This window comes from Vigna unguiculata, chromosome 3 (assembly GCF_004118075.2).
Source record: "Vigna unguiculata cultivar IT97K-499-35 chromosome 3, ASM411807v1, whole genome shotgun sequence".
NCBI classification, from domain to species: Eukaryota; Viridiplantae; Streptophyta; class Magnoliopsida; order Fabales; family Fabaceae; genus Vigna; species Vigna unguiculata.
This window is the reverse complement of record NC_040281.1, coordinates 37,122,457-37,194,218: the sequence shown is the minus strand read 5'-3', so window position 1 is coordinate 37,194,218 and position 71,762 is coordinate 37,122,457. Positions and strand designations below refer to the sequence as shown.

Here is a 71,762-nt window from a genome sequence, read left to right as displayed (position 1 = left end):
CACTCATTTGTGTCAGAGTCTTGTGTGCGGGAGTTGAGTCTGCCGGTGTGTGAACTACAGTTTGATCTCGTGGTATCTACTCCGGCATCTGGGTTGGTTAGGACTTCTTCAGTGTGTTCTAGATGTCCAGTTGAGATAGAGGGACGCGTATACAAAGTCAATCTTATGTGCCTCCCTCTGCAAGGGTTAGATGTGATCTTGGGAATGGATTGGCTCTCTGCCAATCACGTTCTCATCGACTGCCGAGAGAAGAAGTTGTTGTTCCACAGCTCGGAGGAGCCTGAGTTGTTGTCTTCTCATGGGGTTATGAAGGAAATCCAGGACGGTGCGCAGTGTTTTATGGTCTTTGCCAGGATAGAGGTTGAGAAGGAAGAGAGGATCACCGTGATACCAGTGGTAAGGGATTTTGAGGATGTATTTCCCGAAGAGGTACCAGGTTTACCCCCTAGGAGAGAAGTTGAGTTCTCCATAGACTTGGTACCAGGAGCCGGACCTGTATCGATAGCTCCTTACCGCATGGCCCCAGCGGAGTTGGTGGAGTTAAAGAAACAGATAGGGGAATTGCTTGAGAAACAGTTTATACGGCCGAGTGCTTCGTCGTGGGGAGCGCCTGTTTTGCTTGTGAAGAAGAAGGACGATGGCTCAAGGTTGTGTGTGGACTATAGACAGCTGAATAAGCTGACTATAAAAAACAAGTATCCTTTGCCAAGAATAGATGATTTGATGGATCAGCTACATGGGGCGTCGGTGTTCTCCAAGATTGATCTTCGGTCGGGTTATCATCAGATTCTGGTGAAGGCAGAAGATGTTGAGAAGACTGCTTTCAGATCCAGATACGGGCATTACGAGTATGTTGTCATGCCATTCGGTGTGACTAATGCCCCGGCTTTGTTCATGGACTACATGAACCGGATCTTCCGTCCGTTTCTAGATAAGTTTGTCGTGGTCTTCATAGACGACATTCTCATCTACTCCAGGACGCAGGAGGAACATGCCGAGCATCTGAGGATAGTGCTTAGCATCTTGAGAGAGAAGCAACTATTTGCCAAGTTATCCAAGTGCGACTTCTGGATGAGAGAGGTGCAGTTCTTGGGGCACGTTATATCAGCGCAGGGTATAGCTGTAGATCCAGCTAAGGTAGAGGCCGTGATACAGTGGGAATGTCCCAAGTCAGTGACTGAGATTCAGAGCTTCGTGGGCTTAGCTGGCTACTACAGGAGGTTTATAGAGGGGTTCTCTAAAATAGTAGCACCTTTGACACGGCTAACCAGGAAAGATCAACCGTTTGTATGGACTGATAGGTGTGAGGAGAGCTTCAGGGAGCTTAAGCAGAGGCTGACGAGTGCTCCAGTGTTGGTAATTCCGGATGTGAGTAAACCCTTTGAGGTTTATTGTGATGCCTCTCATCAGGGCCTTGGGTGTGTCTTGATGCAAGAGAGGAAGGTGGTGGCTTATGCTTCAAGGCAGTTGAAAGTTCATGAGAAGAACTACCCCACTCATGACCTAGAGTTAGCAGCGGTGGTTTTTGCTTTGAAGATATGGAGGCACTACTTGTATGGTGCGCAGTTCCGTGTGTTTAGTGACCACAAGAGCTTGAAGTACCTCTTCGACCAGAAAGAGTTGAATATGAGGCAGAGGCGGTGGATAGAGTTTTTAAAGGACTACGACTTTGAGCTTCTCTACCACCCAGGGAAGGCGAATGTGGTGGCAGACGCATTGAGTAGGAAGACAGTGCATGTGGCACACTTGATGATAAAAGAGATGGAGTTGCTAGAGAGCTTCAAAGACATGAAGTTACAGTATGAGTTGGAGCCGAAATTCATTAGGTGTAGCACCTTGGTTATATCTAGTGACTTTTTGGGCTTAATCAGGGAGAGACAAGCAACGGATGTTAGTCTGCAGAAGGTAAAAGAGTTACTGGGATCGGATCAGGCCAAGGAGTTTGCCTTGGGCAGCGATGGTGTGTTGAGGTTCAGAGGCAGGGTTTGTGTACCAGAGGATGTTGAGTTGAGGAAGTTGATCCTTGAGGAGGGACACAAGAGTCGTCTTAGTCTGCACCCTGGCATGACTAAGATGTACCAAGACCTCAAGGAGAACTTTTGGTGGCAAGGCATGAAAAAGGATGTTGCACAGTTTGTATCGGCCTGTTTGACTTGTCAAAAGGCAAAGGTGGAGCATCAGAAACCCGGTGGAACGCTTCAACCCTTAGATATTCCGGTGTGGAAGTGGGATAGCATAGCCATGGATTTTGTTACCCACTTGCCTCGCACCATGAGAGGACATGATGCTATATGGGTAGTGGTGGATCGTTTGACGAAGAGTGCTCACTTTTTGGCGGTGAATCTCAGAATGTCTATGACCAAGTTGGCCCAGCTCTACATCAGAGAGATAGTGAGACTTCATGGAGTGCCTAGTAGCATAGTGTCTGACAGAGACCCCCGGTTCACTTCCAGGTTCTGGCAGGCATTGCAGGAGGCTATGGGTAGTAGGTTGAGGATGAGTTCTGCTTATCATTCTCAGACGGATGGCCAGTCGGAGAGGGTGATTCAGTCCTTGGAGGACTTGCTGAGGACTTGTATCTTGGATCACCTTGGCAGTTGGGACGAGGTGTTACCGCTAGTAGAGTTTACCTACAACAACAGTTACCAAGCGAGTATAGGGATGGCACCCTATGAGGCTTTGTATGGGAGGAGGTGTAGGACTCCTTTATGTTGGTACCAGGACGGTGAGTCAGTTATGGTTGGACCAGAGTTGTTGCAACAGACCACAGAGAAGGTGCAGTTAGTGAGAGACAGGTTGCAAGCATCCCAGAGTCGGCAGAAGGCATATGCTGACAGAAGGAGAAGACCCCTAGAGTTTGAGGCTGGGGAACATGTGTTCTTGAGGGTGACCCGAACCACTGGTGTGGGGAGGGCTATCCGCTCAAGGAAGTTGTCTCCTAAGTTTTTGGGTCCATATCAGATCTTGAGGAGGATAGGGCCCGTGGCTTATGAGATTGCATTGCCACCCCAGTTGGCTAATCTACACCCAGTCTTTCATGTTTCACAGTTGCGGAAGTACGTGTTCGACCCATCGCATGTCTTGGAGGCTGAAGATGTGGAAGTCAGGGAGAATCTCCAGGTAGTGGTACAGCCCGTGGCTATAGAGGATCGTCAAGTTAAGGAGCGGAAAGGAAGAGCCACGAGTCTTGTGAAGGTCATCTGGGACCGGAGGACAGGTGACGCAACTTGGGAGCTTGAGGAGAACATGAGAAGTTCATACCCACATCTGTTCTGGTAAGTCTAATTTTTCGAGGACGAAAAATTTTGTTGTTGGGGAGATATTGTAAGCCCCTTTTCTGTGCTTTAAAGTTTATGGGCCTGGCCTTTTCGGAGGCCCAAGGCCCTGCCCTACAGAAGGACCCTATACCCTTCATTGTTCCCTCATTTTGGCTCTTGTCACCTTTTCAGAAGCAACTTTCCTCTCCATCCCACACCTCTGCCCTCTGCTAGGGCACACCATCCACACGTCTCCCAGCTACCAAAACTCCTTTTGTTTTCCAGGTAAGTGAATTTCGGAGCTTCTGGTCCGTTTACTTCCTTTTTTCCCCCTGTTTGGAGGCGTTGGTCAAGTTGGGGTTGAGATTCCTAACGTCGTTTTTTTGGATCTTCACGTTTTCAGCTCTACCCAAGTTCCTGGAGCTGTGCTATCCCTTGGTTCAGGACTTTTGCTTTCTGTATCCAAAACAGAGGTAAGGGGAGCTATGTGTTTAAGTTTAAAGTTATCGCGGCATGCTTGTGTTCTGTTCCATGTTGTGAGTGCTTGAATGGTGTTGAATCGTGAAAATAAATGGTTGGCTATGTTCTGGATGTTGCTCTGTGTCGTTTTCCTACCTTGCATGTGTGTTTGGGAGTGGATCTGGGCGGTTTCCGCCACTGCATGTGGGTTGACAGTGGTGAGCTCTGCTATTCTCGCCCAAGCGAGCTCGCCTCGCCTAGGCGAGAGTATCAGAATGCTCACCCTGGTTCTGCCTCGAGCACTCGCCCAGGCGAGGGGCTGCATTTTTGGGCGACAGGTCAGCTCGCTCAGGCGAGACAGCGTCGCCTGAGCGAGAAATCGTGAAACCTTCCAGGACCCAACGTGGTAGACTCGCCTAAGCGAGAGCCAGTCGCTTGAGCGAGACAACTTCTCTCGCCTGGGCGACTACTCCTAGCTTGAGCGAGGCTGCTACAGCGGGTGGTTCCAATTCTGTTTTCTCTCTGTGTTTGATGGGTGAATTTTGTGATTTATTTATTTACCCCTTTCTTTCAAAACCTAAAGAATGTGAATATGTTTATGTGGTTGTTTGAATCTTGTGAACTAAAAATTTGTATGTTGGCATGAATAACACATGGATTTTGTTTGGTTGGTTGGTTGAGAACTTGGATGAGAATTGGATGTTTCGAGAAAAAGGTGGTGGATATGGTATGAAACATAAATTTGGGGTGATAGGCGTAATTCCATGAGTCCCGTGGGGAGACTTTATGGTGGCGTGTAGTGTATATATTAAGATAAGGATTCAAGTAAGGATCGCATCCCGAAACTCTAAAGGGTCAGTGAGTCTCAAGTAGAGCAAACTGACCCAAGTGGTGAGAGTAGCGGGAGGCCCTAGTCTTTGGCAGGATAATGGCCTTAGACGCTTAAAGGCTAACCTCGTGAGTGGTAGGGTGAAACCCATTGGCAATGGCTCTGCAGAGCAGTAGAGGCCACCACGAGTGCAAGCATCCAGTGAATCCGATCTTAATATATGTATCCGGATAATTGAGTCATAGTGTCTTGCTTGTTTGTCATGCCATGAATTATGTGCCTCTGTGCTGGATTGTCTGGGAATGTTTATGCATTTATTCCTTTATACCATGATAAGTATTATATTACACTAGCTTACCCTTGCATTTTGTTTGTGTTCCTGTTATGTTTTCTCTTTTGCGATGATCACCTTTTGGTGGGAGCAGATGAGGGGGAGGCCCGAGATGGATCCGGGAGACGCAGCAGTGCAGCTTAGAGCTTCGTGTCTGGATGTCTTAGGGGTAGTTTCATGGCCATGAGGCCTTTTGTATTAGTTGTCTTAGTGGCAAACCTTTTGCAAAATTGTTGCACTCTTTTTAAATTCCTTTTGCTTAGGACCACGCGGTATGCCTAAGCTTCCTTTAAGTATTTCCAGATGACTGTAATGGTTACCCTTCTTACTTTTCATGTTTATTCGATTGGCTCTCGTTATCAAAATTTTATGACGCTTCATTTAGTAGTTTAATCTATTAAAAATGGGATGTCACAAGAGTGGTAATCTAGTTTGTCATTTTCTCATAATTTGAAAGTCTCCCAATGTCAGCTATATTTATAATAATTCTATGCAGCAGCCACAACTGCATCTCAATGTCCTCATTATGAAATTTACCACCTTTTCACCTAAAATTCATTCAATTTTCTCTCACGTCAGAAAGCTGTTGCAAAGTTCTTAGGTATCTACATGTATAGAGGTAATTGATATTTTTAACTTGAAATTTTTTTTACTAAAATGTAATTAAACCAAATTATTTAAAGACGTCTTATATTTTTCAACAGTTTCCAATATGTGATATTTTCTGGCCAAGCACTGGCCCCGGAATCCACATCATTCTTTTTAAGTGTGACGAAAATAAAATTACAAACAAACCTTGTAACATATACAAGGTGAATGAATACCCAAATCAGTGCAGATAAAAGAGTTCACTGGTTTTTTGTCTGTCAATCAAAATGTTCTTGTTGTTGAAGGCTGACTAATTTGTAGTATGCTCCATCTGTGATTTCTACAAGTCTTGCATGAATCCCTCGCTGAATTATCTTTCCATCCTCTAAAACTGCTATTTGGTCTGCATTTTTTATTGTGGACAGCCTATGTGCCACTATAACTGTTGTTCTGTTCTGCATCAATTTGTCTAGAGCTTGTTGCACCACACGCTCTGACTCCAAATCCAGTGCACTGGTAGCTTCATCTAGCAGCAAAATTTCAGGGTTTTTCAAAACAGCCCTTGCAATAGCTACCCTCTGTTTCTGGCCACCAGAGAGTTGAACTCCTCTCTCACCTACTTTGGTGGAGTAGCCCTCAGGAAGAGCACTGATAAAGCTATGAGCATTGGCAAGTTTAGCTGCTTCAATCACTTCAGCTTCTGAACCTCCTTCCTTTCCATAAAGAATGTTTCCATATATTGATGTTGCAAAAAGAGCAGGTTCTTGCTGCACCAAACCTATATGTTTCCTAAGGGATTTCAAGTTGAGTTTCTTGATGTCTTTTCCTGTAAGAATTGGATGAATCACTGTTAGAAGAATCTTATTACATAATGGAATAAGATTGAGTGGTTAAAGCAAAGTTGTTCAAAAATCTTACCATCAATCATCACCTTCCCAGATGTTGGATCATAAAATCTGAGTATGAGTGAGATGACTGAACTTTTACCACATCCACTGTGCCCCACCAGGGCAATATTCTTTCCTGCAGGCACTGTTAGATTGAAATCATTGAAAATAACCACGTCTGGCCTTGAAGTATAGTTGAAACGGATTCTTTTTAGCTCAATTGTTCCTTCCACTGTCTTCAACTCTTCTCCAACATCACCCAATATTCCTGTCTTTCTATCCATCACTTCAAAAATGGATGCAACCATTTGATTTCCTTTCAAAAGGTCAGGTGCCAGTGCTAAAGTCTCCCCCATAGCTAGTGCTGTTACAATCAAAACCATGAACGACTTCATAATTGATTTGAAGCTGGAAAGCTCTTTTCCCATCAACACAGATCCATACCTGCAAAATGTATACAATTCTCACTATCAGCACAACACATGTATGCTTATTAAGAAAAAGTTGTTTCACACCATTTAACAAACATTTGACACTCATGGGTAAAGTACTATTAAACCAAAACAGAAGCAGGAGAACGTACCACAAGGCAAGGCCATAAGATGAGAAAATAAAGAACTGGGAAATGCCATAGAATATGCCAGCAATTTGACCTCTATTGAATGAACGCTTTGAAGGCTCCACAAGCTCATTAGCATAAAGGTCAAGGACCTTTTGTTCAGCACAAAATGCAGCCACAGTGCGGATATTACTCACAGCCTCCCCAGCCAACATGTTGGCTTTTAGATATGCTTTGCTCAAGTTGCCACCAAAGCCTTGCATGAATAGTTTCTGAAATTTTGGCACTCAGTTGTTAAAACACAAATAATGTACTAGCTTGGTAGTGTAGAAATATGGAGCTAGAGGAAACCTCGCTAATGTGACCACTAATGATCAGAGGGTATGTGGCTAGTACAACAAGCGTGATCCTCCAGTTCAACATGAAGGCAATAATAAATGAAGCAACAACCAGACCAACATTTTGCAGAAGAATTGTCGAACGATCAACAATTATAGTTCTTAAAAATGTTGCATCGGTCTCTAAACGTGATGAAAGCATAGAACTTGTGTTGTTTATGTCATCAAACCAACTAATTTCACTCTTTAAAATAGCTGCACCACAGAGACTAGTTAAGTTAGTAAAAGAAAGATCATCAAATCACAACCTATGATAACTATATTTTTGTTTAGCAGTGCATATTTTAGAATCAATAGAACAAGTGAGAACACTTAAAAAAGTAAATAAGGCATCTTAATAACAAAACTTAATCTCGGTACATTCGGTGTAAAGATTTTACTCTGTCAACTAATAAAAATGCCCAACACTTAACTTTTAACTATCATTATTATTTCAAATAGGAAGATTAAAAGGAAACATTTCTTAGGAAGACATGAACAAAACTGGAAGGGCATAAACCAATCAGAATATCACAATTACCGGAAAACATTTTTTCTCTTGCACGAAGGGTAAGTCGTTCCCCCATGATTCCAAAGGAAAGATGTTCAATGGCATGGGCAGTGATGGTCAAAACTGCTGCCCCACAGAAGAGAAATGCAATTTTTTTCACTTCATGGCGTGTTGTGTCCCAATCCATGTAATAAGATACAAGAGCATGAGAGATTCCAAGAGCAAAGAGTGGCATTTGTGCTCCAGCAATAAATGCACCCAAGGTTCCAAAAACACCATAAAGCCAATCAGGACCAATCATGGAATATAGTCTTTTTACTGAGACATGCATTGAACTTCCAACACTTTCTCCTCCATCACCAAAAGCTCGGCTAATAGATTCTTTGTCTGAGCGAAAACTACCACGAAAGCTTGTTGTGCGGGATGACGACTCTCCTAGGCGCCTTAAGTTACAATCAGAATAAACATAAACATAAGGAACATACTTTATTCTAGTAGAACATAAGTATAAAGATGACAGAAACAAGTTTAAAGTAACAGTTTAATAGAATCATTTGCAGCAACTTTCTCCAATAGATGAGTGCCAATGCTAATGCCATAAATTGATAAGATTAAGTTATCTGTAATAAGTACCTTGATGAGCCTCCCAAGTAAGGATCCACAGAAAAGTGGCCTTGAGAAAAGGCTGTTTCTTGGATTTGAACAAGAGATGCATATACATTATTTGGGTTGGAAATGAGTTCTTCGTGATTTCCAATTTCCACCACCTTCCCTCCCTCAATAACAACAATCATATCTGCATTCCTAATGGTAGAAAGTCTGTGTGCAACTATCACGGTTGTTCTACCAACCATGACACGATCAAGTGCCTCTTGTACACTTTTCTCAGACTCTGCATCCAGAGCACTGGTTGCTTCATCTAATAAAAGGATTGATGGATTCTTAACTATGGCACGAGATATTGCAATCCTTTGTTTCTGTCCCCCGGATAGTTGTATCCCTCTCTCACCAACCTGCCAAAGAAATTGAATATCTTGTGAATTTCCTTAGTTCCACGTTCCTTCTAAACAATATTCTTAAACAATGAATAAAGGTGCATTCTTACCTGAGTATCTAATCCATCAGGAAGATTGTTAATGAAAGACTGAGCATCAGAGAGCATCACAGCTTGATTTATTTCTTCAAGAGTCGCATCATCTTTTCCGTACAGTATGTTCTCCCTGATGCTTGTAGCAAAAAGTGCAGGCTCTTGATTAACCAACCCAATCTGTTGTCTAAGCCATTTGAGATCAAGTTCCCTGATGGTGTTCCCATCTAAAAGTATTTCACCACAAAGTGGTTCATAGAAGCGCTCAATCAATGATATAACTGTGCTTTTTCCGGAACCACTTCCTCCCACCAGAGCTAAAATTTTCCCCGGAGGAATCTCAAGACTAAAGTTGTTGAAGATCACCACATCAGGACGTGATGGATAACTAAAACAGACATCCTTAAATTGGATATGACCTTCCAATTTGCTTAACTTTTGACCATTTTCTGAGCTGACTTTGCTCATGGTGTCCCTCTCTATCATCTCAAAAATGGGATAAGCTGATGCCTTTGCCCTGATAAATGCAGAAATATCTGGTGCTGCCTGACCAAGTGACCTGGGATTCCAAACATCATACACTTTTGAAAAATAATCTTAACCAGTAAAATAAAGTACCTAGAAGTTGTTAATTAGTAGGATGTTCCTAAGAGAAGGTTACTTACAGGCCAGAAATGACTACATTGAGCATTGTAGTGAAAGCATCGCCACCATTGGCGATATTCTTGTGAACAACTATGCTATTGAACCAAACAAGGAGAGCCCATGAAAGGAAAAGAACACAATGCATGGAGCCTAATCCCAGACCCTTAGCTAAACCTGCTTTTCGACCATTTCTATATGTGTTCATCAGAGCTGCTTTGTATGATCTCACTGCTCTTTCTTCCCCTGCAAATGCTTGTACCGTTCTCACATTGCCTATCACCTTAAATCCACAAAGACTATATCATCGTCATCGTACGTATAATGGTTTTTTTACATGCATTTGGAGGGCAATTTTAAAACAAAGTTAGCCAAATGCTACATCTCTACAAATATACGCATTGACGGAGCACAAAAAGAATGTGGGATCTTCAACATTCTGTATTTATAAAAGCATGAATAAACCTTTCTAATATTTTCAAAATAGTCCGAAATTCCTAATTCAATCAATTTTATATTATAAGTAAGTCGTAAACTTTACCTTACAAATCAATTTATAGTACATAAGTAAGTTACAAACTTCATCTTATAAGTCATTTTTTGAACTCAGTTTTGTGAAACTTACATAAATTTAAAACTTATGCCTAACGTAGTATCAGAATCATTGTTTAAAAAATCTAACCTAATAAGATTTATGGAATATTCTGATCCACCTTTAATATTTTGCTTTAGTTTTGGCAAACTTCGCCTCAGTTTCATCAACCAATTACGTTCACTTATGTATAAATTATATGTTTAGATGATTTTTTATAAAATTTTTAATGATAAAAAAAAATCTTACCTCTTCAGCAATTTCACCTGCTCTCACATATGCTTTTCGAACTTTTCCGATGAGGCCAATGGTGACGTAAGCGTAAAGGCCACCAGCAATAGCAATTAAGGGCACAATGGCAAGTGTCACTAAACTTATTTGCCACACTCTCACAAAACCAATGGTAAAGCCTGCGATAAAACGGCTTATGTAGTGCATGAAGTTCCCAACCTGAAAGTACACCAATTATAACTTTTACACAAACATTTGAAAATTTGAACTTTTTAATTATTTGTGACAAAAAAGAAAAAAAACCTAAAAACTAAAATGTATATAAGAAAATGAAACTGTATAGTAACAATAACTTATCATACTTTAGTAAGATATGTAAAAAGAACGCAAGTTATAAAATTGTGTATGTTTTCTATTATTTGATCTAACCCAATATCAAACTATCTTTCTAACAGATTATTTTGAATGAGACACATTGTGGTTTAGTAAAAATGATTCTTTAATAAGAGTTCAAAATTGTATTTTAGGTTGAAATATAATTAAAGTTTTAACTATTTAATTATTTGTTTTTACAAATTTGATCATCTCTAAGTTTTTTGTTATTAATTTTATTTTACTTTTCTTTAAGATTTTTGGAACTGATAAATTTATATTGATTTGAAAATTCGGTATGAAGTTGTATTTTGGATTGAAAGATAATGTTTAAATATTATTGTGATTGGAGAAAGTTGAGTAGATCTTGGAGAAGCTCATGCAAAAAAAACTTTTCTTTTCTTTAAGTTTCTTCTCTCACATCTCTCTTAATTTCTCACCTCAATTCCCATATTTTTCCCTTCACATCCTATCTCATAATAGCTAGTGAGTTAATAATCATTCATAACAAATGTATAACAAAATGAAGTAAGTAAAGTTCTTTTTACTCTAAAAATCTTTCAAATTCTTTTTCTGCTAATGTTCGAGTTCATCATTGATTTGATTGGAAAAAAATATGTTATCAACTAGTTAGAGTCTTAATCGATGTTTGGTTATTTTTTGTTGTGTTGTTCTAGATATATAGGATCTTTTCTTTGTGTTTTCTTGAAATACAACTTGCTTTCTAAACAAGGAAACTTACCTTTGGTAAAAGTAAGTGTATTTGAAATAACATGTAAAGTTGGAGAAAAATATGAAAATATATATAGCTAATTTTAGAAAACATATATTTGTGAATAATGATAAATTGTGAATGCCTGAATGTGATTGATATATGTTGTGCATGTAGATTTTAATTATATTGATATGATTTTTATATGTCAATAATGAGCAAAGAAGTACCATTGAGATATGATGTAAGTTATCCAAATTCTAGTGACACAATGAATCAATCAAATAGGCAAATTTAAAAGATAATTTACATTGATAAAATTGATTTTAATTTTTAGATTAAATAAAGTTTAGCATAAATATTTGAATGAAATAGTCTTTCTTCTAATATTTAAATATGCTTATTATTTAAAGAAAAAGTAATGTATTGTATATTTCTTTTAACGTTATCAAACTCATTGTACTTGTCTTTGTACTTATATACTAAAACTTACTTTGGGAAATGAGTTACACTTACACATATCGTGATCAGCGAAGCTGTTTATGCTTTTCTCATAATTACAGACACATGATATCAAGGAAAAAGTCCAATAGTATGTGACTATAGGTCCTGAGAATATTAATGCTAACTAATTTATTAAATAGATGTTGTTGAATCGTCGCAAAAAGATATACTAATACGCGGTATCATATCCAAATAACTTATTTTTCCTGTATTTGGGTGGTTGGAGAAAATAATCAACCTAGAATTAAGACTTAATTATGTTTTAGATGTTTATAAATTTAAGAATTTTTAGTTGAATTTCTAATAAATTTGTATGATCTATCGAATTTTTAAAATTTTAAAATTTTTTAACTGAGTTCCTACCGTTAAATATTTTGATAACTTATATAACATGACAGTTGACAGAGTATCATTCTACTTAAATATCACATAATGCATCCTTAGAAACTACTGTAACGATAAGAATCTCTTAAAGAATTGTTATTATATCTATCTAAAATTTTTCTTAAAACTAATAAAAATAATAAATTTATAAAATATAAAGTTAAAAAAATATAAATTATAAATTTATAAAATTAGAAAATTAGGAAATATAAAATAAAAATATATAATTTTATAATTTTATAGTTTATAATTTTATAATTTTATAATTTTATGATTTTATAGTTTATAATTTTATAATTTTTCAATTTTACGATTTATAAACTTTTAAATTTATATCATTTATAATTTTATAATTTATAATTTATATTTTATAAGATTATAAAATTATAAAATCATTAGATTATAAATTTATAAAATTATAAAATTATAAATTTTTAAAATTACACAATTATATATTTTTATTTTATATTTCATAAATTTATAACTTTTTTATTTTATAATATTATATATTTTTTGTTTTTTTATTTTGTATTTTATAATTTTTACTAATTTTAAATATAATTTTAGGTAAATACAACATCAAATCCTTAATATCATCATTAGGATAGTTTGCAAAATTGTATTATGTGGTGACATTTTAGTGAAAACTGTCACACCCTATAGATATCAGAAAAATTTAACTACAGAGACTTCATTAGAAAGTTTTGAAAGTCTTAGGACTAAGACAAAAATTTAATAAAAACTTAAACTTTCAAAATTTATCATAAATCCAAAATATAATTAAATTTATAACTATTTAAAAAAAAACAAAAATCAAGATGGAAGATAAACAAAGCTATGTACTATTTGAATTAAAATAAATAAAATAAAAAATAACAAGAAAGAGCTGAGTTCCTTCTCTATTCATTCTCGTGTTTGTTAGAATTAAATAAAAAAAGTGTGATTATCTTAAATTAAAGCTTTATAAAAATAATAACATAAAATTATAGTACTCATATATATATATATATATATATATATATATATATATATATATATATATATATATATATATATATATTTATTTATTTATTTATTTATGAGTGCGTATATAAATGTAACGCTTACCATAAGGTCAAATAAATTAATTTTTCTTAAAATCATAATAGTTAAGTAGCCTAATTTTTTCTTTGTTACACTATTCGAAGAAATAAAATACATATAATCAATAAACAATCATCTTTAAAAGGCCATTTCAAGGATTCATTTAATTTGGAAAATACTTTTTATTTGAAAGTTTAATTACAAAGATATCACACTATTTTTATTATTTATTATACAAATTTTTGGAAGTGAAGATGATGTTTTTATAACTAAAGTTGGTACTTTTATGATTAAAATAAATAAAATATTCTTTTTAAAGTAAATGCTACTTTAAATTGTTAAACGAAAATCATTTTAAAGTATGATGATCATACATTAATAATATAAAATTATTTTATATCCTCAACCAATGAATTTATATGATGTTAACTTCTTTTTTTGATATAAAGATCAATGAATTTATCCTGCTTGTTAATATATTTACAAGGTCAGTTCTTGACAATTTCTATTTACGTTAAATGTTTCAAAATACTCAAGTAACATGAAATTTAAAAATTGCATCGTGTAATTAAAAATTCTAGGAATTAAAAGTTTACACGAAGAGTTTAATTTCAATCAACTAACAGTTTTTGCATTATAAACCAATTAAAAATCATCTTAAACGATTTTACAAATAATTATTATAGAATTTAATGCATTTATTGTATATGTTAATTTAAAACAAGATTCTATATTATGCATGGTTAATGCGTAAAAATTACATTATCAGCTAGATTATTAATAAATTTTAAGATATTTTTATAAAAATAATAAATAGATAATATATAACTTTTTTTTTTCAATAACGTTGTATAAAGAAATTTACCCATATTTTATTTTAATTAAATTCGAAGAGAAAATATATGTTTGAGAATAGTTGTATTTAGGAAAATTAAAAACAGCACGCCATAGTTAACAAGAAATAAATTAAACATTTCTACAGAGAAACATCTATATGATTTCACAATGGAACTTCTTTTAAAAGGAAACTAAGGGTATGATTACTTGAAAAAAAAATTACTTAAAAATTAGTTTTAAAGTTAAAGCTAAAAATAAGAGTTAAAAAAATAGCTTTATAATTTTATTGTTTTGGCTTAGAAAACCTTCTGAAATAAAATTTGAGTTGCATTATTTTTTAAGAACTTTAATTTTGTTTAAAATTATATCTTGTCAATTAAAGTGGTATATTTATGAAGAAAAGTATTACTTGTTGATCATAAAGCTCCTCAAATTTTGTATACATTGGTTTTGATGATATAAGTCAAATGAGTGTTATTCCTTCTATACTCGATTGTTTGTGATACATTTACACATTTAAACTACATGAGCTTGATAGGTTCACTTCCACAAACACTTTCAAAATAATTTTCAGAAAGTAATCAGCTTATTAATTAAGGAACAGTACAGTGAATTATCTTTAGATGTTTAAACTTAAAAAATCCACGAGTTCAAGATAATCAATTACTTAAATTCATAAGTAGATAATTAACTATTGGAAGGTTTTTGACAAATACCATCTACATAAATAATCGATTATTATATAAAATAATTAATTATTTAAGATGCCTAACAATGTTTTTTTTATTGAAAAAAGTAACAAATTTAAGAAGAGAATAACTAAATACAAAATTATAATTTTAAAAAATATATATGATTTTGAAATAAAAAATTTAAGATCTATTTTAAAAAATGTGTTAGGAGGCTCTTTACTCTGAATATTTTAAGATATAATAATATGATTTTTTTTTTGTTTTATTTGCATTTAATTTTATTTAAATTAAAATATTAATTTCATCTCTATAATTTATAACATTGATCTTTTAAGTAATCTTACTAAACTCATTTTGAAGAAGTCATCTAAATTAGTTTAATATAAAGATAAAAGATTTTATATATGAGAGATTTTCTTGCTACCATCTGTGAAAACAAAAGGATGGCAATTACCTTCTCAGAAAGTGCATCTTGAACAACGATGATGTCATTGGTAATAGAAGAAATAACCTCTCCAGTTGAAGCTTCAGTATCAAAAAGACTTATATCTTGATTCAACATTGACCTTAAGTACGCCATTCTCATCTTTGCAGCTTGACGTTCCCCAGTATGCATCCAACATGCCACCTCTATATATGTTAATTAATGCTATCAATCAACATTCACAATTAACACTTTTTCTTTTACTACAATGTAATATAACTAACTCATACCTGTCCAAGATGAAAACAATATTACTATGCTTAGATACACAAAATCCAACGCATACTGCAAAATCATGACCAACCACTGTTAAAATTTAATTTATTTAAAACACACAAATAAATTAGGTATATATAATTTAGTGTTATTTACTTAGAAACCGGTATATATTAGGGCAGGTTATTTGATTTTTCTGATAATTAATAATATATGATATGGTGAGACCGTGTTCGATAATTTTGGAGGAAGAAGATGAAACGGTACCCAATTATGCATGGGAAGTGGACAAGAGAAACAAACCTTAGCAACTTCGTGGGAAGCTTCTTTGGGAAAAAGGTAAGCCAAACCTATGACATTGATAATCTTTCCGAAGAAGACAAAGAAAACAGGCACAGAGGCACCATGAACACACGCCCCAACAGATCCAACACCCATCAAAACGCAGTCGTAGGAGTCAGCGAAGGAGAAGAGCTTCAGAAGAGGAACCTTTCGTTCCTGCTGTGTCCCCTTTTCTTTCTTCTCTCCATCTGACATCTTCATATTTTGCCCTCAAACACAAGCAAAGGAATCGATCACCACAATATATATATATAAGCTTCACCTATGATGATGAGTTGTGGCAGAGTTATTTGAAAGAAGGGAATGTGTTGAAACTTGAAAACTTGAAGATGAAGAATGAGAAAAAGATATTTATAGCAGCAAGAACAATAGGTTTGGTGGTGCGTCATGAATTTATTATATAAGGTGAAAATCACAACACATTTTTTATATTTAATGAATGTTACTACCATTTCTTATTTATTATCCTATACAACAGATACATAATAACCTTAGAGTTCGTAAATACAATACTTTTATATCGTGAAGTGCTGTCAAAATATATTAGCCACGCTAATTATTTCAATAAAAAGAATTATTTTTAATGTTTAACAATTATTGACTCTTTCCTAAAAAGATTTAAATTTGGATTATGACATCAATTAATTCACAAGTATTTTTTTTTCTATATCTTTTACTTATCCAAATAAAATGTGCTTTTCATCATTAAATGTTTTATACAAAAACTATTGGAGAATAATATTTTGACTACTAAATTTTGACAACATTCTCTCACAACATGAGATGTCATCTTTTAAGTGGTTTTGAAATATTGAAAATGAAAAAATGAAAAAATAAAAACCACTTAGAAAATGTCACCTAAAGTTATTAGAAAAAGTTATCAAAATTTAGTAATTAAAAAATTATTTTCCAAAATTATTTCAATAGAATGGACAGAATTCAGTAAGTTCCTAATTTATAAATAAAAGGAAAATCTTATTAAGTTAAAAATACATAAGGAATAAATAACTGACTCATTAGTCATTCCCTTTTCTTAAGGCTTTCAAGAGGCCGTAAATACCAAGTGAAAAACCTTGTGTAAGTTAATTAGTAATGTTAGGAACGGTAATACTATTACGTACTAATTAAAATTATCTAACCGATTAAGTATTACTGATACAGTTTATGCATAATCAAAATTAATATGATTGTCTACGAGGGAATTTATGATAAATAGTACAGTCAATGTTATAACTTGTAGAGAACTTATACAGAATTAAACCAAAAAGTGTTAATACAACAAAACTTCTTAATAGTAGCATAGGTTTCGAGATGTCGGTAAGCTAATATGAAAAGAAATATTTAAAAAAAAAAACATTTTTAAGAGTAAACTACATAAACATTTCTTTAGATTTCTCAATACTCCAACATTTTTAAAAATTCCATGCATTTTTTTTTTAATTTTATAAACATTATTTTTCTCTACTCTTTTACCCTAAATATATACATATAGTTTTAAAAACATTAAAAGTCGCACTTCCTTAAACGTTATAATTTTGTTTTAACATTATACATATCCACCTTTGAAGGAGATTATAATAAAAAAAATAGTGTAATATAAAAAGAGCCAAAAGATTAATAATTAGGTTATTGCATCACACGAATTTTCTTCTATTACCAAGGACAACAAATTTGTCACTAATCTTAAATTTATTGATGAAATTTTATGACAAATTTCACAATGTACTTTACTGACAAATATTTTCATATCGATAACAAATCTATCAGTAATATATATTTGTTGAAAAATTAGTTGGTAAATTAAAATTTTTAATACAGACAAATATTATTGTAGCTAAATTACAATTTGTATTACTAAAAGAGTTTTTGTATATTAAGGGGAGATGAGTGAGAAGAATGGGAGTAGGAAAAACAATAGGAGGAGGAGGTGGGAACTCTATGGTGAGCGGCTTAATCATGATGTGGCAGAGAATAGGCGTTGATATGGAGGTATGCCACTAATGTAGTGGAATACCTGTGACGCAGTGGTGACACAAAGGTGTGCGGTGGTTGCCACAGTTAGAGAAGGAGGTGGTGGAGGTGAAGATGGTGGCACAACAACAATGACAACCCTACGAGGAGGAGAGGAGGAAGAAGATAAAGAAAACAGGAAAAATAAAGAGAAAGAGGAGGAGAAAAAAGAAGATCAATCATGTATTTTACCAATAGTTGTTACCAACAACCATGATCTTTTGATAATTACTGACAAATATTTACTGACGAGTTCTTAAAACCGAATTCATGGTTATCAGTAATTGTTGACAGATTTCTCCATCCGTTAGTAAATTTTATCGAAAATTATTTTACTGATGAATTTTTTAGCATTAATAGTCTCTCGAAAAACATAATTTAATGATGATTCTTTTATATTATTAACATATTGTGTTCACCTATATGTATTTTCTTGTAATGTTAAAATAACTTAAAGAGAAAAAAATGTTGTTATTATCGATGGATTGTGTCCCAGGAGTGGATCTAATTTAGAAAGACCACTGTTGGTATGACGTACACGGTTGGAGAGGAAAAAAATGTTTTATTGGATTAATTCCTCATTTTTATACATTCAGTATTTTTGCTGTCAATAGAAATAATTACGTTTTGGAGTGTTCAAAATATTATTTTTTTACTGTAATATGTTTCTTTTTAAAGATCATGGAAATAATTTTATAAGTAGAAAAGTAGTTTTGTGTTAATAGATAATAACATAAGAACATAACAATAAAACGAACTTTTGGGTTTGGATAGATAGTAGCAAAAATTTTGGTCATGACAAGGAAAGATATCATGGTGGATTTAGTTTGTTTCTAAATAGGGAATTAAACAATTTCTAGAATATTTAAATATATTAAATTTAAATTTGTGTTATTTATAATTACTTTATTTTTAAATATTTTATTAAGATAAAAATTATTATATTAATAAAACTTTGACTCTTTTAACGTAGAATGAATAGAGGAAATAAACTGGTAAAAAAAATGGAAAATGTGTTAGTAAAGTCAAATTGAATTTGGTTCTACTACAAAACTTTAATTAATTTCTAAATACAACATTTTCAGAATGGGTAAAAAGCTCGAGACAAGTTGTTTTAAGTTGAAGATTGAGCAAAGTTGGTTTGAACCAACGTTCACGTTGACTCGGTTCGAACCGAAGATCGAATCGAGCCTATTCGAGCTAGTTTGAGATGAAAGTCGAGGCAAGTCATTTCGGTTTGAAAAGATCGAGTAGAGTAAAACGAAATTGAAGTTTGAGTTGAGTCAGCCCAGACTAAAGGTTGAATCGAGCCGGCTTGAGTTGATGGTTGAGTCGAGCAAGGTTGGGACAAAGGTCGAGATGTATCGGCTCGAGATGAAGATTGAGACGGTACGAGTCGAGCAATGTTGAAGGTTAAGAGGACTTGGCATGAGCTAAAGGCTGAGACAGCTTGTAAGGAGTCGATAGTCGATCTAGGTTAAAGGTTGAGATGGGTCGACTTCACCAAATGTCGAAACAATCATGTTTGGGCCAAATGTCGAGAAAGGACGACCCGAGATGAAGGTTGTAATAGGTTGACCTTGGCAGAAAGTAGAGAAAGATTGGATCAAGCAGAGGGTTGAGAAGGTCGACTTAGGCTGAGGGTTGAGACAAGTTGGTAGGATCGAGATTCAAAACGGGCCAACTTGGAAAAAAGGTTGAGATGGGAGACTTAGACCTAAAGTCTGAATGGGTTGGGTTTAAGCAAGGTTTGAGATGGGTCAACCAAGGTTAAGGGCTGGGACGAACCAACTTGAGCTGAAAGTTGAGACTAGTCAGCCTTGGCCTAGGTCAAGACAGATCAGCCTACGCTGAGGGTCGAGACAGGTTGGTTCAGACCAAAGGTCGACACAGTTTGACATGGACCAAAAGTTGAGAAAGATGAATTGGGCTGAAATTCAAGACGGATGACGTGCCAAGGGTTTAAGGTCATGATGCGCCAACTCGAGTCGCGAGTCGAGACGTGCCGATCCAAGCCACTGAGACGGGTTGACCTGAGCTGAAGGTCGAGAGGGTCTAGATGGATCGGCTTGTGCCAAGGGTTGATATGATCCACCAAATGTTTAGAAGAACTAACTTGGACCAAATGATAAGATTATAGGATTATAAAATTATGAAGTTAAAAAATTTAAAATTGTGTAATTATAAATTATGAAATTATAAAATTATACGTGGCGAAAACTAAGTGCGATGATGGATGATGGATGATGGATAATGGAACAAAGGTGATGGAGCAAAATAACATTCACATCACCCACTCAATTGTTAGATCACCTAATTAAAAAAAATGAATGCGTAAACGAATTGAAAAGTTTTAAATTTTGTAAAACTCAATATATAAAACTTATAATGTTTTAAAATTCAATAAACTACAAAACTTTAATAAAAAATGAAATGAAAGTTTTCAAATTTATGAGTTAATTAAGCTAAAACAAAACTCTAAATTTTGGTTTCCCAAGTTCACTGTTTCACGCAGTTACGGTATTTCTATCTCCAGCAAACTACGGTTGCGCTTGTGTCGGTGTGAACTGTGTTTTATTTTCATGGTGATCACAAAAGTACTCGTACTCTTCCTCTTTCTATGTGCATTTAAATTGCTTCCAGAAGAGAGAGAAGTTGAACTTCCCCTTAACGACCAGGGGAACTATGAGAAAATAACAAGACATCTATGTTTTCTAATCGTCCAATTGTTGTTGGCTTATGTGTTTTAACTTAGCTGTTAAGAAATTGAGTAATGTGACTAGTGTGGTTGCCTTCAACTTACCTGAATGCAACCCATAACAATCTCATGTACTACACAAAGAAATAATTTTCCAATTGGGTGTCAAGAAAACATAATTCTACGTACTAAAGATGACCATTAGTCATTTAGGCTTACTTATTTAATACCATGATGTTAAAGAAAAACATGTCACGTGTATTTATTTTTTTAAATGAAACTTAAACTTATGTAATAAATATAATAATACTAATATGATAAATAACAAAGTATTGTCTAACTTAAAATAAAATAAAATATAGAATCAATATTTGTCTGACTTAAAAATTTTAAAATGTGAAATGAAAATGATTTAAAAAATCATTTTTTATTTATATAATAAAAAAATATACAATAATTTAAATTATTAATATTTACAAATTAAATTTTAATTATTATTACTATTGTTATCTATAATTTATAAATATGTATTTATAACTATATACAGAGAGGATACACTTATTTAGTGTCCTCTTTTGTTTTCTCCCATTTACTCTCTTAATTACTATTTTTTAAATTTAAATAATTATTCATGATAAAAAAAACTAATTTTTGGTTTTATAATTTTAGTAACTATATTTTAAAATTTAAATAATTATTTATTATACAATAACTTTTTATTCTTTTATCATTCTAGTAACTATTTTTTCAAATTTAAATAATTACTCATAATAAAAAAATTATTTGCACAATATTACTTATAATATTTTTATTTCAATAACTAAAATTTATTTTATCTATAACAATCTATAATTTTTTGTTTTTTCAATTTTACCTTTTTAATTACTACTTTTAAAATTTAAATAATATAAAAAGTAAATTAATTTAAAATGTAATAATTTTAATTTAATATGATAAAAGGTTAATTTCAATATAAATATCATTATAACATTTATAGAACTAATAAATTCGATTTTAATTTGGATTTGATAACATTGCTCCATTTTAAAAATAAATTATAACTGAATTGAATACAAAACAACGACACATTGAACTAACATTGATATGTGACACTGTCACTATCACATGGCACGTCACGAACTTTACACATGGAAAATTTAAAAAAAAGTAAAACAAAAATTAAAAAATTAAAAAAAAAAAACCAAAAAATTATATGCTGATATGTGTCATGTCTCACTACAAGAAATATGGTTATTGTCTAAGCCAAAATTTTGTAGGAATGAGTAATTTTTGTAAATAATTTGATGTTATCTACGAATTACCTACTAAGAAAATTTTGTAAGTAAACAGTTGGTAAGTAACTTTATTTATGAAATATGTGTTGTAGATAACTTACCTACGAATTTTATCTACGAAATCGACGTCGAAAATTATCTATGAAAATTACTCATGGGAAAAGTATTCAAATTACCTATAAAGGATATCATAGATAACTTACCTATAAAAATTTTCGTAGATAACTTACCTACGAAAGTTTTCATAAGTAACTTATCTACAAAAATCTACGTATATAAATTACCAACGAAATTCTTTATAAGTAACTTATCTACAAAATTCTTCGTAAGTAACTTAAGATCTTTAACGTCATTATTGGTACAATATTAATAGAAAGAACATACTTGAATCAATTTTTCAAAAATGAAACAAAAACAGAAAAGAGGATCCACTTGAAATTTTTTGACTCAAACTTAGACCAAATGGCTAATTAAGCAATACATTTATTAAGTGGTCGTGTTATATATACAAATAACTATGTTTAATTTTTTCAAGCGATTAAAACAAAATTTTGTACAAACACTTGCCGAGACAAGCTATTTTACACATTGTATGGGTATAGAAAACAACAATCGTGATAAAAAAAATATCAAATTCAATTTTCAATTATTTAAATATATATCATTTTAAATTATTTAAATGGATCTTTTAAAATTTAAATTCACATATCTATTTTCAAAATCAAGATGCATCTTAGTTAAATTAGGTAGGTCTAAATTCAAGTTGATTAGAGTTTAACTGGGTCCAAGTCAACCTAAGTCACCTTGAGTCAAGTTAGCTAGGCCAAAGACATAGTTGAATTATTATAGGCATCGAGTTAAGTTAGGACAAAGGTTTTGTCAAGTCAACACAAATTAAAGATTGAGTCAAATCCTAAGTCAAATCAAGTTGACTTAGACCTAGATCAAGTCAAATCAGTCTAGTAACTCATCTTGGATCCATATCAAATCGACTTTATCCGAGTTTAAATTGAGCCGAATCAAACATTGTTTAGTTGAATTTGGCCAAGCCGAACCTAGTTGGATCAAGACAAACTAGAGTTAAGTTAACTTGAACACAAATTAAGCCTAGTCAACTCAAATATGAATAAATATAAATTATAAATGTAATTTATTTTATTAAATATAGATTGATGTACACTAAATTTTAAAAATTCAATCATAGCATTGTATTAATTGCGTGTTTCTCAAGATGGATTTACGTAAATAATTTTCTAATTCCAGCTCCTGCAACATAATATATACATTCATGGTTTTTAAGTAATTTACGAAGAAGTTACAACTCTGATTGGCTGGGTTTTCAAATTAATATCCAAAATTTCAAACAAATGGAACTATTTCGGGGTTTCTTTATGTCAATGATGGGAGATTTGATGTTTCCACGAGAGTGATGTTCATTCTTTATTGTGGGTGACACGATGAAGACAATGTGACCAGTTAGCATGTTTTTCCCCTTATTGTTTCATTCTTGTCGTAAAAACACGCTAAATGTGGAAATTACGTAGTAAAATTCCCGTGTGATTGAGAGAAAGACAGATGAAATAAGGTACTGTTGTTGCGACGTTCTTTTCTTACGAATACGGATTATCTCGCATTTTCATTACTTACTAATAAAGAAACGAATTTCATATACTAATAAAAAGAAATATGGGAAAAACTGGACATATACAATGATCAGATGATATTATGATTTGACTATAGACCGGTTGATCAAAGGTTATTTGACTCGTTATAAATACTTTGGATCGTCTAATAAATTTTGGTACATCCCGTACCATATCTTTGGTTAATATTTTGGAATGTAAAAATTTTGATTAAATTATTTTTTTTGTCTATTTTATTTGTTCAAAAATGTGAGGTTGGTTTTCTAAATTTTTTTAGTTTCAATTTGGTCTCTATTTTTAAAAATTAATGCAATACGATCTTTTTTATTAAATTTTTTTTAAGCATAATAAGAATTCTTTATCAAAAGAAATCATCCTTATTCACAACTTCAATTTTGGTAAAAAAATCTTGATCTAAATCAAGAAATTCAACAAAAAAAATGACCAAATTGTATTATATTTTAAAAAATGGATACAAAAAAATTGGAAGACCAACTTTATATTTTTCAACAAAAATAAGAACCAAAAGCATAATTCCAAAATTTGTATATAAACTAGTAAAAACTAAAAATTAAAATTATAAAATTAAATATAAATAATTTTTATAATTACTATAATTAATTTACATTTATACTGATTAAGTTTAAAAAAATAATCAAATAAAAAGGATTAAATTAAAAAAATATCACTTAAAAGATAATATTAATAAAATAATTAATTTTATTTAAAAAATATTTAAAAATTAAAATTAAAAAGTAAATGTGAAAAAATAATTTTATATATAAATATAAATATATAAAAAATTTAAAATATCAAATACATAAAATATATTAAAAATATTAAATTTTAAAAAATATATTCAAAATTATATATTAAATAATATAAATATAAAAAAATTTGGAAAACATGACCCCTGATCACAACAGAAGACCGTTAATTGATAAGATGACACAGTGCTGGAGAACACATTCATACTGACGAGATAATTTGACAATCAATTGATTACATGAAACCATGAAGCTTCAGTCATCAAATGAATATAAAATCAGTTAACAGAGCCTCGCTAATACATTAACTAGTCTTTAATACTCTGATTATTTATATGATTGCTCTAATTATATCACAACGTCGATACTTGTTAAAGAGGTATATTTATTCCTGTAATCCGGAGACGTTTTTGTACTCTTACATAATCAATTTTAATTGACTAATGAAACTTCTTAAGAAAAATATTTAAGGAAGAACCGGACACAGCCCAATAATTTGGGGTGAATCGGAATAAATTTTCGTTTTTTCTTGATCTAATTTTTCTTAAGTGTTTCAATTTGTTAAGAGTCTAGATCTATTCAATCTCGTCTTCCCTATCTCCTTCTAGAACCATTTTCAATAAGTAGTATCAGTCTCTAAAATGTTAACTTTTCCAAAAAAAAAAAAGAAGACAAAAATGTTAAAAAAAAAATTAATTTTTTGGGCTCGACAAGGATTGACCTTGGTCCTACGTATTCTCATTAGGATGAGAAATAAAGATTACGTACTTCTTTAAAAGATATTTGAAAATAATTGAGAAAATGATTCGATTTTTTTTGGAGGTGAACTTGACAAGGATTGGCCTTGGTCTTACGTATCTCACGGTGGAGAATCAATGATCACGTAGTTCTTAAAAAAAAAGACTTTTTTGTTTGAAAATATTGATATTTTATATTTTGAAGATTTTGTATTTCTTTTGTGTTTTTTGAATTATTTGAAAATATGTGTCATATAACGCGAGCGGTCGGACAGACACTAAAAGAGAAATAAAACTATTTTTGATATTTTTGAAAATGAGTGTCACACGGTGCGGGGGACCGGACAGACACAATAAAACAAAAGAGAACATTTTTCGTTTTTTAGATTTTTTTCTAATTTTTGCAATTTTTTATAATTTAAAATATTTTCATTTTCTCTTTTTAAAATAAAAATAATAATAACAAATAAATAACAAAAAAGGATAAAAAAAAAGGACAAAAGTGAAAGAAAGAAAAAATAATAATAATAACAGGGTGCATGAGTAATGTGTGAGGTGCGTAAAGTAAACATAAAACATAGGCTCAAAACAAGATAAGCATAAACAGGAGTGCAAGGTTATCAATTATGTTGGTGCACGAAGTAAAACATGAAACAAGTGTGACAGGGGTGCGAGGTTAGTAAACATCAAGGGTACTCACAGTAAAATTAAAACAAGGGTGCGAGATAAAGGAAAAGGGTGCACAAAGACAAAAAACAAAATGGGGGTGCAAGGATTAAGAATGGGGGTGCGCGACATAAAGATGGGTCTGGCTGTCAGCCCAAACCCAACCTAATGGGTTTATTTCTGTTTCTCTTTCTTCCGCAGTCGCCACACCACCATGCCACCACACCACGCCACTATGCCACTGTCGGAGGTCCCGCCAGCGAGACCCGCAGCCATCGACGCCAGCCATCACCAGAGGTGTCGCTGACGAGAACCCAAGTCCCCAAATCTTCATGCTTTGTTTCTTCTCCCACAAGCGAGACAATGTCGTGACCACCACCACCGGATCAACACCGTCGACACCGCTCTTCACCAGTGGTTTCGTCGACGTCGAGGCCTCCTTCTCTAGGGCCAACTGTCGCGCCTCCACCTCCGTTAGAAGCTTCAACTCGTCACTGGCGATGCCGCCGACGACTCTTTTTCGTCTCTTGGTTTTTTACCATTTCCGATGGCATTGAATGGAAGGGGGTTTGGTTTTGGTTCTTGTGGTTGGGGCGTGATGGTCAGGCCGAGGGTGGAAGAAAGGGATTAAGGCTTTGAATGTTATTTGAATGGTTGGGTTTGTTTTTGGGTCTCTATTTTCTTGTGTTTACGCAGGTGAGCAACGAAGACAAGACAAGAAATAGGAATTTTGTGGCGTTTATGATGGTGTTGTATGGTAGCCATTATTCGATAATGGAGAAGTAAGAAAAAAAAATTAAAAAATAAAAAAAAATTGTGTTCTGTTCTTTATTATTTTTACGCAGGTGGGATGGGAATAAACAAAATAAATAACATATGTAACATCAATATCAAGTCACGTTAACATACATTTATGAACATCAATATCAAGTCACGTTAACATAAGCTACAATTCATACATCACGAACATCAACAGCAATATCAAGTCACGGTAACATAAGCTAAGAAGGAGTTAAGAACACTTACCGTGAAAATAAAACTTAATGCATTAATTGCTTTGCTTCCATTTTCAATTTTGACTCCTTCTCTCCCTCTCTGATTTCTAGTGCCTTCTCCCCTATGTAGTAATCCAAAAAAAAAAAACCCTCCTTTCATGAATCTTTTCCTTTTTATTATGTAACTATCTCCTTTGTTTTGTTCACTTTTCTCTGCACCTTCCAATCTCAAAATTTGGGATAAGGCTGAGAGCAGATGTTGCTTCCTGCTCCTTCAGCCATCATGACCATGTTACAAGTCATTCCCAATAGGGGTGAGCAAGGGTCGGTTTGGGTCAGATTCAGATCCAATCATCTCAATCCGACTCAATCCGAATTTGAAAATTTAAAATCATATCCGACCGATTAATGTCTTGGATTAGTCGGATTCGGGTTATTCGGGTACAGTTATATTCGGATGGATATATCGGGTTACCCAAATAAAAGAATTTTTTTAAAGAAGATGAAGAAGAACAGTGACAGAAAAATAGCTCGTGCAGGTGAAGACCATGGTTGACTACATCTCTGCTGCACTCCTTCTCAGATCCTCAAAGCCTTAATCTAAAATTTTCATTTTTCCTAAACAAAAGAGGAACAAAGCAACCACATGTAGCCACACATTAAAGAAATAAACAGACAAAAAAGGAACCAAAGCAACAATGGCCACCAAGTGGGAAAACCCTAACGCCCTCCACCACGATGGAACGCCCCCCAGCACGACGGCCATCGACAGCAGTAGCGCCACTATTGTCTTCCACAACATCAACATCAACAGTAACGACACCACCAATAATCAAAAAGCTTCGAAATCAAGAACATCCAGTGACGAAGGGCACGGAAGAAAGAAAGGAGAGGGAAGGAGTGAGGGTTGGGCACTTCAGAGTGACGAAGGGCATGGAAGTAAAACGAAAGAGGAGAGGGAAGCATTGCGGTGTCGTAAAATTAGGTTAAAATAAAAATTAATCCATGAAACTAAAAATTAAAAATCATATCTGACCGTGACAACCCATTTTTATCTGAATACAGTTATCCATTGCAACCCAACCCGTTTAAAACCAATCCATTACCTTTTTTTTTTTGGGTCGGGCGGATTCGGTCGGACTCGCATAATATGCTCAGGCCTAATTCCCAATACAAAACCATAATAGCATAGCAAACATAGGTCTAATAACAGAGAGACCTTACGTTACCTCTACCTTTCTTTCCCTTTTTCCTTTTTTTTTCTTTTTGTTGTTTTTTTTTTTGTTTTGTTTTCTTTTTTCCTTTTCTTTTTATTAAACTAAAATGAGAGACGTAAAACAAAAAATGGAGCTATGATAATAGAAAGGAAAATAATGTAATAATAAAAATAATAAACCCAAATAAATAAATAAAACAAAATTAAATTAAAAATAAAATAAATAATAATAATAATAATAATAATAAATAAAATAAACATAGATATTTATTTTTTCTCAAACTAAAACATATTTTTTACCCATTTCTTTTCTTTTATTATTTATTTATTTATTTATTCTTCTTAATTGAACTTTAATTAATTAATTTTTTTGTTTATTATTTTTATCATTGTTACCTGGACGAATTTGGGTGTTGACACACACCTCTACCAAAGTGGGTACCATCCGAGTAATTAAACCAAAAAAGAGAGGGTGGGAAATAAAATAGGAGATGTGGGATGAGAATAGCCCTGCACGCTGACCCACACTGTCTCATTCTAATATAACCTCATCATGTCTGCCAACTTTTGGATCGCTTGCCCTTTGTCTGCCACACCATACACACAAACTTTATAACTTTTATTCTATCAAGGAAAATGATCCTCTACACTCTTCAATTTTTCTCCTTGAATCCCTTATAGGCGACCTCATTCAGTAAATCATATCTTTTCTCTTTTCTCAAGAAATAAAAATGTCCTTCCTATATCATACCTTTCCCAAATCACACCTCTCTTTTCTCAAGAAACAAACGCGTCTCTCCTAGAGCGCTGGAGTAAGTAACTTATCAATCCCCAAAAAAATAACTCATAAACATAAAATATACTTTATGCTTACTTATTCCCCTTGCATCAAATCATACAATATTTTACCCCAATGAGAAAATCCCGAGAAACAATTAGAAAATAAAAATTTTAACAAAATAAACATCTGTTAACTACAAAGAACTAAAATGTTGCAGAAAATTTAACAAAAGAAATGGGTATCTACCAAACCTAGACAAGAAGGTAATAGGTGAGAAGATCTATACCTACCAAACCTAAGCGAACAATGAACGATGTTTTCAAACCGATCCAAACGGTGGAATCTAAATTGTCGAACGTGAAGTAGTGACAATGCAAACTAGACAAAACACAAACGCGAACAAGTGAGCACACAAACACGAACCAACGAGTATGTGAACGGAACCAGTGTGAAGGAAATCGTTGTTAATCAACTAGTGAGAACGCGAAACAAAAAGAACGAGAACACGAACGACAAAGGTGGAATGCAAACAGTGATAGAGAGCACGAAGAAGATGGACAATGTTTTGGGGTGAGAAGATGAACGCGGAGGCAACGAGAAGGAAAAGGGTTTTGGTTTCACTAAGACAATGAAGAGGGAAAGGGTTTTGGTTTCACGACACAGAACCAATTCAATGGAAGAATTTTCCCTTAAAGTTTTTTTCATTAAGACATTAAGACAAAAGCTGAAAATTAATTTTTCTAAATTATTTATAGTTTATTTTTTTAAAATTTGTTAAACACGATTGTTTTATGGTTTAGCCCACATATTTTAAGGGAAGAATTTTTTCCCTTAAATTTTTTTCATTAAGACATTAAGACAAAAGTTGAAAATTAATTTTTTTAAATTATTTATAGTTTATTTTTTAAAATTTGTTAAACACAATTGTTTTATGGTTTAGTCCATATATTTTAAAGCAAACACTTAAATAAATGTGGCATAAAGTATCAACATTTTAAAAAGTGTTGCCACTAAAAGTTTTTAAGTCATTTTTGTAAAATTGTTGCTTATATTATGTTTAGGCAACACTTTTATATTCGTGGAAAAATTTAGTGTTGCTTAAAGTTAAAAATGGTGTAGTGATCAAATATATTAAATTCATCTCAAATTTGTAAACACAAATAAATTAAGTCTCAATATATTTTTATAAGATTTAGATTTAAAATAATTTTTTCACCTAATTGTCAATTTTTCCTAATCGGTGATGGTGGTGGTGTTGGTGATGTTGGTGGTGGTGGTGATAGTAGTGGTGATAGTGGTGGTGGTGGTGGTGGTAGTGGTGGTGGTGGTAGTGGTGGTCGTGGTGGTGGTGGTGATGGGGGTGGTGATGTTGGTTATGGTGGTGGTAGAGGTGGTAGTGGTGGTGGATGTGGTGCTGATGGTGGTGGAGGTTGTGGTGGTGGTGGTGGTGGTGGTGATGGTGATAGTGGTGGTAGATGTGGTGGTGACGGTGATGGTTGTGGTGGTGTTGGTGGTATAGGTGGGAGGAAAAAAACTTATTATTAGCAACAAATTGTAAAAGTAAATAATTTAATTATTTTATAATTTATATTAAATATTAATTTAAAAATTTTATCATGTTACTTTAATCTAATTAAATAATTATATGAAAAGAATATGTATGGTTTATGTTAAGACTTTGGCAAGTGTACCAAGTCACGCAAGTAGTAACCGGTAAGACCGGGATATCGTTTCCCAAGAGACTCGTGTATACTAAATATTTGCGTAATTAGTGACTAATTTAAACTAAAGAATGAATCCATATTTTGAGTTTCATGTATGAAATTAAATTTTGCATAAATGATTAAAATTGAACTTTGGAAGTTAGAGGCACTTAGTGAATGGAAAACATTAGAAATGATATGAATTGATATTGTCGCGGTTAGAATTCACCAACTATGCTCTCATGCAACTACAATTTTACATTTTCTACATTAATATGCTAATGACAACCCACAATTTTACTTAAACCCTAATTCCTTAATGGATTGAGCCTAAATTTCCTTATTAAGAGTCAATTCCTTGAACTCTTAATAAGTAAATTTGCTTTATGCACTAGGGTTTAATACAACCAATGGGTCAAGCCCCATTCCTAGGTACAAGCTCCATTGAGTTTTCTTGTTCCAAATCAAGATTTTAAAAGATATTTCCACACCCAATGAACCAAAAAATCATACAATGGATAACTAAATCAATGTAAGCATTAAGTGAAGAAACAAGAAGACTAGCATTCAATGAAATAGGCATTTATATAATCAAAACATTTGCATTTACACAAGAGTTTCGTGGCTATATCTAACCCCAACAAAAATAGGTTTAGCTCTCCATTGTCATGGAGAGCTCAAGCTTACAAATGGAAGAAATGGAAGAGAAAGAGATACAAAGAGGATGATGAAGTTGTTCCCACAAGCCCTAGCACATCTTCAAGCTCTCCCAAATGAGTTTTCTTGCGCCTCCCACTGCCAAAAATGGTTTCCCCTCGAGAATCCAGAAGAAATAGGTTAAATTTTGCCACATCAGCACAGGTGCCGCTCAGCGTCATCCCCGCACCACTCAGCGTCCAAAAATGCAAGCCAATCAGCGCTCAGCGCCAAAAAATGCGAGAAGAATGACACTCAGCCTTGAATTCTGCTATATTCATATCTTCAATTTTGGCTTTTTTCTTCTTTCTTCTCTGGTTGACAACTTCTTTGACTTGAGATAAAATCTTTCTATCATTAAATTGGACACAAAAATGAGGATTAGTGGTATAATTAGATCTATGTAACCCATATTGTATTTATTCACAAAAGCAAAGTAAAAGTGAAGATTAAGTAGGTAAAAAGCTTAAGAGGAGTTGATTTTGTTAGCAAAAGATAGCCTATGTAATGGTAAAAATCTACATTATCAGTTTAGCCACCAAAAATATTTAGTGGCTAAATACCATATTAAATATATTTTATAAAATAATATTTTTATCGAATCGATGACTAAAATATTACATATTAAATAATGTTTTAGCAATCAAAAATATTCGGTAGCTAATTACCAAATTAAATATATTTTACATAATAAAATTTATTTTAGTCGCTAAATCGGTGGCTAAAACATTACATATTACATAATATTTAGTGACAAAAAATATTCGGTGGCTAAATACCATATTAAATATATTTTATAAAATAATTTTTTTATTGGTTGCTAAACCGGTAGCTGAAACATTACATATTAAGTAATATTTTAGCAAAAAAAAATATTTGGTGACTAATTACCATATTAAATATATTTTACAGAATAAGATTTGTTTTGGTTGCTAAATTGATGGCTAAAATATTACGTATCAAATATGTTTAGCGACTGAAAATATTTGGTGGCTAATTATCATATTAAATATATTTTACAGAATAAGATTTATTTTAGTCGCTAAATCGATGACTAAAACATAATATTTAGAGACTAAAAATTTTCAGTCGCAATAGGAATGCAAGTTCTTGTACATTTATTCAGTCGCTAAATCGGTGACTATTTGCGACTACTATAATTTGGTGGCTAATTTAGTTACAATTTGCGACTAAAATATTTTTGTGGCTAATATCGGTGGCTAAATTTTATTTTTCTAGTAGTGATGGTGAAACTCATTTATCCTTTCTAGCCACTAAAATTTTAATTCAAATATTTATAAAGTATGATGAAAATAGAATATGTTGATTTGAAAAGAATTTGTATATCTTATGTTTATATGTTATGATTTTATATGATATTTGTCTCACTTTCTTGTTTTATTGATTGTATATAAAAAAATCAAAAATCTCATCATAAATAGATGGATCATTAATAATTTTATAACATTTCAAGGAACAAACTTCTCTACTCTCACATTTTTGTCACCATAAAACACACCTCTAATTTTGAAGGATAAATCAGAGTCACCTTTTATATGTCACCTATGGTGCAAGTGAACCCTCTCATTAATTTATTTTCTTCTAATGATTTGAAGACTAGTAAAAGTATTAGATAAAAAATGAATAATAAATATAAATAACATTCCTTCTCCTATAATATTAGAAAAATCTAGGATGTTAAATATATCATGTAAAACTAGTTTGTAAAAATTGTAAAATGCATGTGTGTATATATACCTCCATAAGTTTGTATCTCTCTTTTGTCAAGATTTACATATAATTTAATTATCTCTTAAATAGTAATTAAATTAAAAATTAGATTATATTACATTTAGGAAAGAACATCACATATATTTTACTCAAACAAGGTCTAAGTTGTGCGTGTTAACTATACTAAATAACTTAAATTGCTCAAATGATGTGTTAGTCACTTAAGCAGCATGGAGTTTAGTTCAAGTGCCTTGCAACTTGAGTGAGAGATATCCAAACAATCTCTCTCCTTTAAAAGTTAGGATTCAAGAATTGAAAAGGATGCTCAAGAAATATGACTTATTGTTCAAACATTGATTCTAAACACTTAAACATGATGCAAAGGCATTGTACATTTTTTTTTGTATTACTAACAATAAAGAATATATCAATGGAACAAAAAATGTTTCATTCAAAAGGTCTATATACACAGGAAAGACATTGTACATGTGTCTTGATATGAGGTAATGTACTTGGTCTCAACGCTCAAGTGTCCAAAGGTGTAGCAAGATTTTGGAACTCGTTAATGGAATTTCAACATTCTTTTTTTTTTTCGAAAGCACATTCAAGAATTGGCTAGAATCTATGATGCATCGACACTTCAACTTGAGTCGTGTATCCATGTTCGACACGTATCCGTGTTCGATACTTTAGGATACTTTATCGATATTTATCAATGAAGTATCTAATTTATAAAGTCATAGTACACTATAAGAATTTTTTTGAATAATGATCTATTTTAGTAACAAAAAATAATTAGTCACTATATAATGACCAATTAAGGTACCATTTTAAAAACTAAAAATTATTAGCAACTAAAATAGTTCTAAAAAATTATAATTAATCTCTAAATTGATAATTAAAATAGTTTCTATTATGAATTGGTTTCTAAATTGGTCATTAATATTAGCTACCCAAGTTTTGACTAACAAAACAAGTAATTTCTAAATTGGTCACTAACATTAGCTATCAAGTTTTGGCTACCAAAATAATTAGTCTCTAAATTGATCTTCAATCAGAAAATTGGTCTCTAACATATTTTTTGTTACTAAATTGGTCATTATTTAAAAATTTTCTTGTAATAATACTTTTATGATAACAACAATTTATATTTTTTATGTTGATAACTTTAGTACATTATAATATTATTTTGGATCCACACAATAATGATCATATATTTATTATATTGGAGTTCAAAAGATACAAAATTTATGTCAAAATTTTATTATTATGTTTATTATTTGTTCTTTGCGTCATTTTGATCAAGTGATGTATTATAACTTTTATTAGTGTATAAAAAAGATATTCATTAAAATTTAAAAAGTTGAAGTAAAGAAACATTTAAAATATATTTTAATTTGAATATTTGTTTTTCTTTTATATTTTTTCTAAAATATTTTTAAATTTTATCTAGGTTTCATTAATGTTTGCAAATTTAATAACTGTTTTGGTTTTCATGAAATTTTATTTGGTATTCTAATCTAAAATGTAAATAATTATAATTTATTTTAAAGTATTTGATATCACAATTTAAAAAATTTCTACACAAAACCAAAGAAACAGTTACTTTTATAAGAAATTAAAAATAACAATTTAAAACTTTAGGATATAAAAAAAAATTGCAAGAGTCAAAAGCCAAATATATTAATCAGATATTGAATTATTTAAACTATTATTTTGTTAGCTCTTTTAGAAACAAATTTTTTCCAATTTCAAATTCCAGCATAACAACAGCAATAAAAATAGCAGTCACTAAAGAAAGTTTGGAAATTTGATGGGCCAGCATGACAAGTGCTCCACTATTCAAACACACCCACTAAGGTCAAAAGAGTGATACACTTATTCCAACACTGACGGACGGCGTCCCAACAAGCATAACGTGGGAACTGCTCACGCAATTCCCGCCATTCTGCCTTCAATTTCGCCATTAAACTTTCTTAAATACGGGACTTCCTCCATTTCCTAACCTACAAAACTCCCTAAAATTCATAAATTTAAATACTTTTAGATATTAAAATATACTAAAAATACATTAAACTGACTCACTTTTAAGAATAAAAATACCTAAAATATAACACAAACAATCCTCCAAAATAAAAAGTTTATCTGTATAAAAAAAATCTGCAGTTCCAAAATTTAAAATAATGAAAACTTTGAAGAAGTTCATGGAAAAATAATGAATTCTCAACCAACCAATACAATTAATTATTAACCATCATTAATCACAAACTTTTCCATATAGTTTGACTTTGACATGTAAAATCCACACCAATCATACAAATTCAGCTTTTTGATCTTTTTTATTTTATTTATAAAAAATTGAACTAACCTCTGAACTGTTCTTCTTTGGAAGATTCAAAGCAGATCCGACATTTGGGCAAAGTCCTTGGAAAAGGAAGCTCAACCATATTCAATACCTTGGACAAAACACAAACACAAAAACACACACAAGTGGTGTAGATCTAGAATCAAATTAGCACTGCCTTTTCTTGTGCATGCATGTTAATTGAAGAAAAAAATATTTTAATTGGTGAAAACATCGATTGAAAAGATGAGCAAGAAGCACGTCGTGAAATTGGACGAAGAACAAATCGCGGAGTTGCGAGAGATATTCCGTACCTTCGATCGGAACAACGACGGGAGTCTCACGCAGTTGGAGCTGAGTTCGCTTCTCCGATCGTTAGGTCTGAAGCCAAGTCCAGACCAATTGGAGGTGTTTATCCAGAGAGCGGACACGAACAACAACGGCCTGGTGGAGTTCTCCGAGTTCGTGGCGCTGGTGGCGCCGGAGCTGCTTCCGGCGAAATCGCCCTACACGGAGGAGCAGCTGCGGCAGCTGTTCCGAATGTTCGACCGCGACGGAAACGGCTTCATCACCGCGGCGGAGCTGGCTCACTCCATGGCGAAGCTGGGCCACGCTCTCACGGCGGAGGAGCTGACCGGGATGATCAGAGAGGCTGACACCGACGGCGATGGGATGATCAACTTTCAGGAGTTCTCTCATGCTATTACTTCTGCCGCTTTTGATAATTCCTGGCCTTGACAGTTTTCTCTCTAGGTAAATTACATTTTAATTTTTCTAGAAAAATCAACTGTGTCTGTGTTATTCTGTTTTTCCATCAAAAATATATAAAATTTTGGGCCTTTTCCTTTTTCACCTTTTATACCGCTCTTTGCTCTTTGGATTATAACCAAATTTTGAATCTAACTTGTGCCATCTTATTTTCTACACTTGCTAATCCTTATTTTACACACCTTCTTATCTATTAATTGAAATTGATTCAAAATTATAAACATCTAAACAATTTTCGTCATCTTCAATAGTTACTAACTAAACTAAGTTTTTTTCGTACACAAGATTTGAACTTGAATTATATAAGGAGTTCAAGCCCAGTAACCTTCAGATCAAGTTCATGAAATTTTATAAATTTGCACCTTATTTAACTACCGTAAAAGAAATGTGATAGAAAAAAAAGCGTTTCAATCTGATTATAGTCTCTGGAAATGAAAAAAGAAAAGTTTAGTTTTTTTTCTTAATAAGGAATTAATTCAGCTCGTGCTGTTAATGTGTGCCAATTAAATTGATTTCCAATTAACATTGTTTTGGGTTGAAGTTAAACAGATAAATTTCCAATTAATAAGATCTTAATAGTAATAATTTTGGTTAAAAATTGTGTTTTTAATTTCCTGTCATCTTATAACTTTTGATTACTTGTGTCTGTAATTTTTACTTCAAAGGTAACAGGTTAACACTGAACAATACTTACATAACATGGATTAAAGTAATAATATACTTACACTTTGATTTAGTCTATATTTATTGCACACTTGTCTTTTCTTTCTATTTCTTTCTTCTTATCACATCATATAACCTACAAAACTATCATTTTTCTGTTTTCTCTCTAAATGTACATCAAGTGTTGGATACACCTTTTCTGTGTACATAAATCATTGTTGTATTGATTAAGAGTAACGATATATATACACTTTGACTTTGTCTACACTTATTACACATAACTTATAAATCTATTAATTTTGTTCTCTTTGTAAGTGTATATTAAGTGTTGATACACCTTGTATACATAATATTTTTGTATGGACAATATTATCAAGTGCCAAACTTTCGTAAGTTTTTAAGACAGTGCAAGCTACGTCAAATTATAACTTGCTTTTCTTGGAGATAGTACACTTAGGTTTAAGTAACAAGATTTTGTATGCTATTTGGTATTATTTTCCTATCCGAAAAGGGGCATAGTTTTGGACCTTTGGTGAGGTTGAAAGTTCGTCGTTCTTCAAAAAAAGATACTGTGTTTGAATATTTCGTGGTGTTTAGATATGTTTGTTTCGATTATTTATTCCAAGTTATTGCCAAATATTTTTTTATTAGGGTGGAAACAAGAAGTAAATGGCAAAAACAGTTGCAACCCACAAAGGGACAACTTATCCAAACCATTTCAACAAGGCATCTCACCATCATCGGTGTATTTCACATGATCATCATGATGATCAAATTGTGACTCCAATCGTTAAGTATCAAAATAATAGTTCAATTACTTATAACTAAAATAAAATGAAAAAAAATAGGCAATAGGTAAACATATAATTGTATTAAAAGAAAGAAAGTTACATATTTTCTATCTAGTTTCAAGGAAAAAACAATAAGAACCACTCTTAAAATTAGGAAAAGCTATTACGAAGACACAAACTATTTTCTTCTTTTAATTTTTTCTTTCAAGTACAAAAAGTAATAAAAAAATGAAACATCGGGATAACTTCCTAAGAAAACACTATACTACTCTTATAATGGGACTTTCAAGGCAGGATTCTTGGAAAAAATAAAATAACAATAAATGAGATCTAAACCCAAACTACTTAGGAGATTGACATCATTTTCAACCAAAAACTTTAAAGTACTAAATTTATGGATTTTTTATCTTATATGTTGCTCAACTTTCTCATTTTTATCTGATGTAGGACTTAATAAACTCACTTAGATTCCCAACAATTTCTTCTTCAAGGATGAGAGTCGTTTTCACATTGATACACTTCCCCTTGTGCAAAAGGATTCTCAACCATGAATAGCCATTTTGTACCGTCGTTCATCTTTCCTAAACCCTTTGTCAAGAAAACATTCGATACAGGGATCATACTAAACTCGTATGAGTCGCCGATCATCAAGACTAACCTTCAGTTCTGATATCATTGAATTGGTCTTTTAGGGGAGGAGGCTCACTAAGAAGACACAACACCAACAAGGCTAGAGTCCAACCACATATTGACATCACCTCCAATTTAAAACTTTAAGACAGTGAATTTATGAATTTTCTACCTTATTACTCAATTTTCTTATCTTTATTTGATATGAGACTTAGAATCACTTGGACTCATCTTTCCAATCTCTTTCTTCTTTACCCACTCATTTATCTGATTTTATGCCTTCTATCCGACTCCTACCCAAAAATAAATTTCCTGAATATATGTGACTTCTTATAAATGGCTAATAAAATACAAAATATAAAAGATTAAAGAATTTACATATATCAATTATCTTAATAAAATTCATATAAATAACTAAAGAGTTTGGAATAAATACCTTAATACACTACAATGACTTTTAATGTTATTTTATAATAAAAGTTATTATAAAACATTAAAATAATTATAGAATTTAAAATAAGTAGTAATATTTTTCTAGATGTCAAACCTAATTAGAGTATTACAATAAATAAAATATTTGTTATGGATTCATCCTTAAAATAATATTAAAAAACGAAATTTGTAAAAAAGAGATTAAAAATATATCTTGGAAAATTTTTTTAAAAGTAAATGTTAGAAATCTTTAATTTTTGTATCAAGTATTGATAGTCCATTAAATTTTGAAAAATAATGTTTAGATCATTATAATCCTCTTTAAAAGTATATGAGTGAACTGAGAGTTGGATCCATTGAATTTTTCAAAAAACAATCTTATGACCCATCTTTAAAAATGCATGGGTGATTTTGATCTATTTTACAGGTGAACTAGATGGATGGCAAATAAGTGAAGTGGTTTTATCACCTATAATGGACAAAATCAAATGATTTTATCCAAAATTATAATGGATTAGATAAAATAAAATTCGTTAATCCATTTTGATTAAATGAAAATTTAATTGAATTTTCAATCCACATAATGTATTAGCAAATTTTTTATGGATGAATATCCGATTAATCCATAAAAATGTTTTGAAAAATTGTTTTTTTTTTGGAAAATAAAATTTGTAAAGTATATTTAAAAAAAAGGTAAATTTAAGAAATGCTTAATGATGAAAATAAAAAAACTTCTCATGGTTTATATGTTGATGATATATTTTGCAGTGGTGATTCTATTATCTCAATAGAAGTTATTGAAAAATTATGCTTATGCATCGGAACAGTGGGTTAACAAAGGAAAAAGTAATTTATTTGCAAGTAATCAAGCTTCTTCTCAATTTTTTCATTATCTTCTACACATTGGTTTTTGTAAGGGGTCTATTTCTTTTGTTTATCTTGGTGTGCCAATTTTCAAAGGTGCTCCAAAGGTCAAACATTTCCAACCTATTTTTGATAAGGTCAAAATGCAATTGCAAAATTGAAAAGTAGAGAAAAGGTAGTAGAAGTAGGTTTATAGGTTATATGATTGTGATAGAAAAGAAAAAAAAAAGTATATAATAAATGTACATAAAATGAAAATATTGTATATCATTACTCACCTAGAAATGGACATCACCCAAGTCAACTCACTCCTAACATTCTTTCTTTAACAACTGAACTTTATTCATTATTAACATCCAATCAAATATTTTAATTAAATCAAACAATAGAGTTTACTACATAATTTAATTTTAGATAAAAAAAATGGTATATAACACAATCATCTAATGTAAGCATGTTGATCTCCTACAATTATTGACTAGTCTTTAGCCTCGTATTAATATAGGGTGGTTTAAGTCGAAGTTAAACAGTGAGAAAAGATAAAAAATGATAAAAAAATGTAAATGTATACATTTTAATCTTAAAAAGAATAAAAATAAAAATTTGTAGTATATTACGCCTTTACTCCTAAATTATGTATGATATCGTATATATTTTTTTGATAAGTTAAAACCACGTGATCGACTTTTATATTTTTCTTACTCAAAATATATCAGCTTAATCAATTGTATGCATCAAACGTACTTAATCCATGTAACAAAATTTTGTGGCATGCCTCTTTTGCCTTAATCCATCTACCTACTTCCATGTGCAGACAAACATCACAGTCAAGGTAAAGCTTTTCTTGAATGAAATGTTCGAAAATACACTTAATACATTCGCTGTTTCAAAATTTATAACAACTGGTGCAACAAAACGGAAAATACAAATCAAGCCTTCTTTCTTTTGGATTTGAGCATCACGACTCCAACAAATATACTCAAGAAACAAAGCAGTGTAACGCCAGCAGAGACTGGAATTAGTATGGCATACTCTTGGGGTAAAAAGTACTTGTGAACGAAATGATCATCATCCACAAAAGGCTGAAAAGACCACAAGATCAACAAATAAAAATTGTAATTAAGAATAAAAGAGGAAAGCCATCATTCATTTAAAATACAGTCACTAACCAGGATGATAACCCAAAATGTATAGTAGGTAAATATGGACAAGCTTGTAACGGATAACAGAAATCCAACTGCTCTATCTGCTAATTCCATTTTTCTGTTGATTGCTCTCACTCCCTGTAGACAACGAAAGACACAAATAACTGCTCACATTCACAGTTTTAGACAATAGAAACTCACATTAAAAGTACTCCACAAAATCAAGAGTAACTAACCATCAACAAAATATTGTTAGCGCTATGCACACGTAAGTGTTGTAGTCTCTACAATGAGTTAGAAAAATTCAAACCTTATATAATCGGGTGTTGTGGTATCCTTCTATTGTTATACAGAACAAATTGAAATATCTGTTAGTACAAGTTTGATAAAGGAAAGAATTCTTAAATTTCACAAAATTTGATACAACATGCTTTTGGAAAATTTTGAGGTTTCTTCAGAAGTTCAGTTTAAGACCGTAATAGAAAAGACACTACCCTCGCCCAGAGCAGTAGTACTCAAAAGCAAGTGGTAGGAGAAAGAAAAAGTTCTTGTCTGATAAAGCCCCACTAGAAAGGCAGACTAGTGAGCCCAAGGTTTCAAGAGTCTACTCAAGGAAGATGAGAAATAGAAGATTTAATAGTCTGTAATGTATCAAGGAAGTACTTATCTGTCATTATCTCATTTGTTATGATGTTATCTACAAGTTGTTATTCTGTTATTCTATTATCTTAAATTCTAGAAAGTTGGAAGGAAAAATATTTAAAAGGTATACTGATGAAAACCTTGGAAGATTGAGCCAAGAAGTGGACCGACTATCTCAAGCTCCGGTAAAAGAATTCATGGTTAAAGACAAAGAATGGTCTGCACATGCTTTGTTAAGCTTGTAGTAGGATTCTTGCTTGGATCATCGAAGGTTTACAGTGCAGGGATTGCAAAAGCCATAACGTAATGAAGGGATCAAAATCTTACTTGGAGCTTGAAGGTTGTAGGTGTTCTCAGTGGGGTTAAGTCTGGTAGCGATTGTTGATTTCTTGGTGATTTAGGTGGTATTTAGTGAAAGTTTGGATGGACAAAGCCATGGAAGTATGTCCAAACAAGACGAAGGAAAAACAAAGCAAAGAAAGAAACTAAGAGAAAGAAAAGAAAGATCAAGATTATGACACAAAGAAGCTAGGAATAAGAAAGAATCCAGCACCACTCCAACTCCATGAGATAAGCAAAGTGATCTGTCTGTCACTTGAGACTTAACTCTCTAGATAAGAACTCAAAAGAGAAGCTATGAACTTCTCAAAAGCACTTCAGGCTTTTGCACACAAATAACTTTTCTTTCTAAAGTAAAAGTGTCTATAAAATGGTCTAAGCCACCCCTTATATAGGAGGTGTGTAGGAAGGAAAGGAGGTCAAACACTCATCCTCCTGTACATGTAACCAAGCACAAAGAATTTTTATCCCCTCCTCCTTCCTAGTTAACCTTGTGGCCAAACAAAGGGTAAATTACATGATAATTATCATCTACTTTCTTTAGAGGTTCCCTATCTTTGTCGAGTTCATCATTTGCCTCCCTCTCTTTATCTTCATCCATAGATTGAAGTAGTTCCTCCCCTTCCATGATCACATCATATAGGGAGTCACTTAGGGACATCTTTTGGTTTACGAGAAGCCAGGATTTGCAAAACAGAGATAGAATGTTTACACCAACAGTAACTCACTTTTCCTTAGGGATGGCAACTATAAACACCATCACGGCTATGGGCCAAACTTGTTCTGATTTCGACAACTAATTCCCTCATTGACTAGGTGCAAGTATGCTTATGAGTAATATAATATCAGATTTTTACATTGGGTTTGGAGACGAAAATGGCTATCTAAATACCTGTCCCATAATCATCCATGTCCACGTCCCCATTTCAAATTACTTAAACACCCTTAGTTTATTATATAACCTAAAAATTTGCATACTATAAAATTACAAGAAGAAATTTGATCCAAGAGAAACCCAGAATTACAATCAACATAACCATAGAAAATAAAAGGGATCCGTGTATAAATACCAGCAAAAGTAGCAAAATTCACCTAGATTAAATCCCAGAAGAATAAAATCCTGCAGAACAATGAATAACCTTCCATTGATTCTAGAAACCACAATCAAATTCCCAATTTAAAAAAAAAAAAAAAAACACATCAGTTTCCTAACTCAACAACTAATAAATTATCCATTAGTGGGCATGTTCACATAAGAACTTTACCAGTTAACCCTATGGTAATTTTATGACAATCAAACAATTCAGCAAGTAAAATTGAAATATAGGATTTGATGAACCGATTTCATCACAAGAAAACAAATTTCCAAAAACTTTCACCGTGGAATGATGGAAAGCTATGGTGTGCAGACTTTAAAGAGGACCAAATTAAAACAGTTTTCTAGTCCCCTTCCATTTACAGCACTAAGCTTTTCAGAAAGCTAGATGCGGTTTTGGAAAAAATGCGCAAGAGAACTAATTGTAACATTCTAAAATATATCACCAGTGTGATCTTTAGTTTAAGAGTAAAACGAACTTCTAAAACACCCGTTCCCAGCAAAAAGAACAAAGAGATGCAAAAGGATCATCACAAGACCACAAATCAAAACAAATAACCAACTATTTTTGAAATGCATAGGATAAAAAACAGTAAAAAATTACGCAAACAAGCTACCCAAATGCTGACTTTCCCTACTTTGTACCTATGCCTAACAGTTTAATCCAAAGCGCAATTTATACCTTTCACAAACAGAATTTTCTTAGGCCTCTAAACTATTTGAATCTGGATTGCTTTCGAATCCAAGGATCCCGAACTTTTCCATATAGCATACAATTTTGGCGATTGATATCACCTTTCTTTCACAAAGCTCTCCAAAAAAATGTAAAATAATAGGACTGTTTTTCTCCAATAATAAACTAATCCAAATCGAAATGTGCCAATAATAAACTAGTCAAAACACACATATGTGAGAAGAGAATCAAAACGTAAACAGTCCCAAACCTAACATTAAACATCACTGTGTCAATATAATATCCAGTGAGGATCTTCCAATCTCTAAAATTGGGAATGGGTTAGAATATAAGACAATCATAAAATTTATAAAAATAAACCAAAAACATTGTGAATTCAGAAAATTATTAAATCAAAGAATCTTTATTCAAAATAAATAAAAACAAATAGTCTCTTTTGTTAACCTAGTCCTAAAGATACCCAATTCTCCACACTCTGATATGTATCCTCTAAACCTAACAACGGTGTATTACCTGTTGAACCCATTTTAAATCTGTGAAAAAGTAATCAAATTGACATGATAAACAAAGCACGCACCCTTACACACTGATTTTACCCATAACCAATGTTAACAAAATAATCGATTGAGCTATGTCTCTAATAGTGTAATGAAATTAGGAATTGGGAAGAGATATAAAAGAGGTGCTCACTGTGTACAAAGCGCAACAGCTATACTTCAATGGGACGGGTCGTCAATCATGTCAAACTGGAAGCAGTGATCGCCGGAAAATACCAGAGAAGTAAGGTGGAGCAAATATGCCTTTAAATTGCACCTCCATATATTTCAGGACCCGGGACAATGAAATTACTTATATAACCCTTATTTTCTTCAGTTCGTCTTTAGACCCCATTATGCCGCCCTGGTGATTAAGGAAAAATGCTTTTCTAACTACATTCATTTTTCTTATGTCTTTGTTTAAATATATTCAGAAGTATATGATTTGGAATAAAATTTATTTTAAAATGTATAATCTACAATATATAATTTAGATTACAAATTTATAATTTAAAATATTAAATTTATATTTTGATATGTATAATTTTAAATATAAAATAAAATATATATTTTAAGATGTATAATCCGTGATACAAAATTTATATTCTAAAATACATAATCTAAAACATAAGTTTCGAATATAAATTTTATGCTTTGGAATGAATATTTTATTTTTTATTCTAAAATAAATAAATATATATTTCAAAATATAAATTTATATTTTGAGTTATCTAAATTAGAAAGTAAAACTGAAATTTTTAAGTTTATGGAGGTGAATGTTGAAATTATGAAGGTACAGTAAGAAATTTCCTTAACATGCTATGAGCCGAAAACATAAGGGTTTTTGTTTGCTGCACCCCCTGACTTTTGAAATGATCTTTCTACTGTATTCCAATGGTCTTTTTCACTTTTCTTTTGGGTGTAACTTTTTTACTCCATTACAACAATATGTTAGTCTTTGAGAACTTTTGGCAAGCTTTGGTGGTCGTTTAAAGAAGAATTAGGATTAAAGATTAGGTTATGCAACAAATGTGTTTTTAGTTTTTTTGCTATCAGAATAGAGTGAAGAAGTGAAAAGCCTCAAATAAACAGTTTTTCAGTGTGGCAGCAAATGTACATCAATGTGGTCATTGGAGTTTTTTTTTTTTTTTTTGTGTTAAACATCCAACAATATACAATCAATTCATTTCTTTCCTAATTCATTGTCTTTCAATCCATCTATATGTGAATATGTGAAGGTGAGAGATATATTTCTCTAACAGACAACAAATGAAAATTTTCTCCTCCTGCGTTTAGTAAAAAGAATTGCACATTTTAATTCGTTTTTGTTATGTATTTCATTACCAAAAAGTTACAATTTAATATATATTTTTACCAGATAGCTCTATCAAAGTCTCTTTGGGTATAGCTTATAAAAAGAAAAAAAAAAAAGTTCTTTCCATATACATATAATTTTTGTAAAATCATGATATGATTTAATTTAGATTTCAGTTTTGTGGGATAACTTTTTCTGTTCAATTAAATATTTGAAGTTATTTTTCACGTAAACGCTTTCATCTAACTTTTTCTTATACAAATAAATTTTTTAAGTTATTTTCTGTATTACTGTTGTCCTTACTATGCTTCGTCACCCAACTTCATGCTAATTTAAAGAATATTTTTATGCTTTTTCTTCTTGGCGATGCGAGTTAATTGTGTAAATTATAACAATAGCAAAAATTCAAGCTTGAAATTTTGATGATGGTTTAATAATAAAGTGTTGCAAAGGAAAATAATTACTAGTTCAAGATGTTGTCAATTTCAGAAATCTTCATTAGATTGGGAGTGAAATCATTCTTGTTTATTCCATTTCCTAGGTACCTGGTAGAATTTATTGATCAATTCTGCGGTTCTCTAACAGACAAACCCCACAAAGTTCATTCTCCAAAAGGAAAATCAACAAACTATGTACAAAGATTATTGAAAAAAAGAAGAAAAAGTCTGGGGCAGAAAATAAAAGCAGCTTCCATCAGCACTGGTTTCCGGTATTTACCATACTGTCCCCTGCCAGAATATATGATGTTAGTTTCGCACCATCCATTGCATTATGTCCTTCCTAATGCCATGACCTGGCCAATTTACTCTGTAGTTTGGCCTAAAAGCATGAGAAGCATTGACATTGAGGTGCCTGCAATCGGTGGTAGTCCCAGCAAGACTTCGAGGCCGCATCATCTTTACAATGGAGGGGAAAGGCTTTGACCATATGCTTTGTTGTTGGAACCAGGTGCTTTGTTTACCTGATTTCCTCTTGAATAATTGATAGTAACTAGAAGCTTTGCTGTTGGAAAAACTTGATGCAAGCTTTGTCATTTGTAAACTTGGGCGATGAGCACCAATGGAGGGTGATCCACCCGGAGTTTGAGCCATTGGTTTCATTCTATTTAGCCGCTGCAAAATGTAGTTTCCCATATTCCTACCAAATGTAATGTCTCTTTCTTGAATGCTCTGATTAGCTTTCAGTGCTACACTGAACACAGCTCGTGTTCGTCTGTGAAGTAACAAACAAGTAAAGAAATTGTATTATTATTACTAATAGATACTAACATTAATAAATCATTTTTATGTGTTCATGGCAAGGCATAGGAAAACAGAGAGAAAGAAAAATATCACGCTATGATTACATACCAAATCTGACTAACTAACTGATATATTCTTTTGAACACACTCTCGGTATTGGTAAAAATTTATTGGAAATTACAATTCTTTTTCTTCCAAGCTTATTATTGTAAATCACAAAAGTTACTCCAAAACACAGCTTGTGCACTATTTATTTCCTAAACTTGTTACCCAGTGTCACTCAAATAGATAAACTTTCATCAACTAATTTTCAGTCCTCTGGAAATAGAGGGCAACGACAACTAAACTCGATCCTCCTAGGTGAGGCAAGCTAGAATGATTGGAATTTGGATACAATATTTATTGAAAAACATTAAATCTTTTCTTGATGTTCCTCCCAGAATTTCCCTGAAAATTAGTACATTCCATGTCCCAAACGACACCAAGATTTAAACACTTTGAAACACACAAATGCCGTTCACTAACAGCACCAGCAACTTGTCACTTCTAGAAGGACATAACATTTCCTGACGCAGAAACTTGACTTCATGAGCAAGAAATTAAAAACAAAAAAAAAATGGGGGGAAAATGGATATTCTCAAACTAAAAGCACGTTTGAATACAAAACTAAAAGAGCTTTCGAAAATAAGTTTTATGCTTATAGCCAAAAAGTTCTCAATAACTCGTTTTTCCAGTATCCATACAGGTCCAAAGTCGATTCAGACGTCCAGCATCCACAAATTCAAATGACGGGAATACAAAAAACGAAGACACAAATTTCTCGTTCAAAGGATAGGCAAGGAAAATTTTCCTGCTCCGAGATATAAAATCCTAACATACCAAGTCCAATACTTAATAAGACAGTCTAACATGCATAACAAAACCAAAGCAACATTGTTGCCCCTATTTGTAATCTAAATCCCTAATTTATCCACTTCTTTACTTATTTTTCAGGAACACGAATCCACACCGCATTTGCATGAAATGATGAAGATCAAAGAAGAGAAAAATATACCGATGAACAAATGGACGGATCTTTGGGGCTAGGATCCTACGCTGAATCCTGAGGGCGAGCCTGTAGGTTCGCTTGAGGCCCAAAAAATAGGCAGTGGCAAGGGTAATCTCCCATAACACCATTTTCTTTCTCACCCAGATTCCTACGTGACTGTGTTTCTAGGGTTTATTACTTTTTCTCTACAACATTTGATTTAATGCATAGTTCTTTAAATTTACACGGTTTACTTCTTGCTCAAGATTTTGATTACTTTGGGATCGCATCACAACCATTGGTTTCCCTTGTCTCATCGTGACCGTTGGATTTTGCTTTTGTTTTATTTCTACGGCTGAGAAATCTGTGCACTTTCACGTCCCACAGAATGTAAAAACGGTATTCTCTTTAATTTGTTGATGTTAGAAGGAGGTGTATTCAACTAACATTTTAAAATGTTTTTAATGTAAAAAGATTATTTTCATTCTAAAGATTTGACTCCTCCAAAATTTAAAAAATAATATATATATATATATATATATAGATAGATAGATAGGAGTGGATGTTAAAAGGGCAGGCGGGGTCACGATCTGTCCTTTTCTAAATATTTTGATTTTTTTTACATTATTTACATTTTAAATTTTTTTAAATTATTTACATTTTTAAATTTTTTTAAATTGTTTATATATTTTAAATTAAATAATATTATATTAAAAATTAAATTATGTATTTTTTTATTTATTTTATAAAGAAGCAATGTACTATGTGATTTTTTATAGTCGATTTTTAATTGTAACTTGATTATCATAGTTTTTTTTAGTAATTATGTCTCTCAACTTTTAATTAGATTATGATAAATTATTTTTTAATCTTAAACTTCTTTTTTAAATAGGTATATTGATGAAAAACAAAAGAATAAATTTATTTTTTAAAATTGATAGATAAATTTATTTTTTAATCTCTCAACTTTTAATTAGATTATGATAAATTATTTTTTAATCTTAAACTTCTTTTTTATATAGGTATATTGATGAAAAACAAAAGAATAAATTTATTTTTTAAAATTGATAGATAAATTGTCGGTGAAAATGGAAACATGATAACATGATTGCTCATTGCATAACAATGAAATGAAAGCTTGTGAAAACTTTTTGAATCAAATGCACGTTAATAAAATGGAAGATAAATATTTTGTAGATAATATAGTTATTTACATCGGAAAATGAAAAATTTAATTATGATTCAATTACATGAATTCAAAAATATGAAAAAACAATAAATATTCTTTTAGATATGTATAATTTCTTTTATAGTTATAGATATATTAGATTATGTATTCATTTTGATTGAATTAGTCACTGTAATAATAAATATATAAATTTTAAGTATATTATTTTGGCTCTCCCAAAAATTTTGGTGAAGATCCGCCATTATATATATATATATATATATATATATATATATATATATATATATATATATATATATATATATATATATATATATATATATATATATATATGTATATATAAGATTCATGAACACAAAAAATGTAACAACTTTTTTGCTTGTCTGTGATTTTTTGTTCTTCTACCATATTTAAAAACTTTTCTTTGTAGTTTTTCTCTATTGGATTGATGTTTTCTTGTGAGATTCATGAACATGGTAAATAACACCATAAAGGTAACAACTTCTCTTCTTCACTTTGATTTTTTGTTCTTCTACTGTATTTAACTACTTTTATTTGTAGTATTTGTATGCTATACCAAGGTTTTTTTTTTTAGATTCATTAACTAATTGAAAAACTTCAAAAAAGGTCAATGCTTTGTCTTGTCTTTTTTTCTTCTACCATATGTAATATCTAACTCATTTTCTTTGTAATATTTAACTGTTAGATCAAGTTTTTTTTGTCAGATTCATTAATTGATTGAGGCAAGGACATCCATGAATATTTTCTACTAAATGGTTCAATGAACTCATTGAACAATAGAAAAAAGGTGAAACATGTTGAATCAATAGTTATCTGCGAGATTACTTTGATATTTTTTAATCATGTTTGATCAATAATTATCTTTCAAAAATCTCTTATTTTGTTATTAACAGAGTTCATTCACAATCTTTCATTTTTTTCTTTAATTAACAGAGTGCAGTAATAGTCTTCAATCTTCATAGTTATATTTTTGAACATTATCAAGATATATTTTTTATATTTAATTATTTGATCATATGGAATTATTTAATATATAATATTGAATGACTGTAATATATTTATAACAGTAATAATCTTTCATTCTATTTTTTTGTCTTTTTTTCCAAATTTTCTTCCTCACATACCACACCTACAATGTGTTTTTGGAAAGATGAATATGGTGGGTGTCTAAGAAGAATGAGGGAGCCAAAAGGTGTTTGTTGAAGATGCAAAATTGTGCCCAAAATATTTACGCAATTGCTAAGAACAAAAAAGCATACATACCCCTACCTGGGAAAATTTAATCTTGGTGGAACATTTATGTTTGACAGAGGTAATAAAAGCACACAAATTAATGCAAAAAATTTAATCTTTGAAGAGAAAATTTATGATTTACAAAGGTTGGAAATGGAATGTTGGGAGAAGGCTTGCATTGGAAGATACAACATTCATTTAATGTATCGAGGAAGTTTCATGTTCTAAAAAAAAGAGAATACAATTGGTGGTCTTCATAATTAATGTTTTGAAGTAGTAAGTATCATAAGATGAAACTTTAGGAACCTTTACAAAGTTTCTTCGAGAATGTAACCATTTTTTTTAAATATCATAGTTTCTTGGAGAAGGTAACTAATTTTTTTTAGAATAAATTAAATTAAAAATTTGTAATAAAATAAATTAATTAGAATTTAGTATGGATTTTACAAATATTACACGATATTTACTTAAATGTTTTGTAGCCTTAAGAATAAATACTTTCAAATATAATTTTAATGTTATTTGATAAGATAATATTAATATTTACTATTTGAGAATTATAATAGTGTAGTAAATGAAAATTATAAATTACAATTTATTTTTAAAATAAATGCAAATCATAAAGGTAGAATCCAAAATTTCTAAATTTTCCAACAAACAAACTTAAAATATGAAGCTCATATTCCAATAAATATTTATTAAAGTTTAATAGGTTAAATCCATAACACGCATTTTAAAAATTTCATAGTAGAAAAAAGATTTATAATTTAAAATAAAAAGAAATACATAATGGTTCAGTTTGTAACTAACAAATATTTTTATATAAATATTAATAGTTTCTTCTTTGTATAAACAAAATTAAGTATTTTATAATTTTTTTAAGAATAATTATTACATATTACACATTTTTTTGAATCTGATCAATTAATAATTTATTATTAATTAATTAATTATAATAATAATAATAAATACAAATAAAATTACTTACTTTAAATACATTTATTTACTAAATTAAAAATTAAGACTTTTATTTTTTATACCTAGGTTACTAGAGAAGTTTTTTATATTTTTCAAAACTTATTTTTCATCATCCAAAAATTACAAGATTTTGAGAAGAATAAAAATAATTTTTCAGTTTTTTCCAACACTACTTTCAAGATAGACTTTTGTCTCTTCCAACACGATTTTGTCATTAATTAACATTAATTACGAAGAAACAAATGATTTTGTGTGTGTCTAAATGCAATGTTATATTTGAATTTATTGTATTATAATTTTAAATGGAAAATGTTTTAAAAAATCTACCTACCTTCTTGAAAAAAGTTTATACTATGTAAATGACCAAACAATGGGAGAAATATTTAAACAAGCAGTAAAAGAAAATAATTGTTCTTCTAATACCATATCAGCATGTCATAGAATCCGAGATGAAAAAAAACTTCATAAGGAAGATAACTTTATTGATCACAAAAGTACAATTTTTCCAAGTTATTTTACAATTTTAAATTTGAGTTTGAATATTTGTAACTTCAAAGTTTGAAGATTCGTGAGTTATGAAATATCATCTTTGTTTACCTAGATTTTCAATATTCCTTTAATTGTTAAATATGGCGAGCTTTTACGTGTAAAGTCTCTTAGTTTCTTAGCAACAATAGTTAATTTGTAAAAATGTTTTATTTTCTTAATATATCAAGAATCAAAGTTTTGGAAAATATTCAACCTTTAATTTCTAACAATTGTTAATTTATACAAAATTATTTTTTTTCTTAATTTTCAATGTAGCTTGTTAAATAAGTTTCAAAAAATCAACAATTACGTCTTCCAATCAAAACATTAATTAAAAATACTTTTAAACTTTTAAAATTCCGTAACCCGGCACAAGTATAAATGCTAGTTTTATAACAAATGTAGATATTTTTTTTCAAATTTAAATTAATATATTTTATGTGACTTTTTTTCTAATATTAACTTTACTTTTCTATGACATATATTATTATTATTATTAAATTAACATATAATAATAACTTATTAAATTAAATTAACATTTACTTTTTTACGCGTACTTATTTTTTTTTTCTAAAATATAAAATGAATACTTTTATTCATAATATATTTGACTAATTAAATACTATATATTTAAAAAATATTTAATTTTGAAAAACATTGATTATAATAATTATCCATATATATTAATTTTTATTTTACATGATATATATTATTTTATATCATAAAACAAATTAAATTAGTGTGGGAAGTCGAAGCGGATGGTTAGGTGAAAAGTAAAGAAAAGAAAGTAGGGTTAAATAAGAAAAAGATTGGAAGTAGTGAGGGAAGTGGAAGCAGATGGAGCCAAAGAATGATTTTGTGCGCTGGACGTTTGAATTCATTCTTCAGAACGTCCCAGACACAGAGATTAACGGTAACATGCTAAAAAATGCGGTTCGAATCGCCGCCGGATTTTCTGTTCTTGATTCCCGCCTCAGGAAGGCCATTCTTCTCAAAACTCTTCGATACCACCTCTGCACTCACTCCATCACCGAACCCCTTCTCGAAACCCTCGAGTTCCTTGAGGAACTCTTTCACTGCGAAGCCTCTCCGGTCACCGCTACCATGACTGCCGCCTACTGTGCCGTGGCGGTGGAATGCACGACCAAGTATCTGAAATTAAATCCCCACCACCACAATCCTCTCTACCTCGATGCCGTGAACAGGATATGGCGAGTTAGGATTGCGCTTATGAATAGTTCCGGAGAAAGGAGGGCTCTGCTTTCAGGGGAGTTGGAGCAGTGGAGAAAGGACATTGAAACTTCACTTTTGGATTCAGAAGTAATGGAAAGGTTGGCCTCCATAGATACTAAAAGGGATGCCATGGTGAAGCTCAAAGCATTTTTAGGTGAAGCTTGTCCCGATTTGGACCCTTCTTCGCACGCTGGTATGTTTTGTTAAACTTTTATTATCCTAATATTTTGTTTCTTTTTTTGTAATGTTTTTGTTGTATAATACAGTTAGTAGTTACTGTGCAATCTTTGTATTCTGTATATAACTCTCATACATATACATTCTAGTAATTTTAATGAGAATACGTCCCAATCCATAGATACTAAAAGGGATGCCATGGTGAAGCTCAAAGCATTTTTAGATGAAGCTTGTACCGATTTGGACCCTTCTTCGCAAGCAGGTATGTTTTGTTAAACTTTTATTATCCTAATATTTTGTTTCTTTTTTTTAATGTTTTTGTTGTATAATACACTTAGTAGTTACTGTGCAATCTTTGTATTCTGTATATAACTCTCATACACATACATTCTAGTAATTCTAATGAGAATACGACCCAATCCATAGATACTAAAAGGGATGCCATGGTGAAGCTCAAAGCAGTTTTAGATGAAGCTTGTACCGATTTGGACCCTTCTTCGCACGCCGGTATGTTTTGTTAAACTTTTATTATCCTAATATTTTGTTTCTTTTTTTTAATGTTTTTGTTGTATAATACACTTAGTAGTTACTGTGCAATCTTTGTATTCTGTATATAACTCTCATACACATACATTCTAGTAATTCTAATGAGAATACGTCCCAATCCATAGATACTAAAAGGGATGCCATGGTGAAGCTCAAAGCAGTTTTAGATGAAGCTTGTACCGATTTGGACCCTTCTTCGCACGCCGGTATGTTTTGTTAAACTTTTATTATCCTAATATTTTGTTTCTTTTTTTTAATGTTTTTGTTGTATAATACACTTAGTAGTTACTGTGCAATCTTTGTATTCTGTATATAACTCTCATACATATACATTCTAATATAACTCTCATACATATACATTCTAGTAATTCTAATGAGAATACGTCCCAATTCTCAATCCTCTGTTTGCCCCCTATCTCCCTACTCTCTTTGCATTCTGTCAGTACCAACATAGTGGTTTCAGAGCAAGGTTCCTTGAAAGGGGATCGCAAGAGATCGAAGTGCATGTCAAATGTTTGTTACTGTGCAACAATGGCTGCACTGCAGGAGGCATGATGACAAGTACCCTCCCTGTATTTGATGGAAAGGGTTATAGTGACTGGTGCTTAAAGATGAAGCTATTATGGACTTTTAAGAAGTACATGAGTAGACCAGTCATTTTAACCCACAATCCAAGACTTAGCCCAGCCCCTTTAAAACTAAACTCTATTTTAATGACCCATCTAATGGGAGGCTTTTTAAAAACCCCCAACCCCAAAAGCCCGGACTGAAATGAGTTGGAACAGGATTAGTGTGGGTTGAGCCCTTTTCAATAAAAAGTCTTTCTGAGGTGAGTTGGGACAGAGTTAGTGTGGGTTTAGCACCTTTTCAGTAAAAAGTCTTTTTCTCTCTGCATATTGAAAGTCTACGAATCTTCTTCACATCCACAACCTCGTCACTTTTATATCTCCTCCGTCAAATTCATTGAAAACTATTTTCCTTTCCGCGAGTTGAAAGTTTCTTCTTCTCACTCCCCAAACAGCGTTCACTAGTCAAATTGAAGTGGGACCAAGAATTGAAGAGGCCTGGTAATAATCTAAAGGCTTTTAAAACTAGTTGCTTAATATGATCTAAAGTATTTGGTTTATTGTTGTACAATGTTGGGTGAAAATTCTAAGAAATGGGAAAATACTAAAAAGCTGACTAGTCAAAATGCACATTAAATTTATTTAGAGGTTTGGATGGATAATTCTCCACCCAACATGTAATAAATAACATTAAATGCTTTTAAGTTGTAGCATTTTTTAGGTTTAAAACTGTAGAAATTGATGGGAAGTTGGAGAGATTTTAGTCTCCTGTGATTATCATTTTGAATGATTACATTGGCTGTGCTAAAAAATTGTTCCTCCTTCTTTGGTTTTGTAGGGACTATTTTCACTGATGGTTTTCTTTTCAGTTAATATTGATCATGCATGTGTTCATACATTTTGCTTATGTTGCTTTTAACTGATGATGCTTATGCATGGCTAATTTCTACCACAACTTAACTAATCTTTCCCTCACAACTAATATCATTTGGACTATGTTTAAACTACAAACAATATTTGAGATACTTAATAGAAACCATTGAGAACTATTTGCTTGAGTTTTAGGAGCAAAATGTTGGTAAAAAGATTCTCCAGAGCTAGTTAGTGATGACATTCAATTCAGATAACAAAATGAAATGAAAGCATGACATATATTATGGGGAAGCTTAGTGAAGATATTTTTTAGTGAAATTAGTTAAGTTGATAAAACTTTTACCAAGTTTTTCTGGACATGTGATATAAAATTGATCAATTTTATTTAGTTTTCTTTAATATGCTAATTGTATGGTTTTGAAAATGCAAAAGTATTGATTCCAATTAAGATGAAAGAAACATTAAACACATTGTCTGTGCTTTTACTGTGAGGAAGCTCAGGAACTGACCACTTTTAATTGTATGGCTGAGGAAGCTCAGGTTAGCTGCATAATTAGACTAATTAGCATTAGAAAATGTTTAGTTTCATAATTTGATCAAGCTTAGAAATATAGTTTAAATTTTTGAAACAGATAAATTTCCCCATCACGGTATAATTACCATATTTTGAGTTGTTGTTGCTTCTTGAATTCATTTTTTTTTTCTTCTTAGTCTTCTATCGGTTGGATACTTGTATCACTCAAGTTAGATTAAGTTTGAAATTTGTGTTTAATTCATGTGCTAATTAAGTAATTTTTTTAACTGCATAAAACTATTTTATGTTTTTGCCTGATGGGTGGATTTATGCCGACAAGTACTTGATCGAGCTTTATTATACTGAATAGTTTTGATGGTGTCTCTGCTTTTACTACCAAAAAAAGTTAAATAGATTGTGTTTTATGATCGATCTTCATCCATGTAATTGTCTTTGAATGTGCTACTTCAATTTTGCAGGGCATATTTGAGAGATATGATAAAGACAGGAGTGGAAAAATTGATCCTTAAGAACTAAGAAATGCTCTGTATGGTATTAGTTATGTTTTGCCTGGTTTAGTTTTGCAACTTCTGTATTCCAAGTATGGAGGAGGGATCTACATTACATGGAATAGTGAGGAAAGAATTACTTTTTGCTTATTTCTTCACTGGAAATGTTGATTTTGGTTAATACATTGTATTCCTCTATAAATGTTAACTTTTGTTGAATTGGAACAAGACTAAAAAACAATGAAGATGCATATGGTGTTTTGTTGTGTTTTTTTATTCAATTATTTCCATTTTTTTCTTGCATTTAGGATGATTTTTTTTTTTCTAAAAAAAGGCCTATGGACTAACCCTAACCCATAAGGCTTTTGTGGACCTTTTGACCTTGTGGACTTTTTCAATGAGGGACTTTTTTGCTTTGTGAGCTTTTTTAGTCTCAACCCACGTGGGGTATGGTCAAACCATGAGAAATGGGTCAATTTGATTGGTCTATACATGAGATAGTCAAGATTAGGTTTAAAGAGCTATAAAAGAATGTAGATGGAGCAAAGAAGGAGTATGGAGAGAAGAAACGGCTGGATTGCAAAGCAAGAATGTTGTTTCATCAAACGTGTTCCAAAAGATATCAAAGGCTAGCACAACCAAAAAAGCGTGGGAAATGTGTGTTGGGTATGGCAATTCTGGAAGAATCAAGAAGGTCAAGATTCGGTCTTTATGAAGGCCGTAGGAACTAAAGATGGCAAATAAACCCGTCCCCGTGGATATTGCCCGAACCTGTCTCCGTTTTGATGGGAAATCCCCGCATTGACTGGGTATGGGTATGGGTATGGGGAATCCCCGACTTATTCAGTTGGGTATGGGGATGGGTATGGGGATGTACATATACCCGCCATAATACCCGTCCCCGCCATATTTCCATTTTCGTTTAAATTATTAAAATATTCACAATTAATCAAGTAACCCCTATATATATATATATTTTTTTTTTCTATTTTTTATTTCTTTTAATTATTTCATTTGTCATGAAACTCATTCTCATCTCCAATATATTTTTTATCTTATCATAACCTTTATGTAATTATGTTAAAATGATGTATGTTAATTAAAAAAAATTATGCCTCACATTTGAATATTTATATTATTTTTTAATATTTTTATTTATTATAAATTTTTCTTTCACATGAGAATGTTTATACTCTCAATTTAAGATAATATAAAAAAAATTCTTTACTTATTATTATTATTATTAATTTTTGTTTAATTTGAAGAACTCTTTTGTTTCATTAAAATAATTTTCGTTATTTTTCAACCATTAATTATATGTTAATATTTGAAAAGTTTTCTTAATTCTCTAAGATATTTTTCGTCTTATCATACCTTAGTTATACATTTGATTTCCTTTGTGTGATTTTTTTCGATCAAATTATTTCTAAAACACACATTTGTTAGTTTTTTAATATTTTTATTTATTTTTTTTATTTTCATCATGTAGAATAATATTTCGATATATTCTATCTAATTATTTTTTATTTTATAACTCATTATTAATCATAATGTAATTTTTTCACTTTAAATTCTGTTTGAAGTGGTTAAAATTATATATATATATATATATATATATATATATATATATATATATATATAATGATATTTAGGAATAGTATATGATAATTCACTACAAGAAAAACATGAAATGGTGACTGATTTAGTCAGTAACCCATATCAGTCACTATTTTTCGTCATTGGTGGTAGTAGTTGATTTATTGTCTGAATCAATGACTAAATTAGTGACTGATTCAATGATCGAATCTGTACTTGATTTAGTGACCAATTTAATTACTAATTTATATATAATTTAATGACAAATTTTTTGGTCACTAATGATATTTCTATTTAATTTTAACCACTTCAAACATAATTTAATAATTAGTTCTGTAAGGTATTTTTCATTTTATCATACCTTAATTATACATTTGATTTCTTTTGTGCGATTTCTTTCGATAGTCTCTCAAATTATTTCTAAAACACACATTTGTTAGTCTTTTAATATTTTTATTTATTGTTTATTTTCATCATGTAGAATAATATTTCGATATATTCTATCTAATTATTTGTTATTTTATAACTCACTATTAATCATACTGTAATTTTTTCCACTTTAATTGTATAAATAACTTTTATTTACTACAATATAAAAATTTAATGTAATTGCTATGAATATTTTTTTTTCACTATCCAACATATATTGAAGTTCAAAAGATACAAAATCTATGTCAAAATTTTATTATTATGTTTATTATTTGTTCTTTGTGTCATTTTGATCAAGTGATGTATTATAACTTTTATTAGTGTATAAAAAAGAGATTCATTATAATTTAAAAAATTGAAGTAAACAAACATTTAAAATATATTTTAATTTGAATATTTGTTTTCCTTTTATTATTATGTTTATTATTTATTCTTTGTGTCATTTTGATCAAGTGATATATTATAACTTTTATTAGTGTATAAAAAAGATATTCATTAGAATTTAAAAAATTGAAGTAAACAAACATTTAAAATATATTTTAATTTAAATATTTGTTTTCCTTTTATATTTTTTTGAAATATTTTTTAATTTTATCAACTAAGTTCATCAATGTTGTAGTTTGCAAATTTAACAAATGTTTTGGCTCACATGAAATTTTATTTGGTATTCTAATATAAAATGTAAACAATTATAATTTATTTTAAGGTATTTGGCATCGAAGAAAATCCTCCTAATATTGAATATTTCATAATATTATGTTTTCTTTACCGTAATTTTTTTTCTTTTATAAAAATTAATATTGAAGTAGTTAGAACACGGGTACGGGTATGGGTACGAGATTATACCCGTTACCCGGTGGGGATGGAGATGGGAAAAAAGTTTGATACCCGTTGGGTTTGGGTATGGGGATGGGGATGAATTTTTTATGCGGGGATGGGTATGGGATAGCGAAACCCGTCCCCGCCCCGCCCCGTTGCCATCCCTAGTAGGAACTGCTTTCTATGAATGAGCAGGAGACAATAGTTGGGTACAATGGAAGACTTCAAACTTTTGACATTGGTGTTATTGCGTCTGTGTGTACACATTTTTTAAACATGTGTTATATTATATTATTAGATGATGATATTATAATGTTATTAAGTTAATATATAAAACAAAACTATATTTAATAAAAATAAAGTGAAATATATCAGAAAAGTTAAAAGAATAATGGTTGATAAAAAGGAAAAATGAGAAAAAACAGAAATAGACAATTTTATAAAAAGTTTGTAAAAATAACAGTCATATGTATTTTGTATAATATTAAGAGTTCTACATCATAGTAGAAGATTATCCATATTTTTAATATCTCTTGAAGATATTAATATAAATTATCCACAAGTCAATCTTCACAAGATCTCCCAAATTTCTCACACTGAGCAGGTTCCTCTTCTACTCGTAGAGCAGGTACATATGAAATAAAGATGTGAAAGGAGTGATGTCTTTATAAGCTTACATATTCATCTTAATAAACTTAACAAACAAAGACACTGGGGACCTAGAATTTGACTTACAACCACAAGACTCAATATCATTTTATCAAACACATAGATCCATATACCATTTTTGATGATCCACTATGTACATAAAAAACTATTATGGGAAGTGATTACATAATTGAATATTTCTTATAAAAACATTGGTACTATCGTAATTATTTCTTTCTCGAGAATATTAGTCATTTATAGGCCTATAAGAGAGAATATACTCACATGGTGACAAAGGGAGGTTGAGGGTGCTGAAAAATGGGATGATCTTGTAAGGTAAGGTTTGCACCTCACTTATATACTTTGAATTGACTTATCTCTAGTCGACGTGAAACTTTCAACACACCCCCTCACATCGACATGTCTAGTCCTAGAATGACGTCAAGAGACTTTCCCTACCATATTACATCACATCTTCTTGTGCGTAAATATATAATACAAAACAAATACTCTTTAATAACTAACAACACTATAGTCTCTACTTTCAAATATAATATTTTTTAAAATAATGTATTGAATTTTCATTAAAATTAATAAAATTTATTAGAAATCTAAGTCTTATATTGAATAAAAACAAAAAATTTGAGCACCATATAAAAAAAGATATAAAAAAAGGACCACACAATCTATTATCTTATAGTTTTTTATTAAAAATAGCATTAATTAGACACAAATCTTATTAATGTTGTAATTTTCATAAATCTCTTCTGCATACACCAACAAAATCAACTCAACACTCTACAAAATTAGATGGAGTAATAATAATAAAAAAAACATAAACACATGTAATAATATGTAATAATGACAGTGGCCAAATTCCTTTATGTCTGATCACGTGATGTGTTGGGGGTGATTCTACCAAAGGTAGATGGAAAAGCATTCCGAAATTTTATTGTCTAGTTAAGATTTGGTTGGTGCTTAGATTCTTATATATGGTGGTTGCTTTTTCTTAACTGCAAATCCTATAACTAAGGTGTGATGAGAGAGGAAATGTATGCGTATATCCCTAAGATCATGATGTCATTAGATTGTCTAAGTGCAAAGAATCATAACTAAGTTACTTAATCATTAACTAACTGTTCAGAATGGCCTCATTAACTTTGATAAATCCATGAAGAATACTCCAAAACCAAATTGCACATTCAACCAATAAACCATCTGAATTTGGGATATACTTGCAAATTTAAGTGATTGGTTGGTTTGAAAGAAAAAAGTTGTTTTTTATTTTGTTTCTTATTCTTTAAAAATCTGTATATAAAATACTAAAAGTGAAAATGACGACTTATTTTTTTTTCCTTTTTTTAATACAAAATTTTTAAAATAATAAATTGAAAGTAATGCGATTTTTCCAATAAAAGTATAATTAGAACATAAAAATTATTTTATGAAAGCATAAATTACTGTGTTATATTATTAACAAATGAAAAGTTATTAATCATTAGTACACCTTTTAGAGCAGTAATTATAACAATTAATAAATTTATTTAAGATATATTGAATGTTCTATTTTTTAAAGTAAGAATTCATGCACTATTCACTCTTCGTCGTTTTCTTTAGGTTTAATTATCATTTTGGTTCCCTAATTTGTTGGGTTGGTTCATTTTGGTCCCTTTATTATTTTTTGATTCAATTTGGTCCTCTAATTCTTTAAAAGGTTGAATTTGCTCATTGCCGTTAAGTCGACTTTAACACCGTCTCCTTAACCTGCCACGTGTCATTTTGTGGAATTTTAATTTTTTTTTTAATTTTTTAAATTTTTTTAAATTTTTTTAAAAAAAAATTAAACTGCCACATGTCACCTTATGGTTGTGACACATGTCAATTTGAGATTTTTATTTAAAAAATGTATTGCCACGTGGCAGATCACAATTGTGCCACGTGTGAAGCTAACATTGGTTAATTTCAATTTAGTCCCTAATTTTTTAAAATGATTCAATTTTGTCCTCTCTAATTAGATACCAAATTAGTAATTAAGCTTAATTACAACTTATATATACATATTAAAATAATTTTTATTGTATTTATAGATTAAATTACTCCATCTAACTATTCAAATTATTATTTTTTTTTTACATGTATAGAAAATTTTAAGTATAAAAAATTACAAGTGAAAAATGTAAGAAATGAAATAACCTGAGCATTTAGGAAGTGATTTGATATATAAATGGTAAAAAATTATTTTAACATGAATATATAAATTATAATTAAGCTTAATTATTAATTTGGTCTCGAATTAGAGAGGACAAAATTGAATTATTTTAAAAAATTGGGGGACTAAATTGAATCAAAATTGTAAATAGAGGGACTAAATTGAAAACAACCAATGTTAGCTTGACACGTGGCACAATCGTGACCTGCCACGTGATAGTACATTTTTTAAATAAAAAATCTCAAATTGACACGTGTCATAACCATAAGGTGACACGTGGCAGTTTAATTTTTTTTTAAAAATTTTAAAAAAAATTAAAAAAATTAAAAAAAAATTGAAAATTCCACAAAATGACACGTGACATATACGGAGACATATTAAAGTTGACTTAACGGCAGGGACCAAATTGAACCTTTTAAAGAATTAAAGGACCAAATTGAACCAAAAAATAATAAGGGATCAAAATGAACCAATCTAACAAATTAGGGGATCAAAATGATAATTAAGTCTTTTCTTTAAGTAATAATGTCTATTACTTATTTATTTTTAAGTATCGATCGTATTTTTGCAAAGGACGTTTTTGAAGAAATTTATGAACGATCACTAATAAAAAAAAAGTTAAAAAATTTTAATATTAAAGAAACTTTTACGTAAACTAAAATTAATTTATACATTTAATGTATTTAAAGAAATCTCTCTTTTAACTTTTTTAAAAGTTAAAACACGTTAATTTATTTTAGCTAGCGAGAGAAGTTTATTTCCTTTTACCATCTTATTTTCTTATCGTATAAGGATTTACATATGATTTTTATTTAAATAGGACATGTGCTTTTAATTTTACCTTTTTAAAATATACTTTCTGGTTAAAAAAAGAGTCTTATTTTGTGTCTATTAAAAACACTTTCAGGTGTAATAGTTTTATGTATTTAAATGATTATAAATAATATTTTTGTCATTTTATATATATGCTAAATTATTATTTTTTCTCGTGCTTGACTTATATAAAAAAAATCACAAACACGAACTTATTAAAGAATAAATTTATACCAAAAATTAACTTTTATATAAGTTATATTTGTTTTCAAGTCAAACTTATAATAAATAATAAATGGATGATAATTCATGACCAAATAAAAGCAGAGAGTTTGTGTCGCTACTGGCAATATATATATATATATATATATATATATATATATATAAAAGTCTATATAACATAGAAAAGTAGGATGTCCGTGACGTGTACGTGTAGGATGAACCAAATCCTCATTGAATTTAATAAATGGATGATAATTCATGACCAAATTATACATAATAAAAAAGCAGAGAGCTTGTGTCGCTACTGGCAACATATATATATATATATATACTAGTGCAGATTTGACATTTTATTTCGACTTCGGTTGCAGCTGAACCGAGGCCTATAAGGAGACGGTGACATTTTTGCAATTTCGTCCAACTATATTGCCTCGGGTCTCTGTAAAACGGTGCAGTAAATGGACTTTTGGCCACGGTTACAATTGAACCAAGGCAATAAATGGACTTTTAGCCTCGGTTATTAATTGAACCGAGACCATAAAGTCTGTTAAAATTTCCAATTCGCGAGCCCTAATAACTATTCATCGTCTCCCTAACTCTCTTTTCTCTGCGCAAATCTCTCTCTCTCACTCTCTCTCTCTCTCGGACGACGACCTCTGCTTCTGCGAACTCCTCTACGACCACTGCTTCGGTTCGCAACCTCCCTCTTCTTCGTTGATGGCAGCAGCTTCAGCGAGGGTGGTGACCGGCGACGTCTACTTTGCAACATGGTGGTTCGTCGGGGCGGCCTGGTTTCGCAATGCAGACAACCTCTGGTTTGGGTTTTGCAGGTCTCGCTTCGTGTTACAGCTTCTGATTTTGGTTTCATCTGCAGGTAAATCGTAGCGGTGGTTGCGTCTTCTCGTGACGGTGGAGGCAACAATGGCTCAGGTGCGATGTGTAGTGTTCTTCACACGAGGGTTTCGCACCTACATTTCGCTGGTTTTGGTTTTCTGCAGGTGGTGCACACTGTTCCTGGCGATTTTGGTTGTGTGTTTACGGTGGTTGCTAATATGGTTGCCGCTGATTTCGACGGTGGTGTCACAGTGACGGAAGGAACATGTGGGACTATGTTACTCTATGGCTTTGGTTCTAGAGACCCGAGGCAGAAAAATGAATCTATGGCTTCGGTTCTAGAAACCTGAGGCCAAAAGTCACCCCTTTTGGCCTCGTCCCAATATGTCTTGGTTCTGGAACCGAGGCAGAATATGAAAAACAACCGGAACCAAAAACCCTTACTGCACTAGTGATATATATATATATATATATATATATATATATTAACCTGAACCAAATCTAAGGAAGAAAATGAAAAAAAAAAAGAAAAAAGAAGGAGAGTATAAGAGTGGACAAAGAAAAAAAAAATCCAAATTTTGAGATTTAATTTTTAAAATATAAATTTATATTGTTTTAAATCCATTTAAATGAATTTATTTCAAATTCAAATCTATATTTTTGGATTTTAAATCTAATCCACTTAAATATATTTTAATTAGATTTAGATTGAAACAAATTTTGGATTTTGAAAATCCAAAATTATGGTATATTTAAGTCAAGTCAAAGCAACTGAAGACTAGGTCAAATCAAGTTAATCTAGGTAAAAGATTGAGCAGAGTATTCTTGGATCGAATGTTAAGTCGAGTCGGTCTAAGAAAAGATCGAGCCAAATCAATTTAAGGAGAGTAGAGTCAGTCCAAGTTTAAGTTTGAGCAAAGTTGGTCTAGATCGAGAATCGGGTCAAGTCAGTCTAGGCCAAAAGTCAAGATGTGTCGGTATAAGATGAAGACTGAGATAGTCGACCCAGGTTGATGATCGAGACAAGTTGGTTGGGGTAATAGGTCGAGCCAAGTCATCCAGGATTGAAGGTCAAGTCAAGTCGGCTTGAACTAGAGTTCAAGCCGAGTCATCACAGACCGAAGTTCAAGTCGAGTTGCCCCAGACCAGAGTTTAAGCTGAGTCATACCATGACAAAGTTTAAGCCAAATCGGGTTGATTTAAAGGTCAATCGAGTCAGGACCAACGATGGTCTAACGACAAACTCGATTGAAGGTCGAGGCGAGTCAGTCAAACTAAAGGTCGGTTGAGTCGAACCTAGAAAGAAATGTTGTTTGTGTCAATCTCAATCGAAGGTCAGCCAAATCGACCTTGATTGAAGGTCAACCTGAGTTAACCCTAAGGTCGAGCCAAGCAAAGCAAAGGTCGAGTTGGGTTAATCAAGTCGAAGGTCGAGTCAAATCGATCAAGCCTAAGGTCAAGTTGAATCATTTTAACCTATATCAAACGAACCTAATGGTCAGATATATTAGATTGATCGTAGTAAATTTAATCTAATTGACAAAATGAATTCAATCTAGATTTAATCCGATATAAATTTGTTTAAAAAACATTTAAATCTACTTGATGTTTTTAAAATGAATTTAGATTATGTATCCAATCCATTTTATTAAATCTAAATTAGATTTAGACTGCATTTTGAAAAATTCACCATTAATTACTAAAGTTATAAAACATTTCATCAACTAATATATATATATATATATATATATATATATATATATATATATATATATATATATATATATCGTAATTTGTGAGATTGTAATGATTATAAAAAGAGTTAAATATATTTTTGGTTCCTTGTAAAAATTAAAATTTGTCCATCGTCAAAACTTTGGTCTAATTTAATCCTCCAACTTTAAAAATACGTGAATTTAATCTTTTTAATCAAACTTTATTAAGTTTATTTAACATTTCAAATGTGCTAGAAACATGTTTGAAATGTCAAATTAACAAAAATTGGTTAAAAATAACAAAATTTACACATGTCTAAAGATGAAAAACTAAATTGACTCAAAATTTTGAAGAATGACTAATTTCAATTTTCTCTAGATATAATAACAAACCAAAAACATCTCATTAAACCAACACTCCAATATTCCTCCACCACATACTTTCATTTTCCCCCAACTAGTTCCTCACTTTTTTTTCATACGTTCATTTCCCCGATCTAGCTCCTCATTTCTCCAATATCATTTGGCCCACATGGTTAAAAGATTATATCTAACCTTTTACCATTTTACCATTTTACTAAGCTATTTTTACCTTACAAATCTTGTTTACTAAGAATGTAGTCTAGTGTTCGACCTCAATAGTAGGAAGCTTCTACCAAAGTCTTTGTAGGACCAACGTTTGGTAAAAAAAAGCAAATAAAGTTCTTCAATTTTATTAGTATAATTTTAACCCATAACTTCCCCGTATCACATAATCTCACTAAACCTAGTCCTTTTGTTTATCATTTCCACCCTTTTACATCTTGAACTAGCCAAAAACCCTAATGTCTTGTTTTGAATTAAAAAAAAAAATCAAAATAGCGCGGGTACTTTAGATATTCAGCCGGCAATTTAATTGGCATATAAAAAGTCCACATTTGGTTAAAGCAAATATACCTTTTCTTGCACGAGTTCAACCAAACATACTTATTGAAGCACAAGAGGCGCCTCAACCACAAAAGTTATTATGCTACCAAACAGATGGCGGGAGCGGGCAAGACCATGGAAACAAACCATTTCAAACCTGGGAACATTCATTTTATCTTGTTTATGGAAGTAATAAGCAACTGCAAAATTGTGCATCTAACCAGTAAAACCAGTGTTACATTCATTTCCAATCAGATAAAAGGGTGGGGTTCACATGGAAACAATTTGCAAGAGTTTCAAAGAAGGTATGTACAAGAAGCAAATCAGAGGATCAAACCCTGAGCAGGAGCAGGCTTGGAAGAGTGGAAATCGCTAGTTGCAGCTGCTTTCGGGGAGTCAGAAAGGACCTGTGCATATTGGTCTTCTACTTTTCGCTTCTGTTCCTCTTCTGCATGTACTACTTTCTCTTTTGTCTTTTGTCCAACATCCTCGGCTGCCTTGGCAACCCTATTAAAAGCACCAGTAACCCAAGAAGTCCCAGTGAGCACATATCGATTCTTCATTATAGCAGACCCTGCAGTACTGACTTTCTGTTCTGCAACTGCAAATGCTGATTTGGTCTTCTCTGAAACCTGAAACTTTTGATCCACTTCTCGAACTCTACCACTTACAACAGAAGCACCAGCACTTATTTTCTCACTAAGCCCAAGTTTTTGGTCAAAAGAAGTAACTTTTGCCGAAGCTGTGGAAGATAACTGGTGTTTATCATCAAGAGTCTTTGCTTTGTTAACAGCATCCTTACCTAAGATAAAACCCTTGGCAAGCATGCTGGTCACCACATCCTCTGCCTTCCGTAAAGCAGATTCAGCACCACCAGGAGTTTTACCCTCTGTTGCCTGAAAAATATTACAGTTGTTAGGCAAAATCATTAGGTACTTTATAAGTAGAGGATCTTTACAAAGCTTACAGATGATGCCAAGACAGCAGGTGGAATCTTGTAATCTGGATCCAGTGCTATTGTAACTGACAAATCAACAATCGTTGCTCCCTGAAATATTGAAACTTAGTTAAATTTTAATATGACCTCAGGCTATATAAAATTCTACATTAAAGGAACAAATATACATCCATTTTAGTTTTCCATAGACATACATGGTAACATTTGGTATCACATTGCTTCTCCATTTATCAATGAAATTTAATGCCACCGGTTTCATTCTTCATGGATCAATTTGATGTCATTTAAGGGGTATCAATTTGATGTCATTTAAGGGGCTAATTATATAGTGTGATGGAATCCTACGTCGACTAGAAATAAGATCAAATTATAAGATATAAAGTTGGGTGTAATGCTTATCTCACAAACCTGTATTGTAAAGTTAAGTTAGGCATAAATCTACTTACTAAGATAGTCTATCCAAGTCAAGTTCTTTAGGACTATTATGCCATTGTTATTAGACTCATGTTAGATGACTCATTGGAAATCTCATATCCACTGGATGACATTGTAGCATGTTTCAATGACCAACAACATACAGTACTGGGAAAAAAATAAACATTTACCAATGTAGCAGCAGGTGATGAACAATGTTTTAAACTCCGGGTATAACCTATCATAACATTATTGTAGTACTAATAAATATATTACACACATTCCATACAGAGGCAACATCAACCACCTCCAAGTTCCACTTAATATTTTCTTTTCAATTGCTACACAGAATCACCCATAAATAAGACAGATTATTCGCTAGGACCGCATGGAAAATAAGTCACCATTAGCATCAATAATATTCAAAGATGATGAAAACTTCCAAAATAGTTCCAGTAGTAAAATGATTTTTCTATCAAAAGCAGAGAATGAAATGTTTCCAGAACATTCTCATGAATCAATACAAATCCAATAAGATTACTGAAAATAATAGTAAAAGGAAGTCCGAACTTGCAGGATAGGGAAAATTATTTACATAAGAAAGAGGTTTAGTATGAACCACTTGTTGTGAACAAAATGAAACAATGGATAATTAATATAAGCTAACATTGACATCCATATCAGTATCAGAACCAACTTCTTTCAAAACATTTAACTTTGTATTGGGAAATGAATGGGAAGGATGTTACATATGAAGCTCCAAAATTAACACGCATATGTTTGCAGACAGCAAAAAATCCAAAATACAGGAAAATATAAAATGAACAAACTTCTGAATGGTGGGACACGGTAACACAGTGACACGGAAATATTAATGCGTGTCGAAGATAAACATGCATATGTTGCAGACAGAAAAAATCAAAGATGCTTTTGAATTTTAGGACACAGTAAAACAATGAAATACAAACATTCAGGCAGGTTGAAGATTAACCAACATATGCTATAGAAATTCAAGAAAAGAGGACCTTCAAAAGCCTTTAAAGTGGCATGTTTTGAAACATGTAACACAAAATGGTTCTGAAATTATCAAATATAATCTATTCTTTTGAGTAAGTTGCTGATACTGCATTATCTTGCTGTGTCAGTCAATGTTGCATAATCACATGCAATCCTGAATCTTCAACTTTTAATAATGAACATTGTTTTGGTTGTCAATACAGGACAACTTTATTAGTTGTTTGCCACACTCAATAATTCTATAAAGAATCATGTTCGATAATTGACACAAAAATATACTAACTGGTGACAAATGAGAGGCAGATTACCGATAATAATACTGCAGTCTCGGCACCTTGTGGATCCTTGAAGGTAACAAAGGCAATTTGAGTCCGTTCATCATAACTGCATTAATATATAAACTTACAATTTGTATAATAAAACTTAAGGGTAAAACACTAAGAAAAAGGAGTAAAACACCAAACAAAGCAACTTACTGACCTCTGCATTTCAACATATTCAATATCACCAGAAAAGGAAAAGAATTCCTTAATATCTTGCACAGTTGCTCCCAAGGAAACATTACTGACTTTAATAGTTTTTATCTGGAAAGAAAATAATGTAATACTAAAAGGTTAAAACAGCGCGGAGAATCCACCTCCTTATATGCACACTTGTTCTGAAATCTCACGCATTAGGAGAAAATCAAAGCATATACCACTAATCAATACTGAAGCACATTTCCTAAAATTGGAAACTTCCGACGTGATGCTGCATCAGACTATCAGTAATGATAAAATATATATATATATATATATATATATATATATATATATATATATGTATGTATACATATAAATAACATAACTATTATCAAGCTGTCAATTCTCTCTTACATTTTTTAAATGTTGATAATTGCCCCTTATAACTATCATTCACATATTAACCCGATCTTGTATAAAAAGTCAGAAAGGGGACATAACTTATGTGGGAGAGTTAAACATTTAACAAACTTAATTTGGAAAACAAAGAAGCCTGGCTTAAAAAAAAAAGTAAAAAAAAATGACGAATACATACAGATATCTTATTCACCTGAACCAACCCCTATCACCCATAAATAAAATCAGCTAGGTAATGAGATATGGTTATTGTTAAAATTATACATTTGCATGACCACTTTACAAGGATTACTAAGATATTGTCTTCACTCTTTACCCATCAGATAAATTTATCGGAATAATTATTAAACAAGTTTGAAGAAAAACATAGCATCTTTTTTAATCCCGCTAGTCAATCCTCCAATTTAACATTAGTCATACTATTCAATCCATTTTAGGGGGAACATCAGTGCAGGGCAGATGAAACAGATAAATTTCAATCAAAACATTCAAGATAAAGCTCTCCAGAATCTGTAAACGTATCAATTAGATATCATTATTACAAACTCTTAAATGAAAATCACACCACAACTACAGAACAGTAACTTAAGAACATCCAGAACATAAATCAAATAACATAAACTTTATTGGTCCGATAGATTGCAATTTCTCTCCGAAGTCAAGGTACAAAGAAACAATAAAGCACCAAACAGAACTTTCCAAATCGAAATGCCAAATATTAGTAACACATAATAAATTCATATGAACAACCCAGACAGCACGATCTCAAAGAAAATAAAACTAAGACAGATCTACTATTCCGCGTTCTCACTGTACTGAACAAGCTTTGGGTACGAAACCTGCTCCACATACCGAAAATTATACTGCGGTGACAGTGTTTCATGGAGTACGCACATTCAGAAAGAGAAATTTAGAAATACGGAAATGATTCGTCAAATAGTAATAAGGATGCGATTGCAACTCACCGACATCGTCAAGATCTCCGGTGACCAGAAACCGCCGCAGATAGATAGAGAGAGAGGGAGAAGAGTTCAGCTAAGAGACAAACGGTAGAAAGATTACAGTATTCAATTTTATCTGTCTCAATGAGAAGACTTGGAAACACGTGCCGGATTTGATCGGCACGTGCGAACGCTGTGGAGTATATAGCAAGTCATGCAAACCGCGTGAGAGTCATTGATATGTAAAGATTTTGACTTTCCGTGACTGACTATTAAAACTAAAACTATAAAATTAGACCTATTTAGGGTTAGTCTCTATTTGTCCTAAAGCAGCATTACGAGGTTGAGAATCTGTAAGAATATATTTAAGTGGTAAAGTTTTAACCACCAGAAAGTATAATTTTTTTTCTCAAATGGATTATTACATCTTGTTTTTTCAAATTATACTTGTTCATTGGAGAAGTTAGAATTCGGTTGAAGATAAATTGAATTTTTTGTTCATTTGACAAGTTAGAATTCGGTAGAAGATAAATTGAATTTTCAATTGTGCATAATAGTTTTCCAGCGTCGAAAGATATATTTTTCTTCTTTTTGTAAACTTTTCAAAATAAAAAGGACAAATTTTAAAAACTCAAAATAAAAATTTATTATGAAAAAAAAAATTAAATTTCTGACTTATAAAAATAAAATAAATTTAGTGGTTTAAAAAAATATTATTTTGTGTTGTGTAAATAAATGTAAAATATAAATTGTTATTAATCTAACAAATTTTGTAATTATCATTATGATTATTAATTTTTGTAGTACTAAAAAATTGAAAGGAGTTTTAAAGGTTTGTAACAGTACACTAAGAAGGTAAAATTATTTAAAATCATTATTAAAATCATTATTTTATGTTATAAGTTTGGTAATAAAATATGAAAACAATTAATTATGTAATAATTTATAGAAAAAGTTATATAAAAATACATATAAATTTTATATTTAATTTTATATATATATATATATATATATATATATATATATATATATATATATATATATATATATATATAGTGACGACTACATATTATTTGAGAGTTAAAGATTATGTAGGAAAAATAAATGAAATTGATAGAATATAATTATTATTGATATGAGATTAATATGAATTTTATTAAGTGCAAATTTTCGTCTGTTGCAAAAATTTTGTATATTGTGTTGATCACATAAGTATTGTTTTTCAAAATATAAATCATTTTACCGGATTTTATTTGTAGAAATTTTGAGATATTTGGAAATATAAAACATATGTTATACGAAGTTTATTTATTTATTATATATATATATATAATATTGAATATTAAATATTTTTTTAATTTTAATTTCAAGCGCGTTTCATAATACCGCGTTCTCGAGGTATTATCTGCTTTGGAGCAGCATGGAGTTTCATCACGGTTTTGTCTTTAAAAAATACTTCGGAGGGAAGGAATGTAGGAGTATTTAAATTTCGCTTAACCTCAACTCCTAAGCGATGTGGACTTATTGGATGTACCGGAAGATTGCCTTAATAATT

At 31.4% G+C, this 71,762-nt stretch overlaps 7 protein-coding genes across 13 annotated transcripts; 3 read left to right on the top strand and 4 right to left on the bottom strand.

Moving 5' to 3' along the window:
* Positions 1-5,539: 5,539 nt before the first annotated feature.
* Positions 5,540-16,272, bottom strand: LOC114177069 (ABC transporter B family member 2-like). The gene is made up of 12 exons (XM_028062300.1): positions 15,938-16,272; positions 15,649-15,703; positions 15,389-15,564; positions 10,369-10,569; positions 9,551-9,810; positions 8,904-9,444; positions 8,432-8,811; positions 7,829-8,241; positions 7,262-7,503; positions 6,935-7,182; positions 6,383-6,795; positions 5,540-6,290 (listed from the first exon to the last, which is right to left on the bottom strand). Exons 1-12 carry the CDS (start codon positions 16,175-16,177, stop codon positions 5,743-5,745), a joined length of 3,717 nt encoding a protein of 1,238 aa, XP_027918101.1. The 5' UTR covers positions 16,178-16,272; the 3' UTR covers positions 5,540-5,742.
* An 11,213-nt stretch (positions 16,273-27,485) lies between these two features.
* On the top strand, positions 27,486-30,329 carry LOC114175404 (loricrin-like). The gene is made up of 2 exons (XM_028060171.1): positions 27,486-27,772; positions 30,173-30,329. The coding sequence occupies exons 1-2, from the start codon at positions 27,486-27,488 to the stop codon at positions 30,327-30,329; spliced, it is 444 nt and encodes a 147-aa protein (XP_027915972.1).
* A 4,959-nt stretch (positions 30,330-35,288) lies between these two features.
* On the top strand, positions 35,289-38,268 carry LOC114177057 (probable calcium-binding protein CML18). Of its 2 annotated transcripts, none has more exons than XM_028062286.1 (2): positions 35,289-36,011; positions 37,928-38,268. In XM_028062286.1, the coding sequence occupies exon 1, from the start codon at positions 35,505-35,507 to the stop codon at positions 35,994-35,996; it is 492 nt and encodes a 163-aa protein (XP_027918087.1). In that variant the 5' UTR covers positions 35,289-35,504; the 3' UTR covers positions 35,997-36,011; positions 37,928-38,268. The 2 variants fall into 2 exon arrangements, with proteins under 2 accessions (XP_027918087.1, XP_027918088.1); XM_028062287.1 differs by lacking the exon at positions 37,928-38,268 and adding an exon at positions 37,341-37,434.
* Positions 38,269-40,227: 1,959 nt separating this feature from the next.
* Positions 40,228-44,153, bottom strand: LOC114176484 (dolichol-phosphate mannose synthase subunit 2-like). Of its 4 annotated transcripts, none has more exons than XM_028061534.1 (4): positions 44,013-44,145; positions 42,603-42,652; positions 40,576-40,689; positions 40,228-40,488 (listed from the first exon to the last, which is right to left on the bottom strand). In XM_028061534.1, exons 3-4 carry the CDS (start codon positions 40,663-40,665, stop codon positions 40,336-40,338), a joined length of 243 nt encoding a protein of 80 aa, XP_027917335.1. In that variant the 5' UTR covers positions 40,666-40,689; positions 42,603-42,652; positions 44,013-44,145; the 3' UTR covers positions 40,228-40,335. The 4 variants fall into 4 exon arrangements, with proteins under 4 accessions (XP_027917335.1, XP_027917336.1, XP_027917334.1 ...); XM_028061535.1 differs by having other exon boundaries at positions 42,625-42,652; XM_028061533.1 differs by lacking the exon at positions 42,603-42,652 and having other exon boundaries at positions 44,013-44,153.
* Positions 44,154-45,656: 1,503 nt separating this feature from the next.
* Positions 45,657-47,669, bottom strand: LOC114176556. The gene is made up of 2 exons (XM_028061631.1): positions 47,469-47,669; positions 45,657-46,385 (listed from the first exon to the last, which is right to left on the bottom strand). Exons 1-2 carry the CDS (start codon positions 47,588-47,590, stop codon positions 45,920-45,922), a joined length of 588 nt encoding a protein of 195 aa, XP_027917432.1. The 5' UTR covers positions 47,591-47,669; the 3' UTR covers positions 45,657-45,919.
* A 4,511-nt stretch (positions 47,670-52,180) lies between these two features.
* On the top strand, positions 52,181-56,089 carry LOC114176895. Of its 3 annotated transcripts, XM_028062086.1 has the most exons (5): positions 52,185-52,816; positions 52,982-53,062; positions 53,227-53,307; positions 53,472-53,552; positions 55,779-56,089. In XM_028062086.1, the coding sequence occupies exons 1-5, from the start codon at positions 52,228-52,230 to the stop codon at positions 55,787-55,789; spliced, it is 843 nt and encodes a 280-aa protein (XP_027917887.1). In that variant the 5' UTR covers positions 52,185-52,227; the 3' UTR covers positions 55,790-56,089. The 3 variants fall into 3 exon arrangements, with proteins under 3 accessions (XP_027917888.1, XP_027917889.1, XP_027917887.1); XM_028062087.1 differs by lacking the exon at positions 52,982-53,062 and having other exon boundaries at positions 52,181-52,816; XM_028062088.1 differs by lacking the exon at positions 53,472-53,552 and having other exon boundaries at positions 52,184-52,816.
* Positions 56,090-66,137: 10,048 nt separating this feature from the next.
* On the bottom strand, positions 66,138-70,469 carry LOC114177653 (binding partner of ACD11 1). The gene is made up of 5 exons (XM_028063089.1): positions 70,232-70,469; positions 68,869-68,972; positions 68,697-68,772; positions 66,967-67,047; positions 66,138-66,895 (listed from the first exon to the last, which is right to left on the bottom strand). Exons 1-5 carry the CDS (start codon positions 70,235-70,237, stop codon positions 66,323-66,325), a joined length of 840 nt encoding a protein of 279 aa, XP_027918890.1. The 5' UTR covers positions 70,238-70,469; the 3' UTR covers positions 66,138-66,322.
* Between the last annotated feature and the right edge of the window lie 1,293 nt (positions 70,470-71,762).

What these genes read in the sequence shown, in the direction of transcription:
- LOC114176895 (XM_028062086.1), top strand. Translation starts at nt 52,228, where the DNA reads ATGGAGCCAAAGAATGATTTTGTGCGCTGGACGTTTGAATTCATTCTT. An exon ending in GGACCCTTCTTCGCACGCTG is followed by an intron (nt 52,817 to 52,981) that starts GTATGTTTTGTT and finishes CCCAATCCATAG; the next exon opens with ATACTAAAAGGGATGCCATG. An exon ending in GGACCCTTCTTCGCAAGCAG is followed by an intron (nt 53,063 to 53,226) that starts GTATGTTTTGTT and finishes CCCAATCCATAG; the next exon opens with ATACTAAAAGGGATGCCATG.
- LOC114177069 (XM_028062300.1), bottom strand. Translation starts at nt 16,177, where the DNA reads ATGAAGATGTCAGATGGAGAGAAGAAAGAAAAGGGGACACAGCAGGAA. An exon ending in CAGGTGAAATTGCTGAAGAG is followed by an intron (nt 9,811 to 10,368) that starts GTAAGATTTTTT and finishes TGTGGATTTAAG; the next exon opens with GTGATAGGCAATGTGAGAAC. An exon ending in AAGAGAAAAAATGTTTTCCG is followed by an intron (nt 7,504 to 7,828) that starts GTAATTGTGATA and finishes TCTGTGGTGCAG; the next exon opens with CTATTTTAAAGAGTGAAATT.
- LOC114177057 (XM_028062286.1), top strand. Translation starts at nt 35,505, where the DNA reads ATGAGCAAGAAGCACGTCGTGAAATTGGACGAAGAACAAATCGCGGAG.
- LOC114176556 (XM_028061631.1), bottom strand. Translation starts at nt 47,590, where the DNA reads ATGGTGTTATGGGAGATTACCCTTGCCACTGCCTATTTTTTGGGCCTC. An exon ending in ATCCGTCCATTTGTTCATCG is followed by an intron (nt 46,386 to 47,468) that starts GTATATTTTTCT and finishes GTTACTTCACAG; the next exon opens with ACGAACACGAGCTGTGTTCA.
- LOC114177653 (XM_028063089.1), bottom strand. An exon ending in GAATATGTTGAAATGCAGAG is followed by an intron (nt 68,773 to 68,868) that starts GTCAGTAAGTTG and finishes ATATTAATGCAG; the next exon opens with TTATGATGAACGGACTCAAA. An exon ending in CTGCTGTCTTGGCATCATCT is followed by an intron (nt 66,896 to 66,966) that starts GTAAGCTTTGTA and finishes AATATTTTTCAG; the next exon opens with GCAACAGAGGGTAAAACTCC.
- LOC114176484 (XM_028061532.1), bottom strand. An exon ending in CATTTTGGGTTATCATCCTG is followed by an intron (nt 40,489 to 40,575) that starts GTTAGTGACTGT and finishes TGGTCTTTTCAG; the next exon opens with CCTTTTGTGGATGATGATCA.
- LOC114175404 (XM_028060171.1), top strand. Translation starts at nt 27,486, where the DNA reads ATGGCCACCAAGTGGGAAAACCCTAACGCCCTCCACCACGATGGAACG. An exon ending in TTGCGGTGTCGTAAAATTAG is followed by an intron (nt 27,773 to 30,172) that starts GTTAAAATAAAA and finishes TGGTGGTGGTAG; the next exon opens with AGGTGGTAGTGGTGGTGGAT.